General features: G+C 41.9%; 2 protein-coding genes, 1 long non-coding RNA gene and 1 pseudogene across 8 annotated transcripts; 1 reads left to right on the plus strand and 3 right to left on the minus strand.

The window, feature by feature from the left end:
• Positions 1-3,878: 3,878 nt before the first annotated feature.
• On the minus strand, positions 3,879-5,919 carry LOC148297717 (uncharacterized). The gene is made up of 2 exons (XR_015836496.1): positions 5,616-5,919; positions 3,879-4,524 (listed from the first exon to the last, which is right to left on the minus strand). It is a non-coding gene; the product is annotated as an uncharacterized LOC148297717 (long non-coding RNA).
• Positions 5,920-7,318: 1,399 nt separating this feature from the next.
• LOC110764311 (secreted RxLR effector protein 161 pseudogene) lies at positions 7,319-8,389 on the plus strand (annotated as a pseudogene).
• A 5,233-nt stretch (positions 8,390-13,622) lies between these two features.
• On the minus strand, positions 13,623-21,417 carry LOC110764312 (rab escort protein 1-like). Of its 6 annotated transcripts, none has more exons than XM_021967244.2 (11): positions 21,231-21,417; positions 20,831-20,896; positions 19,709-20,538; positions 19,486-19,599; positions 18,998-19,097; positions 16,322-16,360; positions 15,959-16,205; positions 15,791-15,872; positions 14,940-15,132; positions 14,379-14,459; positions 13,623-14,262 (listed from the first exon to the last, which is right to left on the minus strand). In XM_021967244.2, the coding sequence occupies exons 3-11, from the start codon at positions 20,470-20,472 to the stop codon at positions 14,173-14,175; spliced, it is 1,710 nt and encodes a 569-aa protein (XP_021822936.2). In that variant the 5' UTR covers positions 20,473-20,538; positions 20,831-20,896; positions 21,231-21,417; the 3' UTR covers positions 13,623-14,172. The 6 variants fall into 6 exon arrangements, with proteins under 6 accessions (XP_021822936.2, XP_021822931.2, XP_021822933.2 ...); XM_021967239.2 differs by having other exon boundaries at positions 19,709-20,546; XM_021967241.2 differs by having other exon boundaries at positions 19,709-20,552.
• A 9,489-nt stretch (positions 21,418-30,906) lies between these two features.
• On the minus strand, positions 30,907-31,626 carry LOC148297718 (uncharacterized). The gene has a single exon (XM_088246407.1). It carries the CDS (start codon positions 31,624-31,626, stop codon positions 30,907-30,909), a length of 720 nt encoding a protein of 239 aa, XP_088102533.1.
• Positions 31,627-72,089: the final 40,463 nt, after the last annotated feature.

The following is a 72,089-nucleotide window of genomic DNA, read 5'->3' on the forward strand; positions in this document are numbered from 1 at the left end:
CAAAAAGGATTAAAAGCACAAGTTTAACTCAAAAACATAACCAAATCATAAGCTAGAAGGGTACAAAATGATATACAATTATGAACCGATCAGCTGACAAACACTGTGAGTGTAGAAAATATGTAGTAATTAATGAAAAAAGATTAAACACACCATAAATCATTTATATATAATGATTTACTACAATATTTTACACTTTATACATTGCATGGTAAGATACATGAATGACTTAGTACCACATAGAGTTCCTACGAGGTTCAAATTTTTCATTATCTTCATCATCTCTATGTGTAGAGTAAGTGTATTGTGAAGAGTAGTCATCAAATGATAAATCCCCAAAATAGTTTTGCATGTAATTGTTAACATGCCACCCATATAAATATAAATATTTTAGCATATTATCATAAAAACATAAGTGATGTGGTGGTTAAGGTGTTGGAGGAGTAAAATGGTAGGGGTTCAAATCCTCTTTGTGTTTTTTTCCTCCCTTTTCCCCCCCTTTTTTTTCTTCTTCTTTTTCCTTTACATCGATATTTTCGATATTTTAGCGATATTACACCGATATTTTGACAAAATATTGCTGAAGTGTGAGCGAAATTATCGACATTGATATTTTCCGATATTATCGTCGATATTTATATGATATGTACATGGATATGTTTCAAAATATCCGTGATTCGAAACAATCGAAATATCCTCGATATTTCATCGATATTATCGATATTTCATACTATGGTCGGGACTAAGTTGTCCTCCCATTCCACACGGGACTCATTAAGACCACCTAAGAAGGTGTTTTTGGTGGGGCTTGTATTAACAGTCCCACTTAAAACTAAAATCAAGTGTAAACAAACATGGGATAAAAATTTATCTAATTCAATCCAAGTCAAGAAGGTGTAACAAACGAGCCCATATAGTATTAGCATTAACTTGGTTTTGGAAGACGGCACATGCAGAATATAATATAATACCCATCCCAAGTTATTGTGTTTTGATAACACAAAATCACAAAATCATATATATATAATATGAAAAGTGTATCGTATGAAAACACTGATTCCATAATACTTCGTACCCATAACCCATAACCCCTAACCCCTAAACCCTAAACCCTAACCCTTATCATTTTAAAACAATTTTGAAGTAAAAAGAAATAGTTAATTGGATGAGATGTGATGTGGCAGCGTCCCCCGCTGACACGTAGAAGTGGAAGGGATGCTGGGCTCTCCTTGCGCTAACAAGTGTCACATTTGTTATATTTTAATCATATTTTCTTGTAAAATCGTTTAAAATATTAAAATAAATGAGAAAAATACATACGTATTTCTGAGCACCAATACTTCGTATCCCAAGTCCAAAAAGTGGTTTACAATTGTTTTAAAATTAATTTTGGGAGTCATCCCTAAATGTGAATGATGCAAATCAAAACATAACTACACTTTGTAAACCCTAAGCTATTGTTTGTTTGATAACATAAGGATTAGATCAAAATTTCAATGCAATGGAGAAATTTGAAGTACGTGATCGAAGGAAATGTCATAATGATCCCGATATTATTTTTTGGGAATTTTTTGAAGTATAATTGATTTTTAAATCAATTTTGAAGTAAAAATGAATAGTTAATTAGATGATATGCCAGGTGGCAGCATCCCCTGCTGACACGTGGAAGTGGATGGGATTCTGCTCTCTTTACGCTGACAAGTGTCACATTTGTTATATTTTATTTATATTTTCTTGTAAAATACATACCCGCACACCCAATACCCATTTCGCCAAAATTAATGTCTTTGCATGAGATATATTCAGAATACCATATTTTTAAATGTTCAGATTAAGAAAAGGAAGAGGACTGCACCAGATTTCTTAACCAGAGCAAGGAAGGAGATAACCTCAGCAAGAGACAAGAACCATAGAAAATAAAGAGAAGAGCTCACTTGTGTTAATCATGAGGAGACAAGAACCAAAACATAGTCTTAATCATCAAACAAACACATAATAACATAGCCGAGTTGTTCAATCCATTCTATGCTTTTCTATAGCCCATAAATCAGAAATATTGGTACAAAGAGTAGACAACAAGCAGAGACATGGAATTTTTTTTTTTTTAAAAAAAACCGCAAGATCATATCCTAATGGACAAACAAACACAATCAATCATATTCAACCCCAATATAAATCATGCCCACCCAAACAAAAAAATCTAGTTTTTTTGCCTTTCTTCTAAATAAAACACCTCAAATCTACACATACAACCCCAAGTTTTTCACATACCCACCCAAAACCCATTTCCCAAAGAGAAAGCTAAATCCAGATTGGTAGCCAGTCATGATAGTTTTCTCGAAAAAATTTCAGAAGAGGAGAAGAGTGATGCTTTGTATAGAAATGAAAGCAAGGAAGCCAGTCTATTGATCCGTCTCTGGATATGGGTAGATGGAAAAATAGATGAGAAAAGAGGGATGTAGTTCCAATCAAAAAAGAAAAGAGGGATGTAGTTCATGGAGATTGAAAAGTCATCTGGAAAGGTAAAGCTGATTGCTTTAAGTTTTTTAATACAATTTTGGGGCTCAAATATCAACATTCAAGGGCAGAGACAACAATGCGGGAAAAAATGGCGCCCACACGGGAAAGAAACATTTTCCGAAAAAGTTTTGGAGGAGAGAGGAGAGAGAACAAATTGAGGGTCAGATTCTAGTACAACAGAGTACAACAGATTTACTTAGAATTGCTTTTTCTGAGTCATTAAATTAAATCTAACGGTGTTCTCACATAGAGGTTCTCAAAATGAAGTCCCCACTAGAGAATAGCCCTTTTATTTATTTAGGCGTGATGGAAGTTGCACAGTAATGATGAGACTAGAGTTTGATATTTCAATGTATAAACTTGTAGCAACATTGTTAGTTGTTAAGCCCCTTGCACTTAAGTTCAAATTCATCTCCCGATAGATTATATTAATTTAGTCTAATTTAGACTATCACTTGTATTTTTTTAAAATTATTTTAGGTAGTACGTGTAGTGGCAATTAGTAACAAGACATAACTAAGCCTGTTTGATTTTTATTATGGGTAAATTTCACTTTACTACCCGCAAGTTTTTTTCGTGTCAACTTTGTACTCAAAATTTGATTTTCTTCCCACTTTCATACATTCGTTAGTTAAACCGGCAAATCTTCAGTTAAATAATGACGTGGCAATTAATGGGTCCATGTGTACTCACCATATTGTGGAATATTGTGGCATATGAAAAATATATAAAAAAAATTAAATCATGAATATGTAATTAATTAATTAATTAATTAAAAGAATAAAAGTTTTCATCTCCTTCATCTTGTCACCACCGTCCTTCTCTCTCTTTCTTTCTCTTCTCCCATTTTCTACTGATTCATGCCATGCTCGTCACCCCTCGATGGATTCTTGAAAGAGGGTGTGGCAGCGAATGTGTTGTGGTATTTTCCTCCAATTCCAAGGTTTAAAAGGATGTTTCAATCACATGAGACTGACAGGACCCGCCCCGAATTCCTCGAAACTCGAGACGAATCCTGTGGAAATTCCGACGTCACACCGATGCCGGGCCCACAAATTAAAAATTTAGCCTCTTTTCCAAATTAAGGGAAAAGAGCACGAGACTTTCTACCGAAATTTCGACAGAGTCTCCCTTATAAATTGAACATTCCCCAAAGAATTCCAACCTGCATAAAACACATTTAACAATACCAATCGGCAGCATGCACAATAAAATCTCATGCAAATCACATAATAGGCCTCCGGCATTCAGATAGTTCGAAACAGAACCAATAATGTTCTCAAGTCAATTAATACATAAACCATACCATTTATGATCTCAAACAATCATACGATTACTCCCAAAATCATTAAACCGGATTCAAGTCCCACAATCACAATAAAATCCATTCATAAATTCAGAACCGTTCAAACCTTTTACACGCAATATAATTTGCGGCTGCACCTAGGTGAGACCCCAGGCTGCCTACGTACCCTTGGACAAGGGATCAAGCCACACGTAGTTCTCATCAATGGTCACAACTCCGATAATAGACAAATATTTACAACCGAACCAACTATACATTTCAGATCTATCACAATTCTAAATCCAATACAAACACATTGAAACATTAACACTTCCTTTCCAAGGCATCGTATTAAAATAAACATCTGAAAGGCTTGGACAAACTCCGACGGGCCTGGGCAAAATCAATCTCCGAAGGGCCTGGGCAAACTCCGACGGGCCTAGGCAAAATAAATCAATCTCCGAAGGGCCTGGACAAACTCCGACGGGCCTGGGCAAAATAAATCAATCTCCGAAGGGCCTGGGCAAACTTCGACGGGCCTGGGCAAAATAAATGTATCTCCGAAGGGCCTGGACAAACTTCGACGGGCCTGGGCAAAATAAATCAATCTCCGAAGGGCCTGGACAAACTCTGACGGGCCTGGGCAAAATAAATAAATCTCCGAAGGGCCTGGGCAAAATAATTGTATCTCCGAAGGGCCTGGACAAACTCCGACGGGCCTGGGCAAAATAAACTCTCAAACATAAAATCCATAACCGGGGAGGTACCTAAAGTAGTACTAATAACACACAAGTTAACATTCTAAGTACCCCACACAAAAGCAACAAACATAACACTTTCTCAATTATTATATATAAACTCAAGACACTCGAATATGTCAAACCCACATGTATCACAATTACTTTACAAAAATAAGGAATTCGACTATTAAATGTATAAAGCATTTAACTAAACCATTAAAATCACAAACATAAGATTTCCATCACAAAACCATACAAATAATCTCAGACCTACGTAATCAACATAAAGCAAATGACGGTCAAGCCTCGTCCAAAAAGGTCGTTCTAGTACTCTTCGAAGAGTGGGACTACCTCGGAAGACTCACGGTCAATCGAGGGTCAAACTACCCAAACTTGGTCAACCGGGCCCGCAAGGCCCACGACCTCCATTTCACAATCCGAAAGTTCCTGTGAGTTCCACAAGATATAGGAAACATATCCTACGAGTTTAGTTCAGATCAGACGGTCGGATCGCTCACGATCGCACGATCGGATGGTTATCGTAAAACACAAACTTTAAGTTATTAAATCGGAACATCCGGGGCTCCGATTCCCGATCTGCGAATTCCTACACGATCCTAGGAATACCTAAATCAACATATTTTAAATGGGAAGCGATCCAACGGTTCTAACATATCGAACCCGGAAATCACACAATATGTAAAATCCGTTCGGGGTTCAAACGTTATCCAAATTGAGATCCGCGAATTCCTACGCGCTCGTGACAACTAGGAGATCGCATTGGGACAAAATTCCCCTCTGATACAGTGCCCACGCGTGGGTGTCCAAAGCGATCACCACTCGCCGGAAAAACTCAAAATCAGGGGCCAAGACTCCTACCTTAGTTAATACACCTAATTTGGAGCCACTTTTGTTCTTGGACATACCCCAAAAAGTCGACGGAAGTGGCTGAAATCGGGGGCCGAAGCCGGCAGATTTTTCAATCGCTTAATTAACTACCATAACGCAGAAATTTCTCAATTCCTATCTAACCAGCAGCTAGATCATGAAAAGTAGTCGAAATTCCATACCTCATTCGTTCGATTTGGTGGAGAATTGAGGGAGAACGAGCGCTTGGAATTTCTGTCAAAACCGACGCCATTTTCTGCGTTTCCAACGAGATTCCGGCGGCTGAAGCGGCTGTTGTCGACGGGGAAGGACCGGGATGTGACGGCAGGGCTGAGCCGGTCCATTTGGGTCTGATCTCGAGGCCAGCCGTGGCCTGTAGCGACGGTGGTGGCTCCTTGGAGCCACCGGCTGTGTAGAAAAATATGAGAGGGGGAGGGCTGCTCGCAGGGGGAAGAGAGAGAGAGAGATTCTGGTTTTAAAACCAGTTTTGCAAAATTACAATTTTGTCCATACTTGAATTTTCCTCGTATCTCTCTCGTTATAACTTGGATTCGAGTCCGTTACGTGTCTACGGACTCGTTTCGACGTGCTCTACGCAACGGTATAACCGGAAGTCCCAAATTCCTTCCCGAACTTAAAATGACAATTTTGCCCCTTTTAAAAATTAAGTAAATATTTATTATTTTCCAAAACCCTTAATTAATTCAAATTATTTTATTTTTATTGTTTAATTCAATTTATTTTCTCATCCAAATTTATTTTCTCTTAATTTAATTATCTTAATTCTTTTTCGGACCGGGATGTTACAGAGACAGCTAAGAATTTGACTTGTCATGCTGCTAGAAAATCAATTGACGGTCAGATGTCTCATCCGGCGGATTCCCCGTCTTGGAAACTTGTTGATGATAAATGGCCCGAGTTTGGTAATGAGCCGAGAAAATTGAGATTGGCTCTTTCATCTGATGGATTCAATCCCCACAATTCTCTAAGTAGCAGATATAGTTGCTGGCCAGTTATCTTAGTTACATATAATCTCCCACCATGGCTGTGCATGAAACGAAAGTTCATGATGTTGACTTTATTGATTTCCGGTCCTAAACAACCCGGAAATGATATATACGTCTACTTGGAGCCTTTGATTGATGATTTAAAATCTTTATGGGATAGGATTAGAGGAGTGTATGATGCACACATAGGAGAAGATTTTACACTCAGAGCTGCATTACTGTGGACCATTAATGATTTTCCCACCTATGGAAACTTATCTGGTTGTGTTGTTAAAGGATATAAAGCTTGTCCAATATGCGGCGATGATACACCTAGTCACAGGTTGAAAAATGGCCACAAAATTTGTTACATTGGGCATAGAAAATGGTTACCAATTAATCATCCATATAGGAGGCAACGTGCAGCTTTTAATGGGAAACCTGAATATGGCACGCCTCTGGAGCCATTAAGGGGAGAAGAAGTGCTGCATATGGTTGAAGATATTAATTACATATGGGGATCGAAAAAAGGGGGAGGTGGAGGTGAAAATGATGGTGACAGAGTTTGTTGGAAGAAGAAGTCAAAATTCTTTAATCTTGAGTATTGGAAATACCTTCCAGTGAGGCATGTCCTCGATGTTATGCACATTGAGAAGAATGTTTGTGATAGTATCATTGGTACATTGCTGGAGATCCCTGGAAAAAATAAAGATGGGATTGCTGCTCGGTTAGATTTATTGAACACGGGGGTCAAAACTGAACAACGACGATTTTACTTCTTGATTCCTTTATCGCATCCATACGTGTACATATTTTTTTTGAAAATGCCGCACAAAAAGTGAAGAGAAGAACTTAATTTTCTCTGAATCTTCCCCTATTTTTGGGGTAAAATTGTACAAATGCGTCGACCTGATTTTTCTGCAAGTATGGCATTGGCATGAAATCGTGAGAATGATGGGGATGTGCATATGTGTGCGTTTTTTTTTTTTTTTTTTTTCTGTCCCCTTGTTTTTGATATAGTGAGAATCTGGGTCTTCAGGCTATTCGTGAAGGTGCTGGAACTTACGCACTTTTCCCTTTTTTTTTTTTGTTTTTTTTTTTTTTTTTTTTTTGTTCTTGCAGATATCTGTGACTCAGTGACCTTTATCATGGCATCTACCGATCTTCCGCCAATCATGATGGACCACCTCTACTCCATGGATGACACTCTTAAAGAAGGGGGGCCCCTTTTGCCACTCGAAGGGGCCCGCCAATCATGTAAAGATGACGGTTTTCATAAAAAACCGTTATCTTAACCTACAATACACGACGGTTTTCATAAAAAACCATCATCTTAACCTACAATACACGACGGTTTTATTAAAAACCGCCGTCTTTCCTCCTATAATTAACGATCTTTACCTCTAAACAACGACGATTTTCTTTAAAAACCGTCGTCTTTATAGATAAACAACGACGGTGAAAAGCCGTCGTAGTTTGACACCCAAAAAGATGGCGGTCGATTTAACGACGGTTTTCAAAGCATTACAACGACGGTGGATCCCCGTCGTCTATTTTGTTTTTTGTAGTAGTGGTTAATCCAACTTTTTCAAGAGTTGGTTGGTAGCTTGCTTTATTTGACTGCTAGTAGGCTTGATATCACATTTGGTGTTAGGCTTATTAGTATGTTTATGGAAGCTCCAAGACAATCACACATGCAGGCAGTAAAAAGAATTTTGAGGTATGTCAAAGACACTCAAAGTGATGGTATTTTCTATTCTAGCAATTGTGGATTTGATCTTGTGGGTTATGCGGACAACGATTGGGCTAGAGATGTTGATGCAAAGAGCACCTCAGGTTATGCTTTTCACATTGGCTCTGGTGTTATCTCTTGGTCATCAAAGATGGAACAAGTTGTGGCTCTTTCTTCTACAGAAGCAGAGTACAATGTAACCACCTATTATGCTACTCATGCAGTGTGGATGAGATAATTGCTTGGTGTTCTGCAGCAAGAACATAAAATTCCAACAACTATATTTTGTGATAATAAGTCAGCTATAGCATTGTCAAAGAACCCAATCTCCTATGGAAGGACCAAGCATATTTGTGTGAAAATGCATTATATTCGTGATTTGGTGAAAGATAAGGAAGTTAAAGTTCAATACTATCCAACTGCATAACAAATTGCAGACATACTTACAAAGGGTCTCAAGACAAATATGTTTGTGAAGCTGAAGAAGATAATGGGAATGATGAATTATGATGAGCTTGGTTTAAGGGAGGCTGTTGGAAGTTAAACCAAGCGCACTTTAAGCCCAAGCCCACTTTAATATTTTTAATTATTGTTGTAAAACCTATAGGCCTAAGTAGCAACTTTTGGTTTCTCAAGAAGATAAGTTGCCACTTAGTATTCTGAAGCTTCAAGGCTTCTCTCTCGTTTTTGTTGCTCATCCCTTCTTTATTGGTGATGATGCTTCTTTATTTTGGCTGTGAACAATTATTGAAAGCCTTCACTTTCTTTTTTGCTCTAGTTCATTTCTCCCTTGTTAATTGTTGTGTGAGATTATTGTGTGTTGGCTTGATTCGTGAGTTAATCTGTTGTGGGTTATGTTTCAATTGCTATTTCTTACACTTTTCAACAACTAAATGGATTATAAACTTACAAAACAATACAACAAACTGTGGAAAGGGAAGACTTCAAGATATATTAAGCCCAGCTATTTAAAATTCAATTCCCGTAATCATATTGCAGCCCTCCAAAATGGCATGCAAACCAAGCCAGTTGGATCTTAAAAAGACCCAAAAGCTAATCACCTCATTCTTAACACATACCCAACCCAATTGAACCAAAACAAGAAAACCCAAAAGAATAAACATAAAAAAGAAACGAAAAACATCTTCAAATCATCCCCAATTTCCTAGATCTCCATAAACCAAGAAAGTCAAACATAGCAAAAATCATTTCTTTAACAAAAGTCAAACAAACCAACACCACTCAAATCAAAAGAAACAGAATTTAGAGCTCCATAAAGAGAGAGTAAAAAGCTTTTTCCTTTATTTACTTTATTTCTTTTATTTCTTGTAGAGAGAGAAAGAGAGATGCCAAAAAAAAGTACAGCACTAGCTTAGTTGGGCTATCAAAAATAGTTTGGTAGTAAGATGTACTCATTTACGTTTGATTAGGGTTGAATAACGTAAATACGCATCACTACATACTAAAACTCTGATGGCTGTAAAATCAGTCTGTTTCAACACCCAGGAAGAAAATTGCCAGAAGCTTCGTCATCCATTGATGAGAGCGATATTCGCGAAGCAGACAATCCAAGTGGCCTCTTGCAGAGCATACAGAAATGCTTTCTGTTTCAAGATTGGATCTTGGGAACTATCAAGAAATGCTTTCCTAACATCAATCTGTTTCAACTCCCAGGAAGCAAATTCCCAGAAGCTCTGCGAGCCATCCGCAATAATGATACTGAAACCGACAATCCAAGTGGCCTCTTGTAGAGCATGCCCAAACAGATTCAGTTTCAAGATTGCATCTTGCGTATCAAGAACTCTAAAGCCCCTAATGTCAATCTATTTTCAAAAGTATTGATTATCAGAATTCTGGCAGTTGGTTTTCTTTGTGGAGTAGCAACTGGGCTTGAACAGGAAGAACGTGGTCATGTTGGTCATCTAAACACAAAGCCGATTACGATGATGATTTTGGTAGTTATGGCCTTCCTGTTGTGGTTTTTCTACAATTGGTTCTTCGCGAATGGTAGACCAGAAGCAGAAGGTGCAGGGCAAAATCAGCAAATGACTCCTCCCACCATATTACGATGTTGCCTAAGTTTTGGGCTTGATCCGAAATCAATTGGTGTAAGAAATTGGACAATTCATGTTCGTACGAAGTTTGTGCCTTAAATGGAGTGGTTGGTGTATCGCATAGTTTTAGCGATTGAATTTCACTCAAAACTCACAACATGACTCCTCCTACCTTTTTATGATGTTGCCCAAGTTTTGGGCTCGATCCGAAATCAATAGGTGTAAGAAATTGGACAATTCAAGTTCGTACGAAGTTTGTGCCGTAAATGGAGTGGTGGGTGTATTGCATAGTTTTAACGATTGGATTTCCCTCAAAACTCACCAAATGACTCCTCCCACCATATTATGATGTTGCCCAAGTTTTGGGCTTGATCCGAAATCAATTGGTGTAAGAAATTGGACAATTCATGTTCGTACGAAGTTTGTGCCTTAAATGGAGTGGAGGGTGTATTGCATAGTTTTAGCAATTTGATTTCACTCAAAACTCACCAAATGACTCCTCCCACCATATTATAATGTTGCCCAAGTTTCGAGCTCCATCCGAAATCAATAGGTGTAAGAAATTGGACAACTCAAGTTTGTCCAACGTTTGTGGCTTAAATGGAGTAGTTGGTGTATTGCATAATTTTAGAGATAGGATTTCACCCAAAACTCACCAAAAGACTCCTCCCACCAGATTATGATGTTGCCCAAGTTTTGGGATCGATCTGAAATCAATTGGTGTAAGAAATTGGACAATTCATGTTCGTACGACACATATACAAATATACCAAAATTTTAGGTCATTTTAAGATCTTTAGATGTGTCATTTGTTAATCCGCACACATGGTACATAATCTGTCGGGAAAATTCCTCTGCAACTGTTTCAACTTTATAAAACCACCAAAAATTCAATTCTTAATATATTTTCATGAAAGCAATGCCGAAAGAAACCTTAAAAAGTCTTACATAGTTTTATCATGAACTAATTCGACGTGAGCAAGATCCAAACATACATAATAGAATGAGAGTTCACAATTGAAAACTTAACAAATATAAAATTTCTGAAAAATAACAAGTACCTTAAGCGATTTTGATATTGTGTCCAAATTGTACGCACTATATGTTTGTACAAATTATCTTTGGGGAGAATATTCGTGAAAGATCCTCTTCCTCACTCGATCGTCTTCTTCCTTGATTCTTGCAAAATGGATGCGGTCAATGGAGCCCACCCGAGAGGTGTTGGCCAAAGGCCTTCCGATGCCTAAATCAGTTAAATGGTCTTAATAACATACAACTTTAACTAGAAAGATGGAGCTTTCTCTTCGACAAGAGAGAGAAAGAGAGAGAGAGGGGCGGTGGCCATGAGAGAGAGAGAGAGTTTTCTCTAGGGTTTTTGGAATTATCTCATGTGTGATGAGATGTCATCTTTATATAGTCTCCTCCTTGGTTAGGGTTTGTAAAGAATAAGGGTTTACTAGTGAAATACCCCCTGAACTTGTACCTTGCTTTCAATTAGCCCCCTATCCTTTTTTTTAGAAAATTAAGGATATGAACTTTTTTTTTGTTGCTAATTTCCCCCTTACCGTCTAAATCATCAACATTTCATCCAATTTTAGGGTTATTTTAACGTACAAAATTACTATTTTACCCTCATAAACGGCAAATTGGATGAAATGTTGCGGATTTAGACGGCAGGGGGGAAATTGGCGGAAAAAAAAAGTTCATATCCTTAATGTTCTAAAAAAAGAGGATAGAGGTTAATTGAAAATATGGTACAAGTTCAGGGGGCAAATCACTAGTATACCCTAGAGAATAATTCCCATAAGTGATAGATTAATTAGTTTGTAGAGCTAGGTCTTGGGGAAGAAGGGATAAATTATCCGATTGCTGGAACGAAGTTGAGATCCTCAAGACCTTCTAGAAGTATACTCTGTTTGGGTGGGAGATACCAGTAAAGTGGCATGGTGATAGAGCCAAGCCAAATAACAGCACCAGAATGTGGGGTTAGCTGTAAACCCCGAGATGCTAAGAGCTAAATTGCTGTTGGAGAATGTGAGTTTTGTAACAAAATCATATGTTCCTTCAGATAGGCCTTAAAAATTGCAAATGGAGGAAAACAAAATTTATGGAAGAAACCAATGCAGTTCCATCATAGCTCTTAGTACGTAGCAATTGTTTCAAGAATTGAAAAGAAAAAAAAAACAAGCAAGAAACAACTCATCATCATAACAATTCTGAGGACGTATAATGGAAGCCAAAAACAAAATCAAATTGGCGTTGTAGTAGGCCATCTCTTGATAGTACATCGACCAAAGAGGGAGCGAGTCTAGACACCCAAACATGGTGGCACACCCTCGTAATGGCCAAAGCTACAGCATAATCAAATTCATTGATAAAGTCTTGGGTAAATTTGCAAGACTTTTGGTGTTAAGAATTAGGCGTAAAAGTATTGAGAAGTCATTCATTTAAAAAAAAAATTCAAAAGTCATTAATTTTTTAGATATCACAAAACTTTTAAAGACTTTTAAAATCACAATTGAATACCACTAAATTTTTAAAGACTATTTAAAAGTCATAGTTCAATACCTCCAGACTTTTAAACTCATAGAATTGAATACACCCCCCTAAGTTAGTAGATGGTCTCAAGGTGTTGGTTGTTCAAATCTTACGACATGGCGTTTAAGGCCGAGAGGATATGCTCCAGTACAGGTTGTCCTACTTTGTGTTGTATGGGGTATGCTTGGGCGTGCCAACACAGATTACCATGGGGTTGATGATGATGCAGATAGATCAATTGGATGTGTAGATTGCGCCTGTTTGATGACTTCGCTCAAAGCTATTGTAGCCGAGAGAGGATCAATTCTCGGCCGTCAAGTTCACGACCTAAGCTACAAGGCCGTTGATAGTGGTGTTGGAAACGACGATCAGTAGATTTGGATGATGCTCCAACCCCTTACTAGATGATAGATGACCACCGTACCTCTTAGTCTTCCACCTTTTTAGTAATGTGTAACATGTGTACTAAATATATATACAGGATTTTTGTAGAACTGTCACCTGAACTTATAAGGTGTAACCTGCACAATATATTGTAAATTTAGTATTTAATGCTTGTAACCTATATATGTTGTAAATTTTGTATTTACTTTAGCCTATAAATTGATGGCTCCACATCATAGTTGAATAAAAGAAATGGATAGGTTTTTGTTACAAGACAAAAAAATCTAATCTTTTGTGGGCCCTTGTGGCTAAATGTTTGAACAACCCAAAATTGTCTTTCCTTGGTCAGCCTACTTGCGGAACATTTTTCTTTTTCTCAGCCATTTGTGGTTTTTGTCTTCGTAGCTAGCAAGGCTACTGACAAAGACCAGGGGACCAACTCTGAAAGAAATACATGCATCAATTGCCATTTTCTTTAATAACTTGAACCATGCATTTGCAAAGGAACGAACACAGATCTCCTCTTACTTTTTTCTTCTTTTTTTTCAGAACAAGCAGAAATTCATTACAACAGGGCAAGTACAAAAGATTAACAGTAAGAACACACCCCAAGTGGAGGTTCTTGCATACAAATAATCTAGAAAATTAAATCCAGCAAGACAGTGAGAAAAACAAAGTACAAAATCAAGCCCAGCTCACTCAAGAGTTGAAAGTAAGAGGATCTAGTCTGTAAAACTACGAGCACAAATGTCTGGCTTCTGCTCCTATTCCTGATTTGTGCATAGCAATAAAGTATAGTAGCTAACCAGAGAGTTAAGGTTTTCTCATCATTACTCATGATAAAGACTTTAGTTTGGAAACTTGTTTTGAAGAAATTTAGTACCAGCCTCATCCTCTATCACAATAAGTGGTGAACAATGGAACAAATACAAGCATCACTTGTGCCTATCCTCTTCAGCAATGACCAAGGCCGCATGTGTCAATAATTTCAGTAACATGTTGGGATGCACAGTACACACACCGACTTGAGTCCAGCAAACCACTATTAATCCTCTAGATTAATCAGAATGTCATCCTCCAAATTCTCAGGTGTCTCGGGAAAGAATTCTTCATTTGGATACAACTTCTGGAAAAGCTGTCAAGTGCAAACGTTGACACCAATTTCATAAGGGTGTTAATCAAGGGATATATAATAATAAAAAGTTAAGCTTAATGAAACAACACAAGATGTCGATAAAGAGATAATAATACCAGCACAGTTGCATCTAACAGATCATTGTAGCACAGATTTCCATCTGGCATGGGAGTTGAAATAAGATATTCGTGTTGATCCTGAAATTAATGTAAATCAGAAAAGATATCACAGCTCATACCTACCTCACAATCCATGCCCCATATACAAAAAACCACAACATGGTTTCACGAAGAAAATAGGATTTTTCAGTAACTCGAAGTTCTGATGGTTTTAATGTCAATCACGAAAAGGTAACAAAATATTTACTCACATTTTCATTTTGACCCTCACTCATTGTTTGTATGTGTACCATTTGGTGGGGAGAGAGGAGAGAGGAGAGAGAGAGAGAGAGAGAGAGAGAGAGAGAGAGAGAGAGAGAGAGAGAGAGAGATGAGAACAAGTCATCACCTTAGCATCTCCTAACCTAAAACATCTACGACAACAAATCAACATTATCATCATCATGATTTGACATCAAAAGAAAAAGAATAAGGCTGCATAATCAATGTGAGTAACATGTAGAACAAGTGAGAAACAAATTTAGTGCAAACAAACAAAAGTCAAGATGAGAGGTGTACCATAGTCAGCTCCTGAATATACAACGTGCTCCAAATTAAGGTGGGTTTTACTTCTGCTTTTTCACCTTGAACTGTGGAAGCTCTTTCAGGATTTCCAGACATAGGAAGTGTGAGAAGAGCATTCTTGACTGCTTGTAGCAACCTTTTTCCTTGCTCAGCATCTTCACATAGAGCTGAAAAGTACAGCAGAAACCTAGAGACAAGAAGGTAATGTAAAGAAGTGTGGGCAGCTTAAAATTTTGTTATAAGTGTATCTAATATATATATGAAAGTATCAAAATAGACAACGGTCATGATCTGGTGTATAGAAGTCAAAGTCTGTTTATGTAAACAATCCTGAAAGATTGTATCAGTAATAACTGAGTATATAAGGGTCCAAAACCATCAATAAATAGTTTCTGCCTAAGTTCACTTATTTCTAGGAATAAAGACCATGTACTTAGCTGTTCCATCTCATGACCAAAGGCTTTGCACATTCATTCATTTTCAACCAACTTGAGCTATAAAAACTTGACACCTACACAAAGATACCGTTCTTTTCAGCTATAATGAAACCTAATCCAAAGATGGAGGTGGCAAGTGGTAATTCTTTTTCCTCTCTACCTGTTCACAAAGATATCACCACTATAGCATTGGAGGATCCCTATATCTAAGCATAATTCTTGATTTTGCACATGTGATGCATGATTTCCAAAAGATTCAGTGACAACATATAAACAAATGTAAACTCAATATGAAAATAAATAATAATTGTTTGTATATCTCTCTGTATGTGTGTTTGTGTCACAGAGAGAGAGAGAGAGAGAGAGAGAGAGAGAGAGAGAGCTTGTTTTCAAATAGCATAAACATACATGCCCTTTGGACAAACACCCGTTTCCAAACTGCCACATATCTGGATAATCCAGATTGAGGTATCCTGTTCGGGGCACAAAGCTGGGAGGGAAAAAGGAAAGAAAATGATTATTATTATCTTTTCACATTTACAGCAAAGCACAATAAAAACCTAAATGAATTCTTACATCTGGGAGGACATACAAGCACACAATTTGATACATCTGGCTTCAAGGAACTGGCTGTAATACATATTCCCCTAGCCACCTTTCCTTTATCATCTTTCAGACTTAAAACTTGAAGACCTTCTCTTAGAAGGTTTGGTGGAGATGAAGTTGGTGCCAATGTAACGGTGAAGGTTGGATCCAAAACAAGGTGATGGCTAAACAAATCTTGACCTGATGCTAATCTAACACCCTTATATTGTCCACTATCCTGCGATATTCTCAAGCCATTGCAAATATGAATTTGCATGTAATTCAGGTACCAAGTTAGTGTATTAATATAAGTATCTTATATTAAAAACAATAGAATTATACTCACTCCCATACCTTATCCATAAGCACAGCACTAACTGGCGTATGCAAAGCCTGCATGACAGTTTTTTCAGACATGTATTACAAGTTGTAATTTACAACATAATATATACATACATACATATATATATATACACACACACACAGAGGACACCCTTGTAAGGCCCACAACGCATTGTATTCCACTAATCCAAACAATCTCACTTGAATCCGATATCATTTGACAACTTAATTAAATTATTGAAATTCAAGTACTTTCTTGAAGCACCGTGTTCTTTGATTTTGTTGGTCTCAATTGGATGCCTTAATGATTTTCAATTTGCATGAATTTTTTCAAGGATTATCTCTGGACGAAGATGAGAAAAATAGATGGTTTGGATCGTTGAAAAAAAAATTGTAGGGGACCCTAAAGGGTGTCCCTTAATAGAAGGGGACTGCATGTATATATATATATATTATATTCAGGCTAAATCAGGAGAGGGATTCCCTTTTTTTTTTTTTTTTTTGCAAGAAATGCGAATTATTAGCAGGGACTTAAAAATTAGGTAGTTCAAATTATTGAACCACAATGCGAAATGGGTGCCACAAGCAATCCCCATTCCTTGACAACAAATGAGGATCCCTATCTTGAAGGACCTTTGTATATGTAAACATATGTTATTCTTTAAAAAAAAAAACAATATTCTTTCATTACTTTTCTCGAAAAACTAATAAAGCAAATAATTGTTTTCAACTCTCTCTTCTTTAATTACTTCACAAAGATATTTTCCTTTTTACATTTTATTTTCCTATATGTGCATCTCCCTCTCTTCCCCGCCATAACTATTTGGAAAACTAGGGAGGTCATGACAAGGTGCGGCATTTAATGCACCACTGCAGCATCTTTGTTTTTCCTTATTTTCCTCGTAGTTTGTGTTTTTTAAGTTTGATTTCTGGTTTGCTGGTGTTTTTCCTGAGTAGTTTTGGAGTGTCCTTCTCTAGTTTCTTCCTTCTGGTTATCAATTTTAATTTGCGGTTTTTCACTTGGTTTTGATGGAATTCAGACTTTAGAATGAAATTAATTGATTAACTTGTGGACATGAATTGAGTTGTCTTGATCAGGACATCTTTGTCAAACCCATTAGGGTTTATAGAAGAAAGATATGGAAGATGAAATTATTAGTTTCCTAATTTATTTATTAGTTTTCTAGGTTCTCTATGTTTTCCAGATTTCATAGAATTTCTATTTTTTCCAGTTTTCCAAGTTTCCTATTTTATTTGGATTAGGATTTCCATCTTAGAATAAGTTTGATTTGCCTTTTCACTGTAGGGTTAGATTATTATAAATACCCTTTCTATGTAATTCGTTGTGGAATCGAGTTGTTGAGATATTAATAAAAGTTTATTTTCCAAAGATTGGAGACTTCTTTGGTGTGAAGCCAAACTCCTGGAGTGATTCCAGACCTATCCTTGTTCATTCTATTTTCTATTTAGCATTGCTTTCGCTTTCGCTAAACTACCTAAATCTACAATTCACCCGTATCCTACATCATGTCTGAGTTCAGAAAATGAAATTAACTTGTGGACATTAATGGAGTTCTCGTTCTTTAAACTGAGATTATTTCTTACCTTCATTTTGTTTGGGTATTTTCTTAGAAAATACAAACAAAAGGATTTAAACAAACTTAAAAATGGAAAGAATTCTTTCTTCTCATAGAAATAATTTGGCATCCAAGGTCTTTAGGGGTTTGATCAGAAGAACTGATGTTTCATTTGTTGTTGCGTTAATGGTATGATGGAGAAAGCCAACAACACTCTTGAGTTTTGAGTTGAGGGGTGCAAAACTTCCTGTGGACAAGCTTGTGTGATATACTCATAGCAATTTTCATATTCATTGTAATCCAAGCTGAAGTTTGGACTTTATGACAAATACTCATAGCCATGGCCACCCAGACTTGATCATCTGAATTGAGTTTCCGATTCGCTACTAATTTTCAGACTTTGACTCTTTTAAAGGTGGAAAAGAAAAGTGGGAACTACAAGCTGGGCAAAAAATTTCAGAGTTTTTGAAACTATAATTTTCAAAAAGTTTGGAGAGGAAATGAAATTTAAAAAGTTTTTTCGCTTTGGAAAGAGAGGAGACAAATCGGAAATTAAAATATAATGATCTTTTTTTTTTTTTTGAAAAGAGACGAAGAAATTAAAATATAATGATTGCAATAAAGTATGAATGTTTTCAATGTGAATTTAATTAATACTTAATATATGATGCAATCTCAACCATTTAAACTGTTTTAATCTAATGGTTTACAAAGTGTGTCAGTGTGTGTCAAAACTGTGTGCCCCCCATCCTGACCCTATATATATATATATATATCAATTAGTGAAAATGAACATAACTCCAACTCCTGTTAATTGTCTATCCAAAAAAAATCCCATTAGTTAAAGTAAATATGTTGATGTATAAAATTAAGGAAACCCCACCATTTTCATTATATAACATGATTCACCAATTTGGGGAATGCACAGAGACAACTAACAAATTTAAACAAGACATACCATATTGGCCCAAAAATTAGTAAATGAAAAAGGGCACATGCATATGAAAAAGTATATGCAAGGCAAAAGTGGTGTGGGATACTTTTCCTTTATATTTTTATTTTTATTTTTATTTCTATAAAAAGGGTAACATATACTTCCACTTTAACTTACAGTAATGCAACCTTTAACAGCGGCTCGGCGGGCAAAGGCAGCTGATAAATCCCCATGGCCATATTCAGGATAAGTCCAAGCTCCATGGGCATTTGTCGACCTAATAACAAGAACAAAGAATTTATATGTGGGATACTGATATAACTAGATTCTTCTATATACAGATGAACCATAAGTATCGAGATAAGGTGCACATTGAAGTCATTGGATCAAATACTAAGAAACATGATTCATTAAAAAGTTAAATTCCGTAATCCTAAATCATGGCCATCAAACATTGTACAGTTTCTTCCATTGTAATTTAATTATTCACAAGCATATCTCTTCAATATCTTCAAATTGACCATGCATAATAATAAAATAGTACACATTTTATAGGATGAACACATAGGTACCAGGTTCAGCATCACTAGAATAATACTATACAGAATCTAAAAATATAGGATAAATGTTATTAACAAAACTTAATCCCAAAAAAATCCACTAACCTTGAACTGTGGTAGAGGGCTAAACGCTCTAACCCATCTCTTGTCTTAAGTTTACTTTTACAAACTTCCAAGTCGTCTTGACCACAATCTACCATGGCAATGCAGTGAATAATCCTAGAGGTGAAAATGACACAAAATGTAAGCACAGTCAAAATCAATTAAGAAAAAAAGAAAGAAAGAAGCATAATTCCAGATAAAGAAAGGCAAAGTTATTGATGTGTACAATTTTATTTTGGGTGGCAACTGCATTCTATTTATGAAGTCAATAAAGGGACTCTCCAAGTCCTCCTCTGAAATCTTGGAACTTTCACTATTGTGGCTCCCTTCTTGGTCACCGCCAATACCATGAGAGGCTTCCAAGTACTGCTCAAGAAACTTGAAGAACCTTGCTAACATACTTTTCTCTTTAAGGCTTAGGCTCCTGTCTTTAAACATTTCTATTCGCGAGTGTGGAATATTCCTTAATTGCCCACTCTCATCACAAACGAAAATTTCACCGATGTTCTTGAATTCCAAGAATCCACATTCAACATACAATTTCAGTCCGGATTTCATCAAAAGGTCAGTGGCTTTGTCAGCAGGGAATAGCAACCTAGGACCTCCAAGGTCGATGGTGAATTCTCTCGGGCAATGTTTTGCAAGGATTTCAGGGGCATAGGTGGCAGTCTCAATATTAGAGTATAACAACTGGGGTTTCAAGTCTATGGCAATGTAATCATGGTCGAGACTAGGATCAATAGAGGTGGTGTTAATGGTGGCAGTGGTGATGTGATCTGTAGAATGGGAATTGAGGAAGGAGGTGAGGTCATTTGGGGGGAGAGAGGCGAAGTGGCTGCCATAAAATGGGTTGGGGTCAAGGTGGAGGACAGTTTTTCCAACAGCAGAAGCTGCGGCGGCAATTACTGATCCAGGGATGCCTGTTCCAATGACAATAAGATCGAAAGTTGTGGGTTTGATTGGACCCCCAGGACAGAAGAATCCACTCATGGCAGTCGGTGAGGGCAGTATTATGCTTGCAAGAGTCAAGTTAAAAACCCTTATTTGCACACGAACCTGTTACACTACCACTTACAAGAAAAACTAAATCAAATAAAAAGAAACTGAGTGGTAATTATATTATATTTTATTTAGGGACAAGAACCAGAGAGTTTTAAAAACTAGTTGTCTGGTATTGATTATCATTTCAAGCAATTAAATATAGCAGGAAACCAACAGAAAAAATAGAAAATTCAGCAAATTACTATCAGAAAGAAATCCATTGCAAATCATCACTAATTTAAAGATTATTACTCAGTCACATGAAAAGAGAGCCCTAAAAACTGAAGAAAACGAAGAGACAGCTCACCGGAGAACAAGTTCAGATGAAAAACTGAAGATTCATGCGTCTGCTAGTCTTCCGAATCTTCCCCCTCTACCAAACCACCCAACTCAACTTCATCAATATAAATATATATTTAGTAGACCCACAAGGAAATATATATTTAGCAAAATTAAGATGCAAACAACTCAGAACTGTGAAATGCAACAAAATAGAACGATTCCTATAAAGAAAGCATGTTTAAACAACAATAATGAGAAAATTAAAGGCATAGAAATCCATTTCTTAGAAATCCCGAATCAAATGAGGGGCATAGAAATCCATTTCTCAGAAACCCTAGACCACAATCCTAAGTTAAAACAACCTTTTAGATTTGAATAATCCAATTATAGTTAGAAAGAGAGAGGAAGAGAAGGAGATTTGTTACCTTGCACAGGTAGCGATTACAAGGGGGGCTGGGAGTACCAGGGCCACCGCCAAGGGCGTGATGAACGGAAATGCGACGAGGAGTGATAGATTCTCCCCCGGAGATTAGGGTTTCAGAGAGAAGAGAGAAGATGGAGAGGTGCTTTGATAGGGAGGGAGATGAAAATTACAAAATGGCCGGGCCGGGTTTTAGGAAATTCATCAATTCTGGCCCGAGCTTAGACTGGATCACTAAACAAGTTAATATGGGCCCACGTCAAATTGAGTTATGTATTGCATTTTTTTAAATTTTATTTAAATTTTTTTTACTATTATATATATACTAATAAAATTTATTATTTGTTAAAAAAAAAATAGGAGGTCAATATCTTTACTAAAAGTACATTTAATAGAAAATAACTAGACTATTGTTTTGATTTTAAAAATTAAAATTTGAAACAAAAAAATATTATTTTATATATAAAAAAATATTAAATTTTAAAAAAGCGCAGCCTCTACTTGAAAAGAATAATTAAAAAATTATGATCCTACTGTTTGGGCCCAAATTTAGCACGCCAAAAACAAAAGCCCACACCATCTCCTAGGCCGCTTGTATCAGACGACCTCAAGCCCATCAGCACGACCCAGCCTATTAAATGAGTGGACAGGCCAAAATCACGGCCCAAAACATTAAAGGGCTTGTGAATGATAGGAAAAACTTGGGCCTCGAAGAAATCCAAAGTTAGGCTCAAAAGCAAATTAGACTCAAGCTGGCCTTCAAAACAGAACAGTCCCACGTGATCCCTGACTTGGAGGAGTCAATAATTTCGGCTGAAAACTGGAAATAGAACAGGAGCAGGTATAAAAGAAGAAAAAATCTAAAGTAGCTTGCTACCAGAAGATTAGAACCCGCTTAGTTTATCTAAAAGATATTCTGATATTTTGGAGGAATACCATTTTCGAGGATAAGCAGACTCTGTTTTTATAAAAAGAGAGATAAGCGGGAAACATGAAACTGTCCAAAAGCTGAGAGCCAGCCATCTCCAAGACTCCAGACCTTTTGCAGAAGCAGGTGGAATGGAAGAACAGGCAGGGCACTCCATAAAAAATACAGAAGTAGTCACCTCAGGAACTAATCGTTGAGTGCTTACTCGCCAGAAAATGGATAGAACCCCTGTTTATTTCATTTTAAAATTAAAAAGATCTTTTGATTACTTGCCGCCCATTCTCGGAGGAACACTTCCTATATATATAGGAGAGGGTGAACAGAGCAAAAGACATCAATCAACCAACCAACCAAAACTCAGTCAAAAGACAAACACTCAAATGATCACTTGATCACAAAAATCCCAAATAAGTCCCAACAGACTTCGAGCCTGAAATATTCAAAAGCTTGCCAACAAGCTTGCAGAATCATCTTGTCTTCTCCCAGCAAAGACAAGTCTAAATCGCTACCTCTGGTTTGAATCCCAGTTCACTAATCAACAATAACGAGATTTCTCTCGTTACAAATTTGGTTCAGTAAAAGCCAAGCTAAGCAGAGTTTCGAGTTTTCTCAAAAATGAAAAACTCAACAAATTTGTGAAGAGCCCTGACTAAGCAGCACAGGTATTACAGCTCATTTCCAGCTCGAGTCCAGCCACTTCTACCCCTTTCAGACTGGAGAAGTCCCAGTTCTGCCCATCCAAAAAACCTTCCAGGGTTCGAAACAGATTAAAGCTCTGCCAAACTCAAGCTTTGGTATCGATTTGCAGCTGAAGCCTAGCATTTGAAGTTGTTAAAAGTCCAGTCCAGCACAGGCGTACCCAGTCCAGCCCATAACAGAGCCAACTATCCAGACAGAAATGGAAGCGCAGCCCTCTTCTTGTCCTTGTATAGTCAGTTTTTTTCCCATTTTGAGTCTTGTAAAAGGGAGTTCTGCCTGAAATCGGTTCAATCTGTCATCTTTCATTCTGGCCAGAACTACCGGTTTTCGCACTGAGATAAATTGTAAAAGTCCTTACCAGTCTAAGGCATAGAAACGAACTTACTTGGGAGATATTCCTCACCTAAATTCACAATCGTTTGGTCAAAGTTAGTAGCTTGGGGCGCAAGTTATTTTTACCATAAGTCTGTTAGGGTTGAAAAATTGCTAACAGTGGCACGCTCAACACATAAAGAAAGTTAATTCGCTGACCAAAACATGGTCTTTGAATTAATGGGGAACTTTGCCCTATCATCTCAGGAAGTAAATCAGAACGGGTGAACAATTTGGCACGCCCAGTGGGACTTCTCAGTATATACACCCTGCAGTATTTTGAAAGTATATGTATATTGGAAGTTCTAGCCAGAACCCATATCACACGATGGAACGAGACCAAGCAGCTTTCCAAGAAGGACCAGACTCGGAAGAAAGCGACGCTAGACAATCAGCCCATGGAAGTACAGGAAGCAGACGTTCCAGAACTGGTTCCAGGAGGCTGAACCAAATACAGGAAGCCGTGTTCCGACAAGAGGCCACAACACAAAGGAGTCAGGAGTCTTTGAACAACATAACAGCCATGATGCAGTGGCAAGTTAACAGGCAGTTCAGGAAAGACCGCGAGGCCGCTATGGCCAGGATTCCAAATCCTGACCCCGTAGTGCAACAGTTGGACCTTCCCTACGGTCCTCCACCAGGACTGGCATGGCCATATCAAGAGAATCCTCTTATTGCACAGATAGCTGGAGTACCGGGACCCGAAGAAATCCAAGCTGGACAGAGGGGCGGAGCCCTTCTAGCCCAAGAACACCAGGCCCCAGCCAGGCCAGAAGGTCTTGCACCAGTACAGGTTCCCCAGAATCGGCCAGAACCGCCTGCACCACAACCTGTGGCCCCACGAGATCAACCATTGCCACTCCTGCCTGAGGCGCCAGCCGTGCCACCCTACAGACCAAGAAGAATGGACCCCAATCCATTCCCTCCACTAGCAAGGGGCAGGAGAGGCAGAGGGGGAATTAACCCTTTTGCCAACAATGACAGGAACAGACCAGGGGCAAATTGGAGAAACCATCTGGAGATTGAAGAAGAGGAAGAACACAGGGAGGAAGCTCCGCCCCGACCATACAGAATAGAGCATAGGTTTGATAATGATCAGCCAGAACAGGGACGAAATCCACGTCCTGTCAATGCTTTGAATGACATGGGGGCACTACAGAGAATGATCAGAGAAATGATGGAGCCAGAGGCCAGGAGAGGAGAAAGGCCCATCTACAGAAAGCCGTACCCGGCTTACATAGATCAGATCCCTTTACCTGCAGGTTTCAAAGTACCAAACTTCACCTTATTTAACGGAGAAGATCCTCATGCTTCGTCCGTTGAACACATAGGCAGGTTTTCTGTCCAGTGTATAGCCATAGAGAATAATCCTCTGTTAAAGCTAAGGCTTTTTGGGAATTCTCTCTCCGGACAGGCTTTCACCTGGTATACTAGTTTGCCAGCCAATTCTGTTCAGACCTGGGAGCAAATGGAAAACATTTTTCATGACTATTATTTCAGGATCCAGCCAGAAGTCACCATCAGTGATCTTGCCGCTCTTAAGCAAAGCGAAGACGAACTTGCCCAGGATTTCATAACCAGATTCAGGAAGCTCAAGATGAAGTGCCGAATTCCCATGGAAGAAAGACATTTCATTCAGATGGCTCAGACCTCCCTCAAAATTTCATTAAGAAAAAGATTTGACGGGGTGCTGTTCGGAGATCTGGCAGAACTGGCAGACAAAGCATCCAAATATGAGGAACTGCTGGGGGAGGAACAGCAGAAGAGGAACTCTTCCAAAGGCACATATTACAAGTCCCTTTCTTCTTCAATTCATTTGATTGAAGTAAAATCAGAAGAAGACACAGATGGCTCGGAGGAAAGAGAGGTTGCAGTGGCAGAAATGGTAAAGTTAAAGCATCCTATCAGCTGCAAAGCCCTTACAAAGCCACCAAAGGACCAGAAGCCGCCACCATTTACAGGAGGATTTGTTCCAAACAAACCAACACAGAACAAGGTCTACTCTTTCGATCTAACTAAGGTCGATGCTCTGTTCGATGAAATGTTGGCGCAAAAGGCAATAGAGACGCCTCACAAGCTGCCCAAACCAGAGGAGCTTAAGGGCAGGCAGTATTGCAGATGGCACAACTCTTGGAATCACTCTACTAACAGTTGTGTCGTGTTCAGAGATGTCATACAGGAAGGAATAACTGCAGGAAGATTGAAACTAGCAGAAAAACCACCTTCAGTCACGACAGATCCGTTTCCCCAACCTCAAGTTAACATGGTCAATTTAAATTGGCCAGAACGGAGGGAAAATGCCAGTTCCAGCAGAAGCGGGAGAACTACAAAGGAGAATTTTCAAAGGCCAAAGGCGACCATCTCGGCCGGGATAGTACTATGCAGTAAATGCAATTGTGAAAGTGAGTTAGAAGTTACTCTGGACAGGCAGAAACAACCCACGCACAGCGTGTTTGACCGGATTGGAACGTCGCACCAGCAAGGCCTAGCTCCGATTCCTCCCAGAAACAGAGTCAGACAAAGGGATTATCTCAGGCCAGTTCAGCAAAACAGAAGAATGCCAGAACAGCCTAAGGAGGAGATACCAATTAGAATGCCAGGAAATGATAAACCTTTGGCAACTATCATAGAGGGAAGATGGTATTCCGTTGGAAAAAGCGGCAGACCAACCTTAGAATTAACCAGAACTCAGAAAAGAAGGGTTCAGAGGCAATACTCCACCTTCCTTAGAAACAGGAAAGATGTGCAGGTCTTGACAGAACCAAATTCTGCCAGGAGAAGAGAAGATCCAGAAACAATTCCTCAGGAAGAACAGACAAAACATAAGTCCCAAAAGCTGATAAAAACAGAATCCTTCATCTGTTCAACCTCATCTCCCGTCGATCAACCCAAACTTCAACAAGTACAAGAAGGGCCAGAACCTGTTCCAGAAGAACAACAACAAGGCTGGACTGAAGGAAACGAGGAGGAACAGTTGGACTATGAGCCATCTGCAGATGATCAAGCTGGTTTCCTCGAAACAGGAGAACAAGGAGACTGGACAGAGGAGATGGAATACGATGGGGGATTAGATGAAGAAACCGAAGCTTTTGGGGCAGAATTGGATAACTTGTTACAAGGTGATCTTGGCATTAACATGGTATTCATCCTATCAGAGAGGTTCAGGGCAGCAGAAGGAGACGTACTCTCGCAAGAAAGCTTCGAATGCAGACTGACGGAAGTAGAAGGAGCACCAGAACAGCAAGTGCCTGCTGCCAGAACAGGCGGAACCACCATGAAACCAGTTGCAGAACAGCTTTGTTTCTCCAAACCAACCGGGGAAATGGCCAATCACCTCAGGCCTCTATTCATAACTGCAAACTTTGGAGGCATCCCTGTTTCCAAGGTAATGGTAGATGGAGGCGCAGCCATTAACCTTTTACCACACAGACTGTTGAGTAAAATGGGCAGAACAGAAAAGGATCTAATTCCAACACGTCTGACCGTCACCAACTTTGCCGGGGGCATCACTAAGACTCATGGAATTTTGGACGTAGATGTCATTGTTGGGACCAAAAAGCTGAAAATTGCATTCTTTGTGGTGGACACTACTTCTACTACCTACAATGCATTGCTCGGAAGAGACTGGATTCACCAAAGCCTCTGCGTTCCTTCTACTCTGCATCAGCAGCTAGCTCTTTGGCATGAAGAAGGTTACATGGAGATAGTAGAGGCCGATCCACGGCCATTTCTGCCTTCTGCCATGTGTTTTGAGGCAAGATACTATCACGATGACCTTGGTCCTTTCATTTTCTTTGGAGTCAACCAGAACGGCCGCCCTCATGGTGTCACGGCCCAAAGGCTCATTGAAGACGGTCTGGCCAGTTCTCTAGAAGACTGGAATAGGCCTTTTGTTCTGAACCTCCAGAACTCCGATGTTTAGTCCCAATCAACAGGAAAAGGATCGAGCTGCAACAATCCGATCCATTACAAAAAGATTGTTGATATACTGGGAAGAAAAGAAACTCATCGTGCAGAATCCAGCCATTAATATGGCAGAATTCACGCATGAGAGCATCAAAGAACAGGAAGAAAGTTTACAGGAGGAAATATTGGACTTTGCACCATCAGCACTAGATGATTCCTTACCAGAAGTGGAAGATCCATTACAGGAGATTAATCTAGGGACAGAAGAGGACCCAAGACTCACTTTCATTAGTGCACTATTGGAAGAACCGCTCAAAAATGAAATCATCGCACTTTGGCATGATTTTAAAGACTGTTTTGCTTGGCATTATCACGAGATGCCAGGATTAGACAGGAAACTGGTAGAGCACAAGCTGCCTATCAAAGAGGGCTACCTTCCAGTTAAACAGGCCAGAAGAAGAATGTCCATGGAAACAGAATTAAAAGTCAAAGAAGAGATAGAAAGACTGCTTAAAGCAGGATTCATCAGGCCGGCCATCTACACTGACTGGCTAGCCAATATTGTGCCAGTTCTAAAAAGGAAAACAGGGGCAGTTAGGATCTATGTGGATTACAGAAATCTGAATGAAGCATCCCCCAAGGATGAATATCCTATGCCTATGGCAGATATGCTAGTAGATGGAGCTGCCCAGAACCAAATGCTATCTTTCATGGACGGCAACGCAGGGTATAACCAGATCATGGTAGCAGAGGAAGATATCCACAAAACAGCTTTCATGTGTCCATGGCACATAGGTGCTTTTGAATACACTGTAATGCCTTTTGGCTTACGAAATGCAGGAGCCACTTATCAAAGAGCAATGAATTCTGTTTTCCATGATATGATAGGACATTCTCTAGAAGTATATATAGATGATGTGATAATTAAATCCAAGGAAGCTGAAAGTCATGTGTCAGATCTGAGAAAGGCATTCCAAAGAATGAGACAGCATAAATTGAAAATGAATCCTAAAAAATGTATTTTTGGAGTGCAGGCAGGAAACTTCTTGGGTTTTTTGGTCCATCAAAAAGGCATAGAAGTCGATAAAAATAAAGCAAAGTCCATCATAGAAGCTCAACCACCTCGGAACAAGAAGGAGCTGCAAAGTCTTCTGGGAAAAATTAACTTCCTAAGAAGATTCATATCCAATTCCGCGGGAAAGATTCAGCCCTTTTCTTCCTTATTAAGGCTAAAACAGGAACATATCTTCAAATGGGAGGAACAGCACCAACAGGCTTTTGAAGAAATTAAACACTATCTGTCAAATCCACCAGTTCTGTCCCCACCAAAGAAGGGCAGACCGCTCAAACTCTATGTGTCTGCGTCAGGAACATCTATTGGAAGTCTGTTAGCCCAAGACAACAACGAAGGGAAGGAGCAAGCGGTATACTATCTGAGCAGAACTTTGACAGAAGTAGAAAGAAATTATTCTGTGATCGAAAGGCTTTGTCTGGCTTTATATTTCACTGCTATAAAACTCAGACACTACATGCTGCCATTTACCATTTATATCATTGCCAAGACAGACCTAATCAAATATATGCTAACAAGGCCAATGCTAAGAGGAAGAATTGGGAAATGGACTCTGGCTCTGACAGAATTTGCTTTCAGATATGTCCCTCAGAAAGCTGTCAAAGGACAAGCTGTAGCAAACTTCCTAGCCGATCATCCAGGGGAAGAAATTGAAAATATGGACTCTTTGGATATAGCAAATGCAGATCTATTGACAAGAGCTCATGTTTGCCTTAACAATCCCATTTATTCGATTCATCTCACACCATGGAAGCTGTATTTTGATGGATCAAAAACTGACTTAACTTCCGGAGCAGGAATTGTTCTAGAAGAACCTTTGGGAGTCAGACATTGTTATTCTTTCCAGTTGGATTTCCAATGCACCAACAACAGAGCTGAATATGAAGCTTTAATCATTGGCCTTGAAATGTTGGTGGAACTGGGAGTCCAGTCTGTGGAAATCCTGGGAGATTCTATGCTTGTTTTAAAACAGATTGCTGGAGAATACAAATGTTTGAACCCTGCTCTAGCTGTCTATTTAGTAGCAGCTAGGAATCTGTTGACAGAATTCAGGGAAGCCACTTGGGAACACATCCCAAGAGAAGAGAACTTTGCAGCCAATGAACTGGCTCAAATAGCTACAGGAATACAAATCCCGGAAGATTGTGTGCAAAGGATAATTAGAGTAGGAAAGAAAAGTCTGCCATCTGTTCTGACCAGAGGAATGGAGGTAGATGTCAATTCTGCCATAATCACTGAAGATGATTGGAGAACTCCCATCATAAACTACTTGCAGTATCCAATTCTGCCTTCTGAAAAGAAAGTCAGAATCATGGCTTCAAATTATCTTATGTGGAATGAAGATTTGGTCCGGAAAAGCAAGGATGAAGTATTGTTAAGATGCTTGGGAAAGAAAGAATACATGAAGATCATGGGAGAAACTCATGAAGGGATATGTGGAGCACATCAAGGTGGAAGGAAAATGTGTTGGCTAATCAGAAGGTATGGTTATTTCTGGCCAACCATGATGAAAGATTGCATTAACTACTCCAAGGGATGTGAAGCTTGTCAAAGACATGGACCGATCCAGCAGGTCCCTTCGGTTCCCATGAACCCAGTAGTCAAGCCATGGCCGTTCAGAGGATGGGCAATGGACCTCATTGGCAAAATTTATCCAGCCAGCAGCCAACAGCATTGTTTCATCATTGTAGCCACAGACTATTTTACCAAGTGGGTGGAAGCCAAGCCTGTTAAGTCTACCACATCTCAAGAAATCATCACTTTCATAGAAGAACAGATCATACAAAGATTCGGCATTCCGGAATCAATCACTACCGATAGGGGATCTTCTTTCATATCCGGAGATATGCTGAACATGGCAGAAGCGTTCAAATTTAAGCTACTCCAATCCACGCCTTATTATGCTCAAGCCAACGGACAGGCAGAATCAAGTAACAAAGTGATAATCAATATTATCAGGAAAATGCTTGAGAAGAATCCAAAGCAATGGCATGAGAAGCTGTCAGAAACCTTATGGGCATATAGAACTTCGAAAAGAGAGGCGACTGGTATGACTCCATATGCTTTGACTTATGGTCACGATGCAATTCTGCCTATGGAGATAGCAGTCCAATCCCTCAGAATTGCCCATCAAAACGAATTGGTTGGAGAAGACTATAACCAAGCCATGTTATTAGAACTGGAAGGGTTGGACGCAAGTATGATTGATACCCTCAACAAACTCTTAGCAGGAAAACAGGCTGTGTCAAGAGCATACAACAAGAGAGTTAAAAACAAGAGTTTTGAAGAAGGAGAAATAGTCTGGAAAGCAGTTCTGCCCCTCGGAACACATATAGCTGGTTATGGAAAATGGTCACCAACTTGGGAAGGACCTTTCATAATTAACCAAGTCCTAGGATTAGGGGCGTACAGACTACAGGATCGAGATGGAGAAGTCCATGCTGCGCCAATCAATGGCAAATGGTTAAAGAAATTCTATCCAACTATGTGGGATTCACAGGCTGTGCAGACAGATCCTGGGATAGAAAGGCAACAACTTAAAACTGTTGTTTGATCTTGTTTTAAGATTTAATTCGGTATTAGTATAAGCTTTTATTTCAGTTTGTCAAGAGAAATCGAAATTCCAAAAAATAAATAAACTTTCATTTTCAAATAGTCACTTTGGTGACTCAACCAGTTCATTACAATTCCAAAATCTGAATGTTAAAATCCTAGTTTTCTAAGGGTTTCTTGCAGACTCGTCTTCTTAATCGAGAGCTCCTTCTGAAGCAGTACTCCCTGGTGGATTGAAGCCTCTGCAACTTCCAAAGCTGGCCTGGAAGCTGAAACCATGGTCTGCACCAGGAAAGTGGCCTTAGTCTTGGAGCTCAGTCCAGCACCCAGCCTGCGCTGTACCTCCCTGCGTTCTGCCAGCTGCTTTTGAAGCTCCTCAATCTGCTTCTCCAGCCTGTCTGCAGTAGCCTTGGCCTCTTTGTACCCCGCGACCATCTGATCCAGTTCTGCCTTCTGTTTTGCATAATCAGCCAAATTAGCGTCATGAGTTGTCTTGCAGAGTTCAGAAGTCTCGAAGGTAGGCTTGAGATCCTCATAGCGATCGTGAAGGTTAAGCACATCTCTGGCCAGGTTCAGACTTATCTCAAGAATTGGCCTAGGAGCCATGTTCTGCCTGTGCAGCAGGTCCAGATCTTTCATCAGTTGTTCTACAGCTTCCCTATTTTCCTCCAGTTCCAGCTCAGTAGATTGCCAGACCTTCACCCTCTCCATGGCCTCATCCACTGCTTTGAATTTGGTCTTGTTAGGGGTAGAACTGAGTTTCTCCAGCCTGTCCAGTTGGGCGTCCAAGTCCATAGCCTCGAATTCAGCCAATTCTGGGTCAGCAAAAGAGGCTGTGATGGTTGAAACAGCACGGGATTGGACGGGCATCTACAAAATCAAAATTGTGGATTAGGAAAAGGCAGAAATAAAAGAAAAATTCATGACATGGTGAGAACTTACAGCTGCGAGAACAGGCTTCAAAGGACTAATAACCACTGCCACGGCTCCTGCAGCTCCGGGCACTTCCACCTAAAAAGAATAAGATGTAAAAGAAAACAAGGACAGGATAAAGCACGAAGGATGGACAGAAATAAAAGGACAAAGACCTACCATGGCTTCAGATATAGTAGCAGTTAAATCTGCTTCAGATTCTGGGGTTGCAGCAGGAAGCTCCACCTGCTCCACAGGCCCCAAGGCAGATGGTTCTGCCAGGCTCGCAACTGGAAGTTCTACCCGTTCCACAGGTCCCGATTCTGCCAAAGCCTCCATATGCTCCCCAGACCCTAGCATTGCCTGTTCTGCTTGAACTGTGACAGAGAGTTCTGCTTGTTCTACAGGCTCGAATGCAGGTTGACTGGTTGAAGCGGCTACAGGAACTTCTACCTGCTCCACTGGCTCTGAAACAGAAGACTCTGGTTGTTCCTCAAATACTGGAGCTGCAGTAGAATGTTCAGCCTCCGTGTCCTCAAAGGCGGCCAGTTCTGAGCCAGTCAGCTCTGTCCGGGGAATGGCACGCTGTTGTTGAGCCAAGGCAATGCTCTCTGCGATCACCTCAGCCGGGATCTCCTCCTAAACAGATAAACAGAAATCAGGAGTTTGAAAAGAAAAAGCAGAAAGAGCATGTCTACAAATGACCAGAATTCAACCCCACCTCTTCGTCGAGATCTTTCCCTTTCGTTTTTAGAGTTTCCACTGCCATTTCGTGTTGCCCCTCTTTTTCAACAGCCTCAAAAGCTTCTCTCAGCTCATCATCAGTCCCAGAGGCTTCATTCGGATTGGTGGCAAACTTTTCTGTCTCATCAGAATCAATCTCACGTCTCTTCCTAAGTCTTTTAGACCTAGTGCGAGGAGGAGGAGGAGGGCTTTCAGCTGCATAAAAGAAGCAAGGATTAGAAGAAGGAACAAGGCAGAACAAGTCAAAAGGAAACGGGATCTAAACACAAGGACCCTACCAGAAGTTTCGGACCGGGCAACGCTGCCCTGAGCAAAAGTACTCTCTTTCCTTTTCTTTCCAGCAATTGGACTGGCCGCGGCAGGCTGATCTGCCAGATCTTCCTCCTCCTCACCAGAAGGAGGCTCTAGGTCCCCAGCAGCAATGATAGAACTGACTATATAAGGAAGAAATTTGAAGTCAGAACTAAACACAGTATAGGGAAATAAAAGGAACAGGGTAGATCGAAGCTTACCAAACATTGCTCCAGCTTGGTCCGTCTGTTCACCAATGATTTTCTTCATGGAGGGGTCTGATACATGCAGAATTGATTTGTCAGACAAAGTATAAACGACAGAACAAGAAATGGCAGACAGAACGAAGAATTTACCTTCTATGATCTGATCATTGACATCTTGAATAGTCTTAACTGTGAATTTTCTGGCCTCAGCCTCGCCAAACACATTTCCACAGGCCCAGCCCTCAAAAAGCACCTTGACTGCAGCAGCCGAAGCAGGCATCCCTCGAAACCTGGCCTTCCACCAAGCATCAAAATCGGAGGAACTGGATGAATTCGGCTCCCAGGATGAATAAAGACCATCCAGACTGTTATTGATTTTATTAACTGCACAACGAGCATCCTTGTGCACCTCCAGATTATCTGAATCTCTCTAGGACGAGGCTCGATTGCAACTTCGATAGTATTTGAACGGAATGACCTGTGGACAGCCAAGTTGTCGGGCACAGAAATTGGGATGGTAGACTTCTGCCCCCAGATGATAGCTTGGTGGCTTCCCACCTCCATGAGGCAGATCCCTCAGCAAGGCTACACTCAGAAATATCTTCCTGTATTCTGTCCTGGCAGCCTCGTCTTCTGGCTCCTTTTCAAAAAGCCGGTGCCCAGGCTGGAACCAAGGATAGGTTCTTCTGATCACCACTTGCCATTGAGCCGCGGAGCGCTTAAGACAGTGTCTGAACCACATCAGGTATTCGTCAATGGAACGCTTGGGCACTTCTGCCGACATCAGAGGGAGAGCCAGAACCTGCTTTTCAGGCAGAACTAGATCAGGAAATCGGAACTCTGGAAAATACACCTGCAACCAGACCTGGATCATCCAAAATGAGCCAGGAGCAGATAAATTCAGGGGATTCTCCATTGTGGCAGTATGCAGGTTCTTGAAAAGGTGAGCCAGAACTGACGGCCCAAGACCAACGTCGGTATGGTTGTGTAAAGCTTCTGCCAAATGCCTATACTCAAGCAGAACAGCAGAAGAACGATTGGGGAACACAAATCTGTTCAGCCAATACAGAAGGAATAGCATATGCTGCTGATCCTTGTCCTTCTCCACACTAAATTTCCTCAGAAAAACAGAAAAGGAGCAGTTCTGATTGATAGTAGCAGGAGAGACAGTGAAAGGCTTGGCTAGTTTCTCCTGGTTCCTCCTACGATGATAGTCTCCAACAGCATCCACAGGTCGTCCATGGGGCCTAAACCCAAAGATCTGAGCCATGTCCAGCAGAGTTGGCGCCATTGGACCCACACGGAAACATGAAACTGTCCAAAAGCTGAGAGCCAGCCATCTCCAAGACTCCAGACCTTTTGCAGAAGCAGGTGGAATGGAAGAACAGGCAGGGCACTCCATAAAAAATACAGAAGTAGTCACCTCAGGAACTAATCGTTGAGTGCTTACTCGCCAGAAAATGGATAGAACCCCTGTTTATTTCATTTTAAAATTAAAAAGATCTTTTGATTACTTGCCGCCCATTCTCGGAGGAACACTTCCTATATATATAGGAGAGGGTGAACAGAGCAAAAGACATCAATCAACCAACCAACCAAAACTCAGTCAAAAGACAAACACTCAAATGATCACTTGATCACAAAAATCCCAAATAAGTCCCAACAGACTTCGAGCCTGAAATATTCAAAAGCTTGCCAACAAGCTTGCAGAATCATCTTGTCTTCTCCCAGCAAAGACAAGTCTAAATCGCTACCTCTGGTTTGAATCCCAGTTCACTAATCAACAATAACGAGATTTCTCTCGTTACAAATTTGGTTCAGTAAAAGCCAAGCTAAGCAGAGTTTCGAGTTTTCTCAAAAATGAAAAACTCAACAAATTTGTGAAGAGCCCTGACTAAGCAGCACAGGTATTACAGCTCATTTCCAGCTCGAGTCCAGCCACTTCTACCCCTTTCAGACTGGAGAAGTCCCAGTTCTGCCCATCCAAAAAACCTTCCAGGGTTCGAAACAGATTAAAGCTCTGCCAAACTCAAGCTTTGGTATCGATTTGCAGCTGAAGCCTAGCATTTGAAGTTGTTAAAAGTCCAGTCCAGCACAGGCGTACCCAGTCCAGCCCATAACAGAGCCAACTATCCAGACAGAAATGGAAGCGCAGCCCTCTTCTTGTCCTTGTATAGTCAGTTTTTTTCCCATTTTGAGTCTTGTAAAAGGGAGTTCTGCCTGAAATCGGTTCAATCTGTCATCTTTCATTCTGGCCAGAACTACCGGTTTTCGCACTGAGATAAATTGTAAAAGTCCTTACCAGTCTAAGGCATAGAAACGAACTTACTTGGGAGATATTCCTCACCCAAATTCACAATCGTTTGGTCAAAGTTAGTAGCTTGGGGCGCAAGTTATTTTTACCATAAGTCTGTTAGGGTTGAAAAATTGCTAACAGTGGCACGCTCAACACATAAAGAAAGTTAATTCGCTGACCAAAACATGGTCTTTGAATTAATGGGGAACTTTGCCCTGTCATCTCAGGAAGTAAATCAGAACGGGTGAACACCTACTACTTTTATACCTGAATCTAAAAGCGCCAATACCTAAATCCTAAACTATTCACCCAATTTCAGATCTGAAACAACTCGATGTGGCTTCGCCGTATATGGAATTAACTTTCTTTGCTTCCCGACCATCGGAAGTGGATGGGCATGGGAACCTGGAGGTGCAAAGAGAAGCCGTGTCCATGAACCTGATGCCATGGGTTTTACCGCAACGGAGGAGGAGTCTGTTATGCCTCATAACATGGTGGGAGGAGTCATTTGGTGAGTTTTGAGTGAAATCCAATCGCTAAAACTATGCAATACACCAACCACTCCATTACAGAACGAACTTCGTACGAACATGAATTGTCCAATTTCTTGGATTGGACCAATCGATATCGAATTTAGCCCAAAACTTGGGCAACATCGTAATTGAGCCCATATTATGATGTTGCCCAAGTTTTGGGCTCCATTCGATATCGATTGGTCCAAGAAATTGGACAATTCAGGTTCGTACGTAGTTCGTTCTATAATGGAGTGCTTGGTGTATTGCATAGTTTTAGCGGTTGGATTTCACTCAAAACTCACCAAATGACTCCTTGTTCTATAATGGAGTGTGTTGGGGTCTTTTTCCATCGGAAGGCTCGTCCGGGCATGTTAACTCTCGAACCGCCATAGAGTGGTGGATCAAGTCTTCGCTGCCCCTTTTTCTGAGTTAGCGAGGACTAGGCCCACAGCATCCCGAGGGAGAAGCAAGTCTCAGGGGAGTACTCTGTTCTTCTTCCAGCGGCTGCGTGTTTGGTGCTGATGTTTCTGGAAACTTGACGAAGAGTTGAAGATAACTTGCTGATGTTTCCGGTAGCTCGAAGAAGAGTTGAAGACAAGGGCGGAACCAGGATATTTTCTAGGGGGTGCTATTTTTATTTTTTTTATGGTCTGTCTGGCTTCTTGTCGTGGGCTGAGACAAAAACAGCTGCTGTCTATGGGATATTTGTGGGCTAATATTTAATTATAGTATATTTTAGGCTTATTTACTATAGCGTCCCCTAAAACTTCAGTCAAATCTCACTTTACCCCCCCAAAGTTAAAATGGCCCACTTAACCCCCTTGATCGTGATTTTGTGTTCCACTTTACCCCTGCCGTTATCTCCATTAATAACTCTGTCAGTTTTGATGATGTGGCAGGGCTATTTTAGTCTTTTTCACCACAAGTGATGACGCGTCGTGTGAATGGCCCACTTTTTTTGTTTAAATTGAATTAAATAAATAATAAAATAATGTAATTATTTGTTTAATTAATATATATATATAATAATAATAATTAATAAATAAAAATCTTTTCACTATGCTTTAAAAAAAAATTTAAATTAAATAAATAAAACTCAGATCAACCTTCATCTTTTCTCCTCTCTCTGCAACCAACCTCTGCACTAGTCATCCACAACCACCCAAACCCACCACCACCCATACCAGCCATACCCACCTTTGTCTAAAATTTGCTATTATATTCAACGTGTCTTGTTTCTTTCTTCTTCCCAATTAGCAAACATATTCCACTTAGCATAGACAATTCCTAGCAGTTCAACCGAAATGCATAAAAGCAATTCCTTATTTTTTTATTTTTTTTGGGTGAGATGGGGGAAAGAGCCCCAAAAACAATTACACAACATCAAAGTAGCCAGAGGATGTAAACCAAGTATATTGAAATTCTGAAAAAGTAGAACTACTGTATCAGAATCCATTTCAACAATCAAGTTGTTGATTCCCTTTTGCACAGCAAGTTTTAGGCCAAAAAACAGTCCCCAAATCTCAGCTTCTAGGATCTGACCTTTCCCAAGGTTGATTGCAAACCCCCCAGTCCAGTTGCCACGTTCATCTCTAATCACTCCTCCAGCACCAATGGACCAGAAGCACATTTGTACGAGGCGTCAACATAAAGTTTTTGTGAAAATTTGAGGCTTAGTTACAGAGCAGATGAAAAGAAACACAAATCAAAATTCATATACTCGATCGATGAGAGAGATAAGTGAGGGATCGGAAGCGAACATGGTAATGCGTCAGTAATGCGCTAGCTTCGCCGTGGTCACCTAGAGCTGTACAAGCTCTATGGATTTTGTTCACCGTGGAGATCAGGTTCTCCATTGCTAGCTTGGGAGATTGATAGCAACAGGAACTACAACGTCAGACTCAGATCGCTTGGATCTGAGGCGAGCTCGAAACGTTGACGTTTCAGAGACCTAGATCTGTGAAGAAATTAAGACGAAAATGGGCCAGAGAGAGAGAGAGAGAGAGAGAGATAGAGAGAGAGAGGCTGGTGGGGGGAATGGGTGGTTATGGCTAGTGGTGTCTTTCGGTTGGTTGCAGAGAGAGGAGAAAGGATGATGCCATTCTTTGGGGAGAGTTGGATCTGGGTAGGTTTTTTTATTTTTTATTTTTAAATTTTATATATAAAATTATTTTTTTATAAATTTAATTTAATTCAATTTAATTTTTAAATCATAGAAAAGAAAGATTTTTATTTATTATTATTTTTTGGATAAACTTATTTATTAATTTTCCATTATATATAAACATTATTTTGTTATTTATTTAATTCAATTTAAACAAAAAAGTGGGCTATTCACATGACACTCATCACTTGTAGTAAAAAAGACTAAAATAGTCCTGCCACATCATCAAAACTGACAGAGTTATTAATGGAGATAACGGCAGGGGGTAAAGTGGAACACGAAATCACGGTCAAGGGAGTTAAGTGGGTCATTTTAACGTTGGGGGGGGTAAAGTGAGATTTGACCGAAGTTTCAGGGGGTGCTACAGTAAATAAGCCTATATTTTATTCATACATTCTAGCCTAAATGAAAAGTCAGCACTGGGTTGCAGCACAACTGAGCCCCTTCGTAGTTCCGCCTTTGGTTGAAGATGACTTGCTGATGTAGATCTGAGATTATATAAGCTTGGCATGAGAGCTTGGAATGTGGGAGCTAAAGATTCACAAGTTTAGCAAATGAGAACGCATGTGCTTGGCTTGGTGTTGGATATGCTTAAGTTTGGGTGTTGATAATTTGTTGTTTGTGGCTATGGCTATGGGGATTTAAGAGTTTCAAGAGGAGGATGGGAGGAAAAGCTTGAGATTTAAAGGCTATGGTGTTTATAGCTTAGAAGGAAGGAAAGCTTGGAGTTATGCTTGCTGAGACTTTATAGAGAAGATGATGGATTTCAAGGAGAGGAGGTTATGGCTGGGGTGCTTGCAACAACTAGGAAGTATGTGTGATAATTGAAGAAGGGGGTTGATGGCTGCTGGGATGCTTGCAATAGCCAAAGCAAGAAGTTGTTGTGCTGACAGGGCGTGGCTCTCTCAAGAGACGTAACGGCCTGACAGCATACTCAAGTGCGCGGTGACGTGTCAAAAACTTAGAGGTCGTCGTTTCAGTTGATGAGACGAAACGACGGCTCATGCGAATCCAGGCAGTAATGACTCAAACGACGTGCTTGCGCATTTAAGGCGCCAATTGTCAAAGTCGCTTTGAAGGAATGCAAAGGGTCCATCCCCTGGAATTCATTCGGCCTTTATCCGTGCCATGACCGAAGAATCCGGGAATGTGGGGGCAATGTTTGTGCCTGATAAATCTGGGCCGATAAAGCTGACCGAGGGAACTTCCCCTCGGCCCTGGTGCCTGTTAATAGGCCGAGCATGGCAAGTCGTTATTTGCTTTCTCTCGCAAAACAAAGGTGAGCTGGGAAGGCAAGGCCACCACGGCCTCGGTAATCTCGGATGAGGACGAAGGGAGTGATGACTCCTCAGATACACGGCCAAAATAGGAAAGCCAAGTGGCGTCAGGATCCCACATATCATTTAATGAAGCAATGCCTCTGACTACAGCAGAAGACCCACTAGCCATAAAAGAGCATTTAATGCACAAGGGAAGAGGGGAAGTGATTGAAGTCAGGGTATGGTGAGTGATTGGGTGCAAAAAATTTACAACTTGCAAGGTTAAATCACCAACCATCATACCAGAGTATTAAATGCTCCTCCAAGGCCCAAGACACAGAACCCACGATCAGGGCGGCGGCCGGGATTTATGGGGTCACACCACCATGCTTCACGTTCCAAAATGCCGACTGGACTACCCACTAGCTCTGATCAACCCCATCATGCAGATTATCAGCCTTGCTGCCTCTTCAGGACTTCTCTTATAAATACCAAGCTCCAAATACGTTTAAAAGGTTCAACACCAAACACAAGCCTCCCACGGAGCAAATTATATTTTCCTGTCATTTATCTTTTGTCATTTATCTTCTTGTAATGCACTTTCAATACCTTTACTTGCTTTCTTAGGAGTAGTGATAGCTTGTAGGAAAATCCATTCATCAATATATCATACGACCCGTGATTCTCAAGGGGCCGGAGCACCATCTTTGTTATTCTCTCGTTCATCTCATATATCATACGACCGTTGCTATCCAGCAACACGCGGGAGCACCACCTAAGAAACCACCATCAACACCATCACTCAACGGCCTTGTAGCTCAGGACGTGAACCTAAGAGCCGAGATCAGTTCCTCTCTCGACCACAATCGCTCTGATTAGAAAGTTAAACTCAAACACGGGCATAACTCATCTACCCAACCAATCGCATCATCTTCAACGCACGGTAGACCGTGCTGGCACGCCCGTGCACAACCGCACCGCACCAAAGAAGGACATCACGTGTTGACGTAGATCCCCTCGGCCCGGAGCACCAGGCCGTGAGATTTGCGGAGCCAACACTATGGATAAAAGGAAATGCTTGGAAAATATCTCATTTGCTTACCCACATTGGAGAACTCTAAGTAATGGGCTTGGACTTTGGTGCTCCCAAGTAGCTAGCCCAAAGTCTCCATTATCCAAGAGCTTCTGTGGGCCTTGTAGACCTCCGTAACCTTCCACACCACAATCCCTCATGTAAGCCCCATAAACCACATGACTTGGGTTCATGTGAGCTTGATAAGTGATTGACATATGAAAAATGTATTATTGGCTTCGAATGGCATGGACACTATTATTTATTTAATGAATTAATTCCCAAAATACAGCTTAGATTTACGCATGACTAACATTATACGTTATATTGGGCTTTAAATGTCTTTGGGCTTCTCGTGACTTTTTTGGGCCTCAACAGAGTGCTTGGTGTATTGCATAGTTTTAGCGATTGGATTTCACTCAAAACTCAACAAATGACTCCTCCCACCATATTATGATCCTGTCCAAGTTTGGGGCACAATCCGGTATCGATTGGTCCTAGAAATTGGACAATTCCGGTTCGTACATAGTTCGTTCTGTAATGGAGTGGTTGGTGTATTGTATAGTTCTTGGGATTGGATTTCACTCAAGACTCACCCAATAACTCCCCCCACCAAATTACGATGATGCCCAAGTTTGGGGCTCAATCCGATATCGATTGGTCCAAGAAATTGGTCAATTCATGTTCGTACGAAGTTCGTTCTATAATGGAGTGGTTGATGTATTGCATAGGTTTAGCGATTGGATTTCACTTAAAACTCACCAAATGACTCCTCCTACCATGTTATGATGTTGTCCAAGTTTTGGGCTCAATCCAATATCGATTGGTCCAAGAAATAGGGCAATCCAGGATCGTACGAAGTTCGTTTTGTAATGGAGTGGTTAGTGTATTGCATAGTTCTTGGGATTCGATTTCACTCAAGCCTCACCAAATGACTCATCCCACCACATTGTGATGTTGCTCAAGTTTTGGGCTCTATCTGATGTCGATTGGTCCAAGAAATTGGACAATTCATATTCGTACGAAGTTCGTTCTGTAATGGAGTCGTTGGTGTATTGCATAGTTCTAGCAACGAAATTTCACTCATCACTCACCAAATGACTTCTCCCACCATATTATGATGTTGCCCAAGTTTTGGGCTCCATCCGATATCGATTGGTCCAAGAAATTGGACAATTCAGTTTCGTACGAAGTTCGTTTTGTAATGGAGTAGTTGGTGTATTGCATAGTTCTTGGGATTGGATTTCAGTCAAAACTCACCAAATGACTCCTCCCACAATATTATGATGTTGCCCAAGTTGTGGGCTCCATCCGATATCGATTGGTCCAAAAAATTGGACAAATCAGGTTCGTTCAACGTTCGTTCTGTAATGGAGTGGTTGGTCTATTGCATAGTTTTAGCAATTGGATTTCACTCAAAACTTACCAAACGACTCGTCCCGCCATATTATGACGTTCCCCAAGTTTTGGGCTCAATCTGATATTGATTGGTCCAAGAAATTGGAGAATTAACAAAAGTACGCAGTTCGTACTGTAAATGGAGTCGTTGGTGCATTGCATTGTTTTAGCAATTGGATTTTACTCAAAACTCGTCAAATGACTCATCCCACCATATTATGATGTTGCCCAATTTTGGGCTAAATCCGATATCGATTGGTCCAAGAAATTGGACAATTTAGTTTCGTATGAAGTTCGTTCTCTAATGGAGTAGTTGGTGTATTGCATAGTTCTTGGGATTGGATTTCACTCAAAACTCACCAAATGACTCCTCCAACCATATTATGATGTTGCCCAAGTTTTTGGGCTCCACCTGATATCGATTGGTCCAAGAAATTGGAATACTCAGGTTCGTACGTAGTTCGTTCTATAATGGAGTGCTTGGTGTATTGCATAGTTTTAGCGGTTGGATTTCACTCAAAACTCACCAAATGACTCCTCGTTCGATAATGGAGTGCTTGGTGTACTGCATAGTTTTAACGATTGGATTTCACTCAAAACTCACCAAATGACTCCTCTCACCGTATTATGATGATGTCCAAGTTTTCGGCTCAATCCGGTATCGATTGGTCCTAGAAATTGGACAATTCAGGTTCGTACATAGTTCGTTATGTAATGGAGTGGTTGGTGTATTTCATAGTTCTTGGGATTGGATTTCACTCAAGACTCACCAAATAACTCCTCCCACAAAATTACGATGTTGCCCAAGTTTTAGACTAAATCCGATATCAATTGGTCCAAGAAAGTGGACAATTCATGTTAGTACGAAGTTCGTTCTGTAATGGAGTGGTTGGTGTATTGCATAGTTTTAGCGATTGGATTTCACTTAAAACTCAACAAAAGACTCCTCCCACCATGTTATCATGTTGTCCAAGTTTTGGGCTCAATCCGATATCGATTGGTCCAAGAAATAGGGCAATCCAGGTTCGTAGGAAGTTCATTTTGTAATGGAGTAGTTGGTGTATTGCATAGTTCTTGGGATTGCATTTCACTCAAGCCTCACTAAATGACTCCTCCCACTATATTGTGATTTTGCTCAAGTTTTGGGCTCCATCCGATATCGATTGGCCCAAGAAATTGGACAATTCAGTTTCGTATGAAGTTCATTCTGTAACGGAGTAGTTGGTGTATTGCATAGTTCTTGGGATTGGATTTCACTCAAAACTCACCAAATGACTCCTCCCACCATATTATGATGTTGCCCAAGTTTTGGGCTCCATCCGATATCGATTGGTCCTAGAAATTGGACAATTCAGTGTTGTACGAAGTTCGTTTTGTAATGGAGTGGTTAGTGTATTGCGTAGTTCTTGGGATTGGATTTCATTCAAGCCTCACCAAATGACTCATCCCACCATATTGTGATGTTGCTCAAGTTTTGGGCTCAATCCGATATTGATTGGTTCATGAAATTGGACAATTCAGGTTCGTTTGATGTTCATTCTGTAATGGAGTGGTTGGTCTATTGCATAGTTTTAGCAATTGGATTTCACTCAAAACCCACCAAACGACTCGTCCCGCCATATATTGACGTTGCCCAAGTTTTGGGCTCAATCTGACATCGAGTGGTCCACTAAAATGGAGAATTAACGAAAGTACGCAATTCGTACTCTAAATGGAGTGGTTGGTGTATTGCATTGTTTTAGCGATTGGACTTCACTCCAATACTCATCAAATGACTCCTCCCACCATATTATGATGTTGCCCAAGTTTTGGGCTCCATCCGATATTGATTGGTCCAAGAAATTGGACAATTCAGGTTCGTACGTAGTTCGTTCTATAACGGAGTGCTTGGTGTATTGCATAGTTCTTGGGTTTGGATTTCACTCAAAACTCACCAAATTACTCCTCCCACCATATTATGATGTTGTCCAAGTTTTGGGCTCCATCTGATATCGATTGGTCCAAGAAATTGGACAATTCAGGTTCATACGTAGTTCGTTCTGTAATGGGGTGGTTGGTGTATTGCATAGTTCTTGGGATTGGATTTCACTCAAAACTGATCAAATGACTCCTCCCACCATATTATGACGTCCCCCAAGTTTTGGGCTCAATCCAATATCGATTGGTCCAAGAAATTGGACAACTCATGTTCGTATACGTTTAGTAATGGAGTGGTTGTTGTATTGCGTAGTTCTTGGCATTGGATTTCACTCAAAACCCACCAAATGACTCCTCCCACCATATTATGATGTCGCCCAAGTTGTTGGTTCACTCCAACATTCATTGGTCCAAGAAATTGGACAATTCATTTTTGTGCGAAGTTCGTTCTGTAATGGAGTGGTTGGTGTATTGCATAGTTCTTGGGATTGGATTTCACCCAAGACTCACCAAATGACTCCTCCCACCATATTATGACGTTGCCCAAGTTTTGGGCTCAATCCGATATCGATTGGTTCGAGAAATTGGACAATTAATTTTCGTATGCAGTTCGTACTCTAAATGAAGTGGTTGGTGTATTGCATAGTTTTAGCGATTTGATTTCACTCAAATACTCATCAAATGACTCCTCCCACCGTATTATGATGTTGCCGAAGTTTTGGTCTCCATCCGATACCGATTGGTCCAAGAAACTGGACAATTAATTTTGTACGAAGTTCTTACTCTAAATGGAGTGGTTGGTGTATTGCACAGTTTTAGCCAGTTGGATTAAACTCAAAACTCATCAAATGACTCCTCCCACCATATTATGATGTTGCCCATGTTTTGGGCTCCAACCGATATTGATTGGTCCAAGAAATTGGACAATTCATGTTCGTACGAAGTTCGTTCTGTAATGGATAGTTGGGGTATTGCATAGTTTTAGCAATTTGAATTCACTCAAAACTCCCCAAATGACTCCTCCCACCATATTATGATGTTGTCCAAGTTTTGGGCTCAGTCCGATATTGATTGGTCCAAGAAACTGGACAATTGAGTTTCGTATGAAGTTCGTACTCTAAATGGAGTGGTTGGTGTATTGCACAGTTTTAGCAATTGGTTTTCTCTCAAAAATCATCAAATGACTCCTTCCACCGTATTATGATGTTGCCCAAGTTTTGGGCTCAATCCAATATCGATTGGTCTAAGAAATTGGACAATTCATGTTTCGTACGAAGTCCGTACTCTAAATGGAGTGGTTGTTGTATTGCACAGTTTTAGCTGTTGAATTTCACTCAAAACTCATCAAATGACTCCACCCACCATATTATAATGTTGCCCAAGTTTTGGGGTCAATCCGATATCGATTCGTCCAAGAAATTGGACAATTTAGTTTCGTATGAAGTTCGTTTTGTAATGGAGTAGTTGGTGTATTGCATAGTTCTTGGGATTAGATTTCACTCAAAACTCACCAAATGACTCCTCCCACCATATTATAGTGTTGGCCAAGTTTTGGGCTCCATCCGATATCGATTGGTCCAAGAAATAAGACATTTTTGGTTCGTACGTAGTTCGTTCTATAATGGAGTGCTTGGTGTATTGCATAGTTTTAGCGATTGGATTTCACTCAAAACCCACCAAATGACTCCTCCCACCATATTATGATGCTGTCAAAGTTTTGGGCTAAATCCGATATGGATTGGTCAAGGAAATTGGACAATTCAGGTTCGTATGTAGCTCATTCTATAATGGAGTGCTTGGTGTATTGCATAGTTTTAGCGGTTGGATTTCACTCAAAACTCACCAAATGACTCCTCCCACGATATCATGACGCTGTCCAAGTTTTGGGCTAAATCCAATACCGATCGGTCCAAGAAATTGGACAATTCATGTTCGTACGAAGTTCGTTATGTAATGGAGTGGTTGGTGTATTGCATAGTTTTAGCAATGAAATTTCACTCATAACTCACGGGCTAAATCCGATATCGATTGGTCCAAGAAATTGGACAATTTATTTTCGTACGAGGTTCGTTGTGTAATGGAGTGGTTGGTGTATTGCATAGTCCTTGGGATTGGATTTCACTCAAAACTCAACAAATGACTCATCCAACCATATTATGATGTTGCCCAAGTTTTGGGCACAATCCGATATCGATTGGTCCAAGAAACTGGACTATTAAATTTCATACGAAGTTCGTACTGTAAATGGAGAAGTTGGGGTATCGCATAGTTTTAGAGATTGGAATTCACTCAAAATTCACCAAATGACTCCTCCCACCATATTATGATGTTGTCTATGTTTTGGGCACAATCCGATATCGATTAGTCCAAGAAATTGGACAATTAAGTTTCGTACGACGTTCGTACTCAAAATGGAGTGGTTGTTATATTGCATAGTTTTAGCAGTTGGATTTCACGCACAACACATGAAATGAATCCTCCCACCATATTAAGATGTTACCCAAGTTTTAGGCTCCAACCGATATCGATTGGTACAAGAAATTGGACAATTCAGTTTCGTACGAAATTCGTTATGTAATGGAGTAGTTGGTGTATTGAATTGTTTTTAGGATTGGATTTCACTCAAAAATCACCAAATTACTCATCCCACCACATTATGATGTTGCCCGAGTTTTGGGCTCAATCCGATATCGATTGGTCCAAGAAATTGGACAATGAAGGTTCGTACTGTAAATGGAGTGGTTCGTGTATGACATAATTTTAGAGGGTGGATTTCACTCAAAACACACCAAATGACTCCTCTCACCATGTTATGATGTTGTCCTAGTTTTTGGCTCAATCCGATATCGATTGGTCCAAGAAATTGGACAATTAAGTTTCGTACGAAGTTCGTACTCTAAATTGAGTGGTTGGTGTGTTGTACAGTTTTAGTGATTGGATTTCACTCAAAACTCATCAAATGACTCCTCCCACCATATTATGATGTTGCCCAAGTTTTGGGCTCAATCCTATATCGATTGGTCCAAGAAATTGGACAATTCATGTTCGTATGAAGTTTGTTATGTAATGGAGTGGTTGGTGTATTGCAATGTTCTTGGGATTGGATTTCACTCAAAACTCACGAAATGACACCTCCCACCACATTATGATGTTGCCTGAGTTTTGGGCTCAATCCTATATCGATTGGTCCGAGAAATTGAGTGGTTGGTGTATTGCATAGTTTTAGCGATTGCATTTCACTCAAAACTCACCAAATGACTCATCCCACCATGTCATCAATTAGTCAAAGAAAATGGTGTTTGTGCCTGATAAATCACGGCCACGAGCTGGCCGAAGGAGCCCTTTCCTTTGGCCCTGGCACTGGTTCGCAGAGGATGAAACGCAGCGTTTCGTCAGGGCATATTCGCCTTCCTTAAAAAATAAAAGAAGAAATGCTAAGGCATGATCATCTCGGCCTCAAGCATAGGCCGAGGCCGAGGCGAACAAAATTGCGGCCAAAACATTAAAGGCAAATCATCACGTGACAGCAGGGTCCCAGGCTTCATTTAATGAAGTACTGCCTGTTTAATGCAGCAAAACCCATTGGCCACAAAGTAGCATTTAATGCATGAGGGAAGGTGGGAAGTGACTGAAGTCAGGATTTGGTGATAGAGATCAGAGTGATTAGACGTGGACATTCTCACAAGAATTCTGACAGCTTGAGATGTTGGTTCACCAGCTATCCAGGCCATAAATGCGTCTCCACGGCCAGAGGTTCAGAACCCACGATTGAGCGCGGCGGCCGAGATTCACCAAGATTTCTGGGGTCTCATCACCATACTTCACGATCCCAAATGTCGATTGGACTACCCACTTGCGCTAATCAGACTCCACTATGCGCAAATTCAGCCTCGATTACTCATCCAGGGACTCTTCCTATAAATACAAGGCTCAAGCTACATTCAAAGGGTTCAAATACCAAAACAAGCCTCCCACGGAGCAACTTATTTTCTTCTGTAATGCACTTTCAATATCTTTACTTGCTTTCCTAGGAGTAGTGTTAGATTGTAAGCAGAATCCATTCATCAATATATCATACGACCCTTGATTTTTCAAGGCGCCAGAGCACCATCTCTGTTTGTTCGCTCACTCACCCCATATATCACACGACCGTCGCTCCCTGAGCAGCGCGCCGGAGCACCGCCCAAAACCCACCACCAACACCATCACTCGACGGCCTTGTAGTTCAGGCCGTGAACCTAACAGCCGAGACCAGTTCCTCTCTCGGCTACAATCGTTTGACCAGGAAGACAGATCAAACAGGTGCACCATTCACCCATCCAACACTCACCTAAACATCAACGCACGGTAAACCGTGCTGGCACGCCTGCGCACAACCGCACCGCACCCAAAAGCAGGAAACCCCGTGTTAACGCACATCCCCTCGGCCCGGAACTCCAGGCTGTGAGATTTGCGCGGCAGACACTTTTGGCACGCCCAGTGGGACTCTTGTCAAAAACTTATGGTGGAAACTAGGGCACAGGCAAAGCTAAAAAACAAAGCAGTCGAAATGACTTCTGAGACTCCTGAGTCCACCTCACCGATCACAAGTATCGAGGCCGAACATACGGTCGGGATCTCGGCCGGTGCTCCAGTAACGACGGATCGCACGGCCGAATCCATGCAGGAACAGGCAGTGGTGGAAGAACTGATGTCCAAGCAGGCTTACAGGATAGAAACATCCTTCATGGCCGCGATGGACAGGTTCTCCTCAGAACTGCGAACGCTCTTTCAAGAGAGGATGCCGGCGGCCTCACCTGCCACACCTCCCAGAACAGGACCGAGGAGCCAAGAGCGCGATAGAATCGAGCCTTATGGCGAAAGCAGCAGCCTCGGCGTCTCGGCCCATACCCAAGCATCCGGCTACGGCCAGCATTCTCTGCCACCAACAAACAACTGGGGGCAATCCCAGCCCGTTTGGACGAATTCCGGACCAACCTACTCGGCGGAGACAGCGCGCGGACCGCTCCATGCGTTGGCCGTATCACTAGGGCACGGCAGTTTCACACATCCCGCGGTTCACCCGCTCGGCTCGGTTCATACTGCCGCCGTCCATACCCATCCTGGCCCAAGCAACGCATCCGCAGTAACGACACAACAGTACGGTCAGGGGAGCCTGACCGTCTCACCACCTTTGCAGGCGTCGTCGTGTCCGTTGGGCTCCTACCTTCACTATGGGTCGGCCGTCCCAGCAACAACGCATACGCACGCTGGCCAAACCTACGGTGCTCATCTAGCATCGACCAGCTCGGTCATCCCGGCCGAGCCTTTTGTTCAAATGGCCCAGCAGGCAAGGCCTCAGAACGAGGTGCCACAGGCCACACGGCCGTTTGCAGCCCAACAGGAGGCACCACCTCAAGGGATTCAGCTCGAAGATGTCCGGCGGATGATCGAAGACGGCTTAGCTCAGAGGCGGCCGGACATGCCGAGATACACGAGGCCGTATCTGCCAGAAATTGACCGAACCCTCCTCCCCCGGAACTATCGATTGCCAGAGTTCATGCTTTTCTCCGGGGATGGGCAGACCTCGTCCATTGAACACATCGGCCGTTTCACGGCCCAGTGTGGAGAGGCCGATTCGGACGCTCAGAGACTCCGACTTTTTGTTCATTCGTTGACCGGCGCGGCGTTTTCGTGGTTTATAAACCTTCCGCCGAACTCAATAAGGGATTGGTCTGATATGGAAAGGGTGTTCCACGAACATTTCTACCAGACCAACTGAGAAATTACTGTCGCCGAGTTGGCAAGAATGAGCCAAGCATCGGACGAATCACCTCGCGATTACCTACAGCGGTTCAAAACATGTAGGAATTGGTGCCGCACGAACCTACCAGAGAGGGAGTTCGTCAAAATGGCCGAGGAAGGATTGGAATTCGAATACCGGAAGAAATTCCAGGGGATCGAATTTCGGGACATGCATGACCTGACCAACAAGGTGGACAGATATGCGTCCTTGTTGAAAGAGGAAATGCAGAAGAAGACGGCCTCAAAGGGAACCTATTATAGGAATCCCATCGTCAGCTACACCGAAGCAGACGGCTCCGCAGAGGCCGAGGGCGATGAGATCAAGATGAGCTCGGCCGAAGTCAGCATAGACAAACCTTTCGTTTGCAGAGGGCTCGTTAAAACTGACAACAGCCGCACAAAGATCCCCGACGCCAAGTTCGCGACCCGGGAAACGAAGGCGTACACTTTTGACTTAACAAGGGCCGAGGCTATCTTCGACCTATTGGTGGCCGAGAAGAAGGTAAAATTGTCCTTCGGCCATAAGACTCCGAAGCCTGAAGAGCTCAAAGGAAAAACGTTTTGTAAGTACCACAGTTCTTGGTCTCATAACACCAACAACTGCGTTGTCTTGCGAGACGTTATCCAGAAATTGATAGACGAGAAGAAGCTCCAGTTTCCGGAGAAGGCGGCCATGCAGGTCGACTCCAAGCCATTCCCTCCACCTGTCGTGAACATGGTCGATGCTCAACTCCCGACCGAGGCTAGAGGAGTTCGCAGTTCGGCAAAAGGAAAGGAGCCTTTGGCCGAACTCGAGCCGGCCCTTTGCGAACGATGCCGGTGTGAGATCGGTCAGCCCGGGCCGCAGGAGAACAAGAGGAAGGCCGCCGAGCCATCTCGAAGGACCGCAAGAAGATTCGGTGGTCAGTACGGTCGACAGCCGACCAACAGAGCTGTTTTCAGCCGACTAGGGCCACAAAACCCCAGCGCCTCGGCCAGTCACGAAGAAGAGGCTCCCCCAAGATCGGTAAAAACGTTCAAACCTCCAGTCATAAAGGATGACCGTTGGTACCATGCACGGCCTGGGGGCAGGGCCGAACCACTGACAAAAACCCAGCTGAGGAGAATGCAGAGGCAGGTTCAGCAGGCCAGGATGCAGATAAACGAGGTCGAAGGCTTCAAACGCCAAAAGAAAGTGGCGACTGTTGACGGGTTGTCATCCGAACCGGTTGTCTCCCCAGCCGTAAGAGCAGCCAGCACCAGGCCTTTGAGGGCGTGGCGCCCTAGGCACGACGGAAGTCCCCGTGGTTCGTCGACCATTTCAGCCCAACCAAAGGCCGTGGTTGCGGGAGGAACGGACGAGGGCGTCGTCGACATCTACCACGGGAAGGATCCCCCTTTTTCAGCCAACGGTCTATCCTTCCTCAAGGAATTCCATAAAGACCATTCGGCCGTGGATCTGTACGGTATGACCCCTGAGAGCCGAGAAATCGTGGAGTTGGCCCTCAAGAACACAAAGGCAGAAGCACTCCTCATCACCAGCGGTTTTGACTCGGCCATTAAGGCCGTATACCAGGCAAACAGGGAGTCCAGGGCAAGAGGCCTGCCGAGTTACCAGCCCAACCTCGACGGATTAGAGGCCAAAGTTCCCTTCAGCAGGGACGATTTGGATTATCTCCGCCGGTACTTCGCTGTGACGCCGACGGACACGTTCTTTGGTTTGACGACCGAAGAAAAGGGCCGAGTGAGCCGCCTAGACGATTACTTAGCCGCCAGGGACGTATTGGCAGAGGTCAGACGGACCCTCAAAATGGAGGTCGAAACCTTAGAAACCCCCGCGGTCAAAGCATCCGTAATCAATAGTGCGGGGACCGTAAAACTGATGGGCGAGGGTTTCGGAGATCCTCTCTTCGGACACGAGGCCGAGGACGACCCCACAGTAGGAATCCCCGATGAAGAATATGAAGGAATCCTCGGGATGGTCGAGGAAACGGCTCTGAGACCGAAGAGGAAGCCGGTAGGGGAAACCAACAGGAGCCGGAGGAAGTCGGTATCAACATGGTCCTGGTGCTGCCATTCGAGTTTTCAACCCCGGGAGGGCAGACCAGTGGTTTAGAGGATGACGTGCCCGAGGAGCAGTTTGATCAGAGGCCAAAAACTAAGGAGGAATTGCTGGCCGTAGCATTTAATGAGGTAATACCAAGAGATGAGCCGAACAAATACCGGCACTTGAAGCCGTTGTATATCTCGGCTCACATAGAGGGCGTGCCCATATCAAAGGTCTTCGTTGACTGTGGGGCGACGGTCAACATCCTTCCCTTTTCCTTGATGAGAAAGCTGGACAAGTCGAAGGAGGACCTCATCCCCAGCGACGTGGTCATGAGCAGTTTTGTTGGCGATAAGTCAAAAACCATTGGCGTATTGCCCCTGAAGATTACCGTGGCCGATCAGACGAGGGTCGCGGCCTTCTACGTGGTCGAATCAAGCGTCGACTACAACGTATTACTCGGCCGTGATTGGATCCATCAATCTGGGTGTATACCATCTTCCCTTTTCCAACTGTTATTTTTCTGGGACGGCCAAAAGGTGTCCATACACCCGGCCGACGAAAAACCGTTCGAGGCCAACGCCGTGCAAGCTCGGATTTACGACGACGATGTTGGATGGGTTGTCCTCACCGGCCACGATGCAAACGGCCGGCCAACCAGAACCACGGCCCAGAAAGTGCTGGAGTTAGGCGCCGAGAATATCCGACAGGATTCGGAGCGCGAAGTGTTGATTGACCTCACCAGTCTTTAAATGATAGATAAGGCCACTAAAGAAGAGGGGGCAGTGGCCGTGAGGGATTTGGTAGAGCGTCTGCTGGAACATTGGGCAGCGGAATCCTTATGGCCAAATTCACCAATCAACCTGATCGAATTCCTCCATGAAGCGGACGAAACGGACGCATTGACGTTGGACGACCTAGAAACGGCGCCCGCCGAAATGGAGGATGACTACCCTGAAGTACAGGACCCTTTGTTAGAAATTAATGTAGGGACCGAGGCCGAACCACGGCCTCTTTTTGTAAGCCATCTTTTGGATCCTGAGTTAACGGCCGAGGTTATCGGCTTGCTCCATGAATATAAGGACTGTTTTGCTTGGGATTATCATGAGATGCCTGGTTTGCCAAGAAGCTTGGTCGGGCATGAATTAAGAATCAAGGAGGGGTTCAAGCCTTTCCAACAGCCGGCAAGGCGTTTCTCAACCGAGGTACAGCTTAGGGTAAAGGAGGAGATTGAACGGCTCCTTAAAGCCGGCTTCATACGAACGGCCCGGTACGTTGAATGGCTGGCCAACATTGTACCAGTCTTGAACAGGTCTGGGGCTTTGAGGGTTTGCACCGATTACCGAAATCTGAACCTCGCGACCCCCAAAGACGAATATCCCATGCCTATGTCGGATCTCCTGGTGGACGGAGCCGCAAAGCACGAACTCCTGTCTTTTTTGGACGGCCATGCGGGTTACAACCAGATTTTTGTGGCCGAGGAAGATGTTCATAAAACGGCGTTCAGGTGTCCGGGAGCAATCGGAACCTACGAGTGGGTGGTCATGCCATTCGGCCTAAAAAATGCCGGCGCAACATATCAGAGAGCCATGAACCTTATTTTCCACGACCTTATAGGTCGAACCGTTGAAGTCTACATCGACGATGTGGTTGTAAAGTCCCCGTCCAGAGCTGACCACGTAGGACATCTTCGACAGGCTTTTGACCGGATGCGAGCGCACGGCCTAAAAATGAACCCGAAGAAGTGTGCTTTTGGTGTTACCGCCGGGAATTTCCTCGGTTTCTTGGTTCACCAACGAGGAATCGAGGTAGATAAAAATAAGGCTACGGCCATTATGGCGGCCCCTCCGCCAAGGACTAAGAAGGAGCTGCAGTCCTTCCTCGGTAAGGTGAACTTCTTACGACGCTTCATATCTAATCTGGCGGGAAAAATTCGGCCGTTGTCCCCTTTGCTCAAACTCAAAGACACCGAGCGGTTCGTATGGGGAGCAGAGCATCAGGCAGCCCTCGATGACATCAAGAAATATTTGTCCCAGCCGCCGGTCCTGATGCCGCCGAAAAGGGGGAAACCATTGAGGCCTTACATTTCGGCTTCAGAGGGTTCTATCGGCTGTCTGCTGGCTCAGAACAACGAGTCTGGGCGAGAACAAGCAGTGCACTATCTGAGCCGCACCCTCAACACGGCCGAATTGAACTATTCGCCGATCGAAAAACTATGCCTAGCCCTCTATTTCGCGGCCACCAAGTTGCGGCATTATATGCTTCCTTCGGTTGTTCAGATCATTTCTAAAACCGATCTCATCAAATATATGCTTACCCGGCCGATCATCCGTGGCCGAATTGGGAAATGGACGATGGCATTGTCCGAATTTACCTTTCAATACGTGGCTCAGAAATCGGTCAAGGGTTAGGCTTTGGCCGATTTTCTGGCTCATCACCCGGCCCAGGGACAGGAAGAGGAGTTGGAAGTCGAGATCGGTATGGCCCGCATGGAAAAGAATTTTTGGACCTTGTTCTTCGACGGTTCCAGCACCGAGGCCAGGTCAGGAGCCGGAGTTGTGATTGAGTCTCCTCAAGGGCAGAAGTGGCAGTTTGCTTTCCAACTCGATTTCAAATGCACTAATAATCAAGCTGAGTACGAAGCGCTCATCATTGGTCTCGAGATTTTGAGAGAAATGAAGGCAACACGTGTTTTGGTCTATGGCGACTCTCAGCTGGTGATTAACCAGCTAACTGGGGAATACCAATGTACGAGTGAGAATTTGGCCGTATATTATGTGACGGCCCTCAACACAGCCGATGGATTTTCTAGAATTTCTTTTGTTCATATACCGCGCGCCGAAAACGGCGAGGCCAATGAGATGGCCCAAGTAGCGTCTGGCGTAAACATCCCAAGCACTGACCGCGATCGTGTGATAAGAATCGAGAGACGCACCTTGCCAGCCTTGACCGAGCGAGGAATGACAGCGCAAGTGTTTTCGGCCGACATCATTGTTGCGTAGATACAGCTGCACCAAAATGGATTCAGTTGCATCCTCAACTTGTGATACTCGCAAGTGCACGAGCCGTTCGGTAGTATAGCGTATGTAAGTGCGAGGTCGATCCCACGAGGATTGGTGATTGAATGATCCAATTTAGTTTCCCTACACAAAACAGAAACAAAAACAAAGAACATGAAAGAAGGAAGAAAGAAAATTAGAAAGTAACTCAAGCAAATAAGTTCCCAAGTTCAATTTAGATTAACGGATTGATTCTAGCTAATGTATGATTAAGCCATGGTGTTTGGTCATAACCTTGTGTTCCTAATTCCCTAATTTGATCATTTGTTGTCTAACCTAAAATTAAGCATTAGGAACCCATTAAGCATAGAAGAACAATTTAAACAACCAAGCATGTATCTAATCCATGTTGTCGAATGTCCATACATACTCTTCCTATTCATAGTTCAATTCGAATTAAAGCATGGTGTCTACTCTTAATTCAAACCAAGATAGCTAACATGCAAGCCTAAATGGTGATCAATCATTCAAACTAGCATATTAACTTATAAGCATAATGAATAAGAACATGAACCATAATTGAAACTTGGAAACTAATCAAACTTGAAACTAAAGAAAAGAATTTACATAATGAAAAGGAAAGTGGAACTAAGAAAAACTTAAGGAAAATTTCAGCACAAATATTTCATTACTACAATTGAAAACTAGAAAATGAAACTAAGAGAATTTGAGGGAGAGAAGGGAAGGGAGCTCTAGAGAAGTGTTTGAGAGCTCCCCCCCTTGGGGTGTGTTTACAAGCTTGGGAAACCTCACTATATATAGGCCTAAGGAAGCTGAAAATCTGAATTAAGTATGGCTAATGCATACAACACTTGTTTTATAAAATATGAAATGGTTGATGCACTTCACTAATGCATACAACACTTGCATTATAAAATCTGAAATGGTTGATGCACTTCACTAATAAATCCCACCAGCAGCCCTAGCTCATCTTCATGTCACCATGACCAAGTTTCCAACCAGAAATAATAGCTCATCCTGAGGTCAGCATGACCAGCAACTTCAAGGGCTTACGAATTGGGCTTCCCTTAAGCAAATTAAGACTTTAAGCACTCAAACTTGAAGTTCAGAATGTCTTCTTTCCAGCCATATATCATTTGGGCCAAACCAAGGTCGGAGGAGGAAGTTAAGGCCAAAACAAATTGCTAACTCATTTTGCGCGCTGATAAAATCCATCCTGAGCATGGCTCTGTGTTTGCTAGGTAACAGACTCCATATTTATCCAATGGGGCTGAATTTTGAATATGTTATATTACACACCCATTGGAACAACTTTCATGAAGAATGTGGCCTCATCCGAGCTATGTAGGTTGCTGAAACAAAGCTTGCAATATGACCTACGAAACTGGGCTGGCAGGGGACTGTAGCCAAAATTGAGTTTGTCTTTAAGCTCTTCATCCATTCATCCAAATTAGGCCCTAACATGCATGGATTGCATCATTTACTATCCAAAGCCATCATTATTACCTAAAGCTCAATGACCTGAAAGATAAACACAAAAAGGATTAAAAGCACAAGTTTAACTCAAAAACATAACCAAATCATAAGCTAGAAGGGTACAAAATGATATACAATTATGAACCGATCAAATACCCCCAAACCTAGATTTTGCTAGTCCTCGAGCAAAACAACACAAAACAAAGTTAAAAACAAAACAAGAAGTTAACTAGACCACTTTCGTAGGTAACTCGATTGCATTGAGCGAATGCAACAAGCCTTTAAACCTCTAGGCATCCCTAGTAGGAGGAGTTGTGTCTCCTGAGGGTTTAACAGAAACGATACCCACAAACGTTTTACTAACTCTACAAAACAAAGTGGTTAGAAAACTTATTAGATTTGTTAGTCCTTAAGCAAAAATAAAAGAAACACAAAAACAAAAATAATTACAAAAACAAAACAAAAATAAAAATAAAAATAAATAAAAACTCAAAACAATCTTTCCGAACATTTTATGAAGAGAAATGACTTATGCACATGACTCAAAAGTTTAAAAGCTCAATTTTAGACATTATTTATATGGCGGCAAAGTTCAAAACATAACATGTTCAAAGTGTATTAGTGTGATAGCCAAATGCAACAAATTCCCCAATCTTAGTTTTCACACAATTTCAAAAATCATACCAAGCACAAATGCAACTTCAAATCTCACCGAAGTTGTCCTCTCACAAATGAATCACTCGGAAGAGGGCTACAATGCAACACTCAGTTATAAACATGAGATTAGAGTTAAACCATAAGGGACTTAACTCGCAATAGAAAGATGAAGAACTTGCATTAATATGATCTCAAGAAGGATGCCAAACACTTAAAAGTAGAAAAATAAATGCAATTCAACCACATGACATTTAAGATCAATTTAGGTCTTTAGCATAGGTTGTAATGGGGCCAAGGGTGTAAGGTGAGTAAGAAATGAAAGGTATGGATAATACAAAGTCCAAGGAACTCGCAATGTAAGAGCATAAAACAATTGTTTACAAGACTTCGAATCATCACGATTAGATTTTTTTTTCTTTTACATGATCAAAACTCCTTATACCTTCATTTACATTGATTCAAACTCCTTTCCAAACACCAAATTATTTTGAAGGCCCAAAAATGAATTTTCAAACAACCGCCACTTAATCACAACTTTCTCTTTTCTTTCACCAAGTGTGTGATTTTTTTATTTTTTTATTGATGTAATATCCCTTCCCAAACTTAGCTTGAAAACACATCCGAATTAGAGCTCATGAATTCCTTAGAAAGGTAAATATTTGTTTTTCGGGCTAAGGCGAGGAAATATAATTGGTAAAATGAAAGAAAAGGTTTACATGTAGGCTCAAAATGGTAAACAATGGAAAATCATGCTTAAGCATGCATAAGGTTAGCTTGAAAGGCACAAACGATCCAAAGAGGGCCTTAATATCACTTCTTAAATGTCATGAAATCAAATTGCATAAGAATGAATGACTTTTAAGTGATCAACCAAATCAATGAATAATGAGATCAAACAACAACTTTGATGACAAGAAAATAAGAGTATGTGTATAACATTCATGAAATGAAGCACAAGGCTCAAAAGCTCACATTATATGGTTATATAAGTCTAATTTATGCTTGATACAATTCTTTAGATCATGCAAATCCTTTAATTGGAAAATTATGAAACAAATGACAAGTGCAAAGAAGGTTTCGAACATGTCATGCTAGAACGATGCCAAATTAATTAATTAATTAATTTTTTTTTACAATAAAAATTTACAAGGAAAACAAAATAAATAATAAATAAAATTCAATTTTCATTTAAGTCATGCAAACATTTATCACAATCTCATCAAATGTGTTCGGAAAGTGACTAAACAAGATTCAAAACAAGAAAGAAATTTAAATTTTTTTTTTTTTTAAATTTTAAGAAAAACCAAGTTTACTTGCTAATCTCCAATACCCCCAAACCTAGAAATGAGCATTGTCCTCAATGTTTAAAAATTAGCCACAAACAATGTCATAACAACAAATGAAAGGTATTAAAGCAAATAAAAAAAAAATCACAAAATCACAAAAGAAAACAAAAACAAAATAATTATAAAATAAAAATTACAACACAAACAAACAAAAAAAAAAAAATGAAACAGTAAACCCTAATCACACAATTCTGAAACCCAAAAATAATTTTGAAGCCCAAAGCCCGCAATTTCGAAACACAAACCACAGTGAATTTAACCCACTTTGAAACCCAAACTAAAGTGAAACCCGACCCACAATTTGTTTTCATTTCCGGCTTTTTATTATTATTTAGTTTTGTAAAAACAAACTATCGAACCGTGATTAGCAACACAAAGAGCGGGATTTTAACATGGGTCATGATGTCTCGGTTCAGTGTAAGGGACCAACAGACAGGGTGAGACACGTGTCGACGCATAGAGGCGCCGCAAATCCACAAGCAAAAATTACGGGCTCATGGAAAGGCGCGAAGACTTTACTGAACGCGTTCGTTCAGAAAAGACACGTCGTGATAAATGAGTTGGGTATGGTTGGAAGGCGAGAAGGTTGTGGGACTCAAGGAATGCTGGAGATTCAGAAAATGCTCAGATGCTGCAATGGCTAGGGTTTGTCAAAGACTAAGTCTATAAGAAAGGGTGAAAAAAAAAAACGCAAACTCAAAAACACACAAAAGAGAAAAGAAAGAAAGAAGAAAAGAGAGTGAGAAATCAAATGGCCTCTAACTACCCATTTTCGTTGGATCTCAACCTAGCTCCACCGACTCAGACACGAGGCCAAGCAGCGGCACCAGTATGGATGCCCTACTTTGCTTCCGCACGGGGGCCTGTGACAGTAACTGACTCAATACTCCTGGACAACGATGTTGCCATTGGAGTGGCTAGAAATTTAGTGACTCCTAAAGATATACGTGTGCTGGGAACAAGGGATGACAACCGGGTCGTGAGCGATGCCCTGGCACTGAGCGTGCAGAGTACGGCAACAGTCGCAAGTTTGGGTCATCGCCTACTTGCGAAGTCCCATGAGGTAGAGGTGCTGAAAGGTCAGTTGGCGGCGGAGCGAAGTATGGTTGAGGAGTGTCAGACTGCTATAAAAAGCTTGAAAAGGGAGAGGTCAAGGATAGTGGAGGTGAATCGACACCAGCTAGAAGTATTGCGGGACGAGAATAGAAACCTATCAAAGATGGTAGAGTTGTACTCTCGCGACATGCGAAAACAGCTGGAAGACCTAGACCGACCGGGTAAACGCAAGCAAGCAGATCGTGAGAGTAGTTACGCTCAAGCTAAGATTGCGATCTTTGGGAGCTCAAGTGGTGAGCCCCAAGAGGCTGTGCATGAAGCCCAGGAAGAGGACAGCCAGAGGGCCAAACTCAAAGCTCCAATGGTCGAGACACCGAGCACTGTGAAGAAATGACTTCTACTGCATTATTGATGTTTTTATTTTAATTTATTTTATTTTTTTGGTTGTTTTTGTCTTTATTTTGTTTTGGAAATAAAAGAGTAAATTTGCAGAAGGAAAAAGAAAACGGAAAAGAAAGCACACTTTCCAAACTTAAATCAAACGAAGACGACAAACGGAAATGGAAGCACAGTTCCCTAACTAAAATAAAATAAAGATGATAGCCGAAAGGGAAAGGCAAAAACACAAAGCTCTAGAAAATGAAAGTAACGGGCAAAGCAATAAAACACCAGAAAACACGGAAAAAAGAAAAGTAAAGTGAAAGTAAAGGTGCTCCCCCTTGAAGCGATTAGGTCGAGCATGCCCGGGAAATCCGAAATGGTGTTGGCACCTTCATCAGCATATGTCTATTTAAAGCACGCCTCTACAAGCGGATGATACCCAGCATTTCTTCCTGCAAACTCAAGGAAAAACATCAAAAATTTCAGAAGCAAAACAAATGGCATCCTCATGCACTCACCTTGATGATCTCAACCTTGAGCTCTCACTTGCACCACCGAATGCCCATACAAGGGCTCCTCCAAACACTGTCTTTCCAAACTCTTCATATCATCACGGCACGGCCTCAAACTTTGCTGAGATAATACCGAACTTTTCTGAGGCAATGCCGAACAGAGCAGCGCTGCTGGGAGGCATGATTGGAAGCAAGCTCACACCGACAGATCATCTGCATGTGGCGCAGAGGTCTGACAAGGCAGCAGTGGAGGAGTCTCACAATTTAACTGTGCTCCACGCGGTCTCGGCTACCAATTTGGGCATGCGATTGCTGGCGAGAACACGGGAGTGTGCCGCGATGAGCGAGGAAATAGCTTCCTTGAAGGCTATGGTGGCGGACTTGCAGAAGCGGCTCTACTGTGCCAATCAGCACGTGGAAGCACTGCAGAGAAAAAATGAGGACCATGTGGAGCTGCTGCAGATTCTACAAGTGCGAGAAAATAGAGGCAAGCCATGATGATGATGGAGATGAAGAAGATGAAGAAGATGATGATGATGTTGTTTTTTTATTTTTATTGTTTTTATTTTTGTTTTGTTTTTGTTTTGTTTTTGTTTTTTTTGTTTTTTTTGTTTTTTTTGTTTTTTTTGTTTTTTTTGTTTTTATGCAATGTTTGAAATAAATAAAAAAAAGTGTTTTAACACTCAGAAATAAACTAACTAACCATACCACGTAAATAAATAAATAAACTAACATAACAAAACAAAAACATAAACAAAACAAAAACAAAGACTCAACAGAAAAGAAAACAAAGAAAATAAAGAAAACTTAATTTAAAAACACACGAATATACAAGCAACTCACGGATGACCAGTTAAGGGCCTCAGAAAACACAGCCAGGGGATCCGGGAAGGTTGGAGGGGTCACAATGGTCCCGCTTAAAATCCAAACTTCTTAGACACCGAAGGTGTCGCCTAAAGAACTCCTAGACACTGTATTGACGAAGGTGCTCACTGGAGTTACCATAAGTCAGCTCATATGAAAAATAATTTTTTTTAAAAAAAATATATATATTCTAGTAAGAAAAAGAAACAAAAACAAATTAAGATAACATGAAACAACAAACCATAAAAGAAAATGAACTAAGTACTCTAAACAAACTCAAACAAACGATATAAATTATTGTACTAAAAGAAACAAACCAAGAAACCAAAGAAAAAAAACAAACAGCACTTTCTATCACCTTTTTATCACAATTTGGACAGATTCGTTTCTATGTTTTTCAGCTTCGACCTCTGTTCGGGTTTTAGGCTATAACTTTCCAACCGTAAGTCCAAATTTTACGTTCTTTATATGGTTGGATTCAGCATAGAAAAACAAAGAACTCAACGCGGACCAAAAGGCAAAAACAACTACGGAAATAAACAGAATTCAAAGAAGAGAAAGGATTGAAATGCTCCCCCTTGAAGCGATTAGGTCGAGCGTGATGCATTTGGAGGTCGCGACTTCTCCCAGTACTCCACACTTCCTATCTTTGAAGTTGCCATCTCTCTCCATTTTTATTGACCTATTTACATTGCTAAAACAAACACACACAAAAACTTGAAACGGAATTAAAGGATTACGAAATATAAAAAAAAACTAAAAATGAAAAGGAAAAATCAATACAAGTCCAATTCCATGCTTCAAAGCAACAAGCACAAATGGGTTGTGTAAGCTGGGACTTAAACCCAGTTCTCTTGCTTGTTGGGCAATTGTCCTTTTCTGTTGGACTACAAACACAACTTGTCCATTAACGTCATTAACTTTAAAACTTGAAATTGTCCAGTTAAGAAAAAAAAAATAAAGTAGGAAAGCCAAATAGAATCAAACAATGTTACCGATCCCCGGCAACGGCGCCAAAAACTTGTTGCGTAGATACAGCTGCACCAAAATGGATTCAGTTGCATCCTCAACTTGTGATACTCGCAAGTGCACGAGCCGTTCGGTAGTATAGCGTATGTAAGTGCGAGGTCGATCCCACGAGGATTGGTGATTGAATGATCCAATTTAGTTTCCCTACACAAAACAGAAACAAAAACAAAGAACATGAAAGAAGGAAGAAAGAAAATTAGAAAGTAACTCAAGCAAATAAGTTCCCAAGTTCAATTTAGATTAACGGATTGATTCTAGCTAATGTATGATTAAGCCATGGTGTTTGGTCATAACCTTGTGTTCCTAATTCCCTAATTTGATCATTTGTTGTCTAACCTAAAATTAAGCATTAGGAACCCATTAAGCATAGAAGAACAATTTAAACAACCAAGCATGTATCTAATCCATGTTGTCGAATGTCCATACATACTCTTCCTATTCATAGTTCAATTCGAATTAAAGCATGGTGTCTACTCTTAATTCAAACCAAGATAGCTAACATGCAAGCCTAAATGGTGATCAATCATTCAAACTAGCATATTAACTTATAAGCATAATGAATAAGAACATGAACCATAATTGAAACTTGGAAACTAATCAAACTTGAAACTAAAGAAAAGAATTTACATAATGAAAAGGAAAGTGGAACTAAGAAAAACTTAAGGAAAATTTCAGCACAAATATTTCATTACTACAATTGAAAACTAGAAAATGAAACTAAGAGAATTTGAGGGAGAGAAGGGAAGGGAGCTCTAGAGAAGTGTTTGAGAGCTCCCCCCCTTGGGGTGTGTTTACAAGCTTGGGAAACCTCACTATATATAGGCCTAAGGAAGCTGAAAATCTGAATTAAGTATGGCTAATGCATACAACACTTGTTTTATAAAATATGAAATGGTTGATGCACTTCACTAATGCATACAACACTTGCATTATAAAATCTGAAATGGTTGATGCACTTCACTAATAAATCCCACCAGCAGCCCTAGCTCATCTTCATGTCACCATGACCAAGCTTCCAACCAGAAATAATAGCTCATCCTGAGGTCAGCATGACCAGCAACTTCAAGGGCTTACGAATTGGGCTTCCCTTAAGCAAATTAAGACTTTAAGCACTCAAACTTGAAGTTCAGAATGTCTTCTTTCCAGCCATATATCATTTGGGCCAATCCAAGGTCGGAGGAGGAAGTTAAGGCCAAAACAAATTGCTAACTCATTTTGCGCGCTGATAAAATCCATCCTGAGCATGGCTCTGTGTTTGCTAGGTAACAGACTCCATATTTATCCAATGGGGCTGAATTTTGAATATGTTATATTACACACCCATTGGAACAACTTTCATGAAGAATGTGGCCTCATCCGAGCTATGTAGGTTGCTGAAACAAAGCTTGCAATATGACCTACGAAACTGGGCTGGCAGGGGACTGTAGCCAAAATTGAGTTTGTCTTTAAGCTCTTCATCCATTCATCCAAATTAGGCCCTAACATGCATGGATTGCATCATTTACTATCCAAAGCCATCATTATTACCTAAAGCTCAATGAACTGAAAGATAAACACAAAAAGGATTAAAAGCACAAGTTTAACTCAAAAACATAACCAAATCATAAGCTAGAAGGGTACAAAATGATATACAATTATGAACCGATCAATCATCGACGAGATCGACACGGCCGAAGCTGATTGGCACTACCCCATAGTGAAGTATCTACGTAACCCTTCTGGCAGCCATGAAAGGACTACGCGGTTCCAAGCTCGGTGTTATTTGATTTATCAGAATGAGCTGTACCGAAAGGGATCAGACGGTTTGTTGCTCCTATGTCCTAGCGCCGACGACATCAAGGTCATCATGAGTGAGTCTCACGAGGGGATTTGTGGTGCTCATCAGTCTGGGGTCAAGATGAGGTGGTTGGTCCGGAGGCACGGCTATTACTGGCCGACCATTTTGAAAGATTGCATAGAGTATGCAAGGGGCTGTATCAAGTGTCAAATCTACGGCCCCATACAAAGGGTACCGGCCGAAGCCTTTCACCCGGTTACCAAACCATGGCCATTCAGAGGGTGGGCCGTGGATATCATCGGAAAAATCCATCCGGCCGCGTCCAACCAACACGCTTGGATTTTAGTGGCGACCGACTATTTCACCAAATGGGTCGAGGCCGAGTCCTATCGGTCAATATCCAGCGCACAGGTGGTCAAATTCTTTGACAATCACATCGTTCATCGGTTCGGTATTCCAGAGACTATCACGGCCGACAACGGCCCGATATTTGCATCGGCCGAGACGCGGGAATACACTGAAAAGATGGGGATCAAATTAATCCACTCAACACCTTACTACCCTCAATCCAACGGACAGGCCGAAGCAAGTAACAAAGTAATCAAGGGCATCCTAGAGAAGATGATCGAGGAAAAGCCTAGGGCGTGGCACGACTTACTCCCCGAAGCTCTTTGGGCTTATCGAACCTCAAAACGGTCGGCCACGGGCACATCTCCTTACGCCTTAACATACGGTCACGACGCCATCGTCCCGATGGAGTTAAAGGTTCGGTCTCTCCGCGTGGCCGAGCAGCCTCGGCATGAGAAGGAGCGTTATGCGCAAGCCATGGCTCAGGAGTTGGAAGATTTGGAGCAATCTAGACTCGATGCCTATAACTTGATGCAGGCGCAAAAGCAAATCGCGGCGAGAGCTTACAACAAAAGGGTTAAGCAAAAGGCCTTCGCCGAAGGCGACCTAGTTTGGCGAGCCGTACTTCCTATTGGGACAAAGGACCCTCGGTTCGGCAAATTCTCGCCCAACTGGGAAGGACCGTTCATCATCGAGCGAATTCTTGGCCGAGGTGCATTTCAGTTGAAAGATAGAGATGGGGAACGGCACAACTTGCCGATCAACGGCCAATATCTGAAGAGGTATATCCCGTCATTATGGGAGACGGCCGCGGAAGGGTTGTGAGATTTGCAAACGACGAAGTGGGGTATACAAAGTAACCAAGACCAATTAAAAGAAATCATACTTCATTTTATTCATTTAGGATGAAAAGAGGGTGCGTTTACAAAAAGACGGCCAGGTCCTGGCCGAGTACAAACACATAAGAAAAATCACACCCTAAATCTACGCGCTTCAGCTCCTCGGTCCTTTCTGCGAGACGATCAGACGTTTCCCCCGAGGCTGGACCTTCGCTACCTATGTCGTCATCATCCACGGCCAGCCTACGCCCAGGGCCTCACTCCAGGCCGTGGGAGGCGCATGGGCCGTCACTCCGGCCACGGATGGCCACTGCCATTCTAGCCGTGGTAAGCAGTCGCCATTCCTGTGGTGGCAGCGGCCGTCGTTCAGACCGTGACTGCGGCCATCACTCCGGACATGGTAAGCGGTCGTCATTCCGGTTATAGTAGAAACCATAACTTCAGCCTCGATAAGGGCCGTCGCTCCGGCCATGGGTGCAATCCGGGTATTCGGCCGCACAGATTCGGCCACGTCGAGGTCATCGTCCCAGATCTTCTCGCCCTCATCAAACTGCCAAGTCATCTGGACCAGGCCAAATTGCCCAGTCATGCGACTCAGCAGGTTTGGCTCCCTGGTTTGGAGGAAACTGCAATAAGGATCATTAAAGCAAGAAAAAGGGTTCCAGAGCGATTGAAGCAAGAAAAAGGCTCGCTGGATAATAATTTTAAGTTTGGGGAAGGAGGGTGAAGAAACTGGGGAAGGACAGTATGAACCTTCAAAGAAAAAAAAATGAACTCAGGAAGCCTGGGAGTGTGAAGGAAAATACGAAGGAGTTTGGGTTTTTATACTAGCACAGGAGCTCAAAGCAGAGGTTTGATCTCAAAAGATGAAACGGCCTGACAGCGCACTCAGAGCACGCGAAGTTATGACAGTGACCGTCGTTTCATTTGACGAGGCTTCGCGACGCCCTGGGCAATGATGGTCTGCGCAACGTGCTTGAGGCATTAAATGCGCGGAATGCGCCGACTGGCCTGCGCATTTAATGCCCCAGTTGTCAATCACTTCAGAAAGGAATGCAAAGGGTCCATCCCTTGGAATCCATTCGGCCCCTACCCATGCCGAGGCCGAAGAATCCAGGGATGTGGGGGCAATGTTTGTGCCTGATAAATCACGGCCACGAGCTGGGTTTAGGGTTTAGGGCACTGGTTTGCAGAGGATGAAACGCAGCGTTTCGTCAGGGCATATTCGCCTTCCTTAAAAAATAAAAGAAGAAATGCTAAGGCATGATCATCTCGGCCTCAAGCATAGGACGAGGCCGAGGCCGAACAAAATTGCGGCCAAAACATTAAAGGCAAATCATCACGTGACAGCAGGGTCCCAGGCTTCATTTAATGAAGTACTGCCTGTTTAATGCAGCAAAACCCATTGGCCACAAAGTAGCATTTAATGCATGAGGGAAGGTGGGAAGTGACTGAAGTCAGGATTTGGTGATAGAGATCAGAGTGATTAGACGTGGACATTCTCACAAGAATTCTGACAGCTTGAGATGTTGGTTCACCAGCTATCCAGACCATAAATGCGTCTCCACGGCCAGAGGTTCAGAACCCACGATTGAGCGCGGCGGCCGAGATTCACCAAGATTTCTGGGGTCCCATCACCATACTTCACGATCCCAAATGTCGATTGGACTACCCACTTGCGCTAATCAGACTCCACTATGCGCAAATTCAGCCTCGATTACTCATCCAGGGACTCTTCCTATAAATACAAGGCTCAAGCTACATTCAAAGGGTTCAAACACCAAAACAAGCCTCCCACGGAGCAACTTATTTTCTTCTGTAATGCACTTTCAATATCTTTACTTGCTTTCTTAGGAGTAGTGTTAGATTGTAAGCAGAATCCATTCATCAATATATCATACGACCCTTGATTTTTCAAGGCGCCGGAGCACTATCTCTGTTTGTTCACTCACTCACCCCATATATCACACGACCGTCGCTCCCTGAGCAGCGCGCCGGAGCACCGCCCAAAACCCACCACCAACACCATCACTCGACGGCCTTGTAGTTCAGGCCGTGAACCTAACAGCCGAGACCAGTTCCTCTCTCGGCTACAATCGTTTGACCAGGAAGACAGATCAAACAGGTGCACCATTCACCCATCCAACACTCACCTAAACATCAACGCACGGTAAACCGTACTGGCACGCCCGCGCACAACCGCACCGCACCCAAAAGCAGGAAACCCCGTGTTAAAGCACATCCCCTAGGCCCGGAACTCCAGGCCGTGAGATTTGCGCGGCAGACAAATGGACAGTTCAGGTTCGTACGAAGTGTTGTGAATTAATGACTAACTCACTGCCCTTTTAAGATCTTGTTGTTGATGGACTTTGGACAAAGAACTCAATGATGGATGAGTCTTACACACACACACAGAAATTAACCAAGCACAAATGACACAAGTGTTTATAGAGGTTCAGCAAATTGCCTACATCCTCTTTGGTGATCACCTTGAGAAATTTCACTAATGAAGATAGGTTACAACTTTGGTTTACAAAGGAAACCCCCTTAGAACACTACCCTCACAATCTGTTTCTCTCACACCCTTGCTCAACACCTTGATACACTTAGAGAACTCTCTTGCTCTCACCTTGGTTTTTTTTTTAACAAAGCTCTCTAAAGAAACTCAAACTTGTTTCCAGCTTTTGCCACTACATTAGTTCAACATTCTTTCTCCCTTGTGTTATCTTACTTCATCCCATTACCTACACAAGCCAATGGACAAGAGATAGGATATCTGATTGTCCTCCACGTTCTTTCCTTTTAGTCACCACTTAGACTAAGGGTCAGATTAGGTAGGTAATACAATCCCACTCAGCCACCTCCATTAAACCAGAAAATGGAGAGGAGATTAATCAAAATAGGATAACCAATTAGCCATGAGTGCTCTCCCAACTATCCAGCAGGTAGTCAACCCTCTTTTACCTCAGAAGTGATCCATTAAGCACCTGCAAACTCGTGGAAAGCGATAGCCATTGAAAAGACAGTTGAAAATACGTAAGCAAAGCATCACAGCACGACTGGAGCGACCGGTCGTCAGGAATGGGCGACCGGTCGCCAGAAGTTTTCCCTCCAGACTTTGAATCTGCTTCTAAGCGACCGGTCGCAAATGTCCAGCGACCGGTCGCTCGTGTGCCTGCGACCGGTCACAAAGAACTAGCGACCGGTCGCTCTTCAGTTTTGCTTCCAGACTTCGAATCTGCTTCAAAACGACCGGTCGCAAATGTCCAGCGACCGGTCGCTTTTAGGCAGATTCAAAATCATCCTTTGAGCGCCAAAAAAACTTTGTATCCATTTAGGTGAGCCATTTTTCCAACAATCTCCACCATGGCGAGCCTAATACTCCTTGTGGACATCATTGCCTTCCAGGACATCTGTAATGTCTTGAGAATCGCCCTGATAACTCTCAAGAACTCCACCTCAATCTTTAGCATGTAACAAGATTGAGCAAGGTCAAACAATGCTTGAACTTTGCTGCTGTGACTGGCTTTGTTAGGCAATCTGAAGCGTTCTCATTTGTATGAACCTTCATTATTGTGATGTCTCCATCATTCACCCAATCCCTTATCCGGTGGTATCTCACATCAATGTGTTTGGACCTCCCATGAAACACTTGATTCTTCACTAAGCAAATAGCACTTTGACTGTCACTTAGAATCACCACCAAGTCTTGAGCTATCCCGAATTCCTTTGCCAATCTCTTCAGCCATACCGCTTCTTTTGAAGCTTCCGTTAACGCCATATACTCCGCTTCCGTAGTAGACAAGGCACTAACCGATTGTAACACTGCTCTCCAACTAATCGGTCCTCCACCACAAGTGAAGACATATCCTGTGGTGGATCTCCTCTTGTCTAAATCTCCTGCATAATCAGAATCTACATACCCCGACACACATGCATTTCCTTGTTGTCTTTCAAACAATATCCCAAGCCTTTTGGTGCCCTTCAAGTACCTGAGAATCCATTTTGCTGCTGTCCAATGTTGCCTTCCAGGATTCGCCATATACCTTGACACCACACTAACGGCTTGGGCTAAGTCGGGGCGTGTGCACACCATTGCATACATGAGACACCCTACCAAGCTTGCATATGGAACTTTACTCATTTCTTCCTTCTCCACATTCGTAGAAGGACATTCTTTTGCACTTAACTTAAAATGCTCCGCCAAAGGAGTAGACACCGGTTTGCAATCCATCATATTAAACCTTTCAAGTACCTTGGAAATGTACTTGCTTTGTGACAGCCACAACTTGCCTTCCTTTCTGTCTCTCCTTATCTCCATTCCTAGGATCTTTTGTGCAGCACCAAGATCCTTCATGTCAAACTCCCTTCCAAGCAATGTCTTCAAATTCTGGATTTTTGACATGTCCTTACATGCAATTAGCATGTCATCAACATAAAGAAGCAAAAGGATGAAGTTACCATCCTTGAATGCATGAGAGTAAACACAACAATCAGATTCACATCTTCTATACCCAATCTTCATCATGTAAGAATCAAAGCACTTGTTCCACTGCCTTGGAGATTGCTTCAGCCCATACAAAGACTTCTTCAACCTGCAAACCAGATTTTCCTTCCCTGCTTCAATGAACCCTTGAGGTTGGCTCATGTAGATGTCTTCCTCCAATTCACCATGAAGGAAAGCAGTCTTCACATCCATTTGCTCCACCTCCATGTCCTCTTGTGCTACTATGGAGAGTAGTAGTCGTATAGAAGTATGTTTCACCACCGGAGAGAAGATTTCATCATAATCAACTCCCTCCTTTTGTAAGAATCCTTTTGCCACCAACCGAGCTTTGAATAAGGTGGCACCCTTCTCATGCATTTCTTCTTTCTTCCTAAACACCCATTTGCAGCCAATAACCTTGCGACCTTTGGGTTTAGGAACTAACTCCCAAACTGAGTTTTGGTGTAGAGATTCCATCTCTTGCATCATAGCTTCCATCCAACTTTCCCGTTCCTTGTTCTCAACAGCTTCTTGGAACGTGGTTGGTTCTTCTTCACTAGCATTTAGGGCATAGTGAACTGCATCCGTCTCCCATCCAAACCTTTGAGGTGGTTTGATGGTTCTCTTGGGCCTAGACCGAGCTATAGATGATGGCTCCACCTGTTCTTGAGCCTCTTCTTCTTCTTGAGTGTGTTGTTGATGCTGCCCAGCTTCTTCCTCTTCAATGTCAGACTCCACCTCCTCCTGAACATCTTCAGTTGGCTGTTTCCGTGAAGTCTTTCTTGACACCTTCTTGAGTGGAACTTCAATGGTTGTTTCTTTCTCAACAACATCCTCTTTTGCCTCTGAATTCTTGACTTTGTTCATAGGTATGGTCTTCTCATCAAACACAACATTTCTGCTGAGTATCTTCTTGTGGTTCACTGGATCCCACAGCTTGTAGCCCTTCACACCACTCTCAAATCCAATGAAGATACATTCAAGAGACTTTGGCTTCAACTTGGATCTTTCATCACTAGGAATAAGTGCATATGCACTGCACCCAAACACCTTAAGATTCGAATAATCGATTGACCTTTTAGACCATACCTCCTCTGCACACTTGAACTCAAGATTTCTTGAAGGCGATCGGTTAACCAAATAGGCAGCGTGGTTAACCGTTTCTGCCCAAAAAGATTCGGGCAACCCTGCATGAATTCTCATACATCTCTCACGCTCCATGAGAGTTCGGTTCATCCTCTCCGCAGCTCCATTTTGTTGGGGTGTCTTCTTCACGGTAAAGTGCCTCTTAATGCCTTCACTTTTGCAAAACTCAAGGAACTTGCTGTCCTTATATTCACCACCATTGTCACTCTTTAGGATCTTGATCTTTCTTCCGGTTAGGTTCTCTACTTCCGCCTTCCACTCTTTGAATTTGGTGAAGACCTCAGATTTCTCCTTCATGAAGTAGACCCAAACCTTCCTGGAAAAATCATCCAAGAAAGTCACAAAATAGCGAGCTCCACCCTTCGATTTAACCGGTGATGGCCCCCATACATCCGTGTGAATATAATCTAGCACACCCGTGCTTTCTTCCTCTTTGTTTCGCTGCTTGAAAGCTATTTTTGATTGCTTTCCCATGGTACAAAATCTGCAGAACTCAAGCTTGCAACTTTGAACACCTTTCAACAATTTTCTGTTGTGTAGTTCCTGCATGCCCCTCTCACTCATGTGCCCTAGCCTCAAATGCCAAAGCTGAGTTTCATCTTCCGAGTCCTTGCTTGTAGATACAGCTGCTCCACCTATGATTGTTGTACCACACAACCTATATAGACAATTAGGTTGAATCTCTCCCTTCATAATCACAAGTGAACCTTTTGAGACTATGAGTTTCCCTCCATTTGCTTTGAATGAATAACCATTCTTATCAAGAGTTCCAAGGGAAATGAGATTCTTACGCAACTTTGGAATATGCCTTACCATTCCAAGCGTCCTAACAGCCCCATCATGCATCTTCACCTTGATTGTACCGGTTCCTTTGACTCTACACATTGAGCCATCCCCCATCATCACTTCACTGCTATCTTCTTTCTCATACGTGTCAAACCACTCCTTGTTTGAGCACATATGATATGAGCATCCGGAATCCAAAATCCAATCGGAAGAGGAACACCTTGAAGAATTAGCCAATGCATTTGTTTTAACATTGCTATTAACACACAAAAGCTCACCATCACTTTCCGTGACATCCTCCGCTGTGTTTGCTGCATTCTTCCCTTTGTTCTTCTTCTCCTTCCATATGGGGCAATTCTTTTTCCAATGCTCCTTTGACCCACACTCGAAACAACCATCTTTCGCCTTGGATTTGGACCTTCCTCTATTGCCTTTCTTGCCTTCACGCCTCTTTGAACGACCTCTCTCTCCGGTCTTTGCAACTAGACCTTCACCTTGAGAGTTTTCTCCTGAACGTTGAGTCATCCTATGGTGTGTCATGATGTCTTGCACCACAGGCTCAAAATCAAGAGTAACCTTTCCGAACATAAGAGTGGTTCGGAAGTGTTTATAGGACGAAGGTAAGGATGTCAACAACATGAGAGCCTTATCCTCCGGACTATAATTCACATCCATTCTCTGCAAGTCAGCAACACATCTATTGAAACTACTTAGATGTTCCATTAGATTTCCTCCCTCCTCCATCTTAAGATTCAGGAGTTCTTCCTTGAGGAAGAGTTTGTTGGACAACGATTTCCCTGCAAACATCTCTTCGAGCTTCTCCCATGTTTGCTTCGCTGTATCCTTTATCACGTTGATGAGCACCTCATCGGAGAGATAGTTTTCGATAGCTCCTCTGGCTAACTCGTCAAGAACTCCCCACTCATCATCCGTCATGCTTGCTGGCTTCTTCTCCTTGCCAACCAACACAACATGGAGCTGTTGTTGTGTAAGAGCTGACTTCATCCTTCGTTGCCAAAGAGTGAA

Source organism: Prunus avium, chromosome 1 (assembly GCF_965620075.1).
Source record: "Prunus avium chromosome 1, drPruAviu1.hap1.1, whole genome shotgun sequence".
NCBI lineage: Eukaryota > Viridiplantae > Streptophyta > Magnoliopsida > Rosales > Rosaceae > Prunus > Prunus avium.

What these genes read in the sequence shown, in the direction of transcription:
- LOC110764312 (XM_021967244.2), bottom strand. Translation starts at nt 20,472, where the DNA reads ATGAGTGGATTCTTCTGTCCTGGGGGTCCAATCAAACCCACAACTTTC. An exon ending in GTGCTGTGCTTATGGATAAG is followed by an intron (nt 16,206 to 16,321) that starts GTATGGGAGTGA and finishes AGAATATCGCAG; the next exon opens with GATAGTGGACAATATAAGGG. An exon ending in TGTTAGATGCAACTGTGCTG is followed by an intron (nt 14,263 to 14,378) that starts GTATTATTATCT and finishes TGCACTTGACAG; the next exon opens with CTTTTCCAGAAGTTGTATCC.
- LOC148297718 (XM_088246407.1), bottom strand. Translation starts at nt 31,626, where the DNA reads ATGCCCGTCCAATCCCGTGCTGTTTCAACCATCACAGCCTCTTTTGCT.